The sequence below is a fragment of the Leptodactylus fuscus genome, chromosome 3, assembly GCF_031893055.1.
Source record: "Leptodactylus fuscus isolate aLepFus1 chromosome 3, aLepFus1.hap2, whole genome shotgun sequence".
In the NCBI taxonomy this organism is placed as follows: domain Eukaryota; kingdom Metazoa; phylum Chordata; class Amphibia; order Anura; family Leptodactylidae; genus Leptodactylus; species Leptodactylus fuscus.
This window is the reverse complement of record NC_134267.1, coordinates 247,724,712-247,796,800: the sequence shown is the minus strand read 5'-3', so window position 1 is coordinate 247,796,800 and position 72,089 is coordinate 247,724,712. Positions and strand designations below refer to the sequence as shown.

General features: G+C 39.6%; 1 protein-coding gene across 4 annotated transcripts; it reads right to left on the bottom strand.

The window, feature by feature from the left end:
* Window positions 1–23,964: 23,964 nt before the first annotated feature.
* LOC142198407 (uncharacterized) lies at window positions 23,965–66,435 on the bottom strand. 4 transcript variants are annotated; one of them, XM_075269439.1, is made up of 4 exons: window positions 66,374–66,435; window positions 29,908–30,002; window positions 27,285–27,588; window positions 23,965–26,639 (listed from the first exon to the last, which is right to left on the bottom strand). In XM_075269439.1, exons 1-4 carry the CDS (start codon window positions 66,390–66,392, stop codon window positions 24,961–24,963), a joined length of 2,097 nt encoding a protein of 698 aa, XP_075125540.1. In that variant the 5' UTR covers window positions 66,393–66,435; the 3' UTR covers window positions 23,965–24,960. The 4 variants fall into 4 exon arrangements, with proteins under 4 accessions (XP_075125540.1, XP_075125542.1, XP_075125539.1 ...); XM_075269441.1 differs by lacking the exon at window positions 29,908–30,002 and having other exon boundaries at window positions 27,285–27,393; window positions 66,374–66,396; XM_075269438.1 differs by lacking the exon at window positions 66,374–66,435 and having other exon boundaries at window positions 29,908–30,065.
* Between the last annotated feature and the right edge of the window lie 5,654 nt (window positions 66,436–72,089).

Here is a 72,089-nt window from a genome sequence, read left to right as displayed (position 1 = left end):
TGAAATATTACTGTGTCCATCAGTTATTAGATATATCAAAATGAAATGGCTGCTGCAAACACCAAAATATTTAGAACTAAAAATGATTAAGATTAATAGGGGTGCCCAAACTTTTTCATAGGACTGTATAATATATGTGCCCTGGATATTTAATATATGTGCACTGGATATATTTAATATATGTGCACTGGATATATAATATATGTGCACTGGATATATAATATATGTGCACTGGATATATAATATATGTGCACTGGATATATAATATATGTGCACTGGATATATAATATATGTGCACTGGATATATAATATATGTGCACTGGATATATATAATTAGAGATGAGCGAACAGTGTTCTATGGAACTCATGTTCGATCGGATATTAGGCTGTTCGCCATGTTTGAATCGAATCGAACACCGCGTGGTAAAGTGCGCCATTACTCGATTCCCCTCCCACCTTCCCTGGCGCCTTTTTTGCTCCAATAACAGCGCAGGGTAGGTGGGACAGGAACTACGACACCGGTGACGTTGAAAAAAGTAGGCAAAACCCATTGGCTGCCGAAAACATGTGACCTCTAATTTAAAAGAACAGCGCCGCCCAGCTTCGCGTCATTCTGAGCTTGCAATTCACCGGGGACAGAGGTTTCCGTCCAGCTAGCTAGGGCTTAGATTCTGGGTAGGCAGGGACAGGCTAGGATAGGAAGGAGAAGACAACCACAACAGCTCTTGTAAGAGCTAAATTCCAGGGAGAAGCTTGTCAGTGTAACGTGGCACTGACGGGCTCAATCGCCGCAACCCAGCTTTCCCAGGATCCTGAATGGAATACACTGTCAGTGTATTCCCGTATACCCGATATATACCCCCGATACCCGTTCCAACGGTGTGCCCCCCCACCTTCACCCCAGAAATACCCTGCAAGTCCCCTAGCAATAGAATTGGGGCTATATACACCCACAATTTTTGCTACTGCCATATAGTGCCATTGTCTGACTGGGAATTCAAAGAATATATTGGGGTTATGTGCACCCACAATTTTTGCTACTGCTATACAGTTCCATTGTCTCACTGGGAATTCAAAGAATATATTGGGGTTACGTGCACCCACAATTTTTACTACTGGTATACAGTGCCATTGTCTGACTGGGAATTCAAAGAGTATATTGGGAATACAAATACCCTCATTTCTTGCTACTGCCATATAGTGCCAGTTTCTGACTGGTAATTCAAAGAATATATTGGGGTTACGTGCACCCACAATTTTTACTACTGGTATACAGTGCCAATTTCTAACTAGGAATTCAAAATGCGCAAGGCTCCCGGAAAGGGACGTGGACGAGGCCGTGGGCGAGGTCGGGGGAATGGTTCTGGGGAGCAAGGTAGCAGTGAAGCCACAGGGCGTCCCGTGCCTACTCCTGTGGGGCAGCAAGCATTGCGCCACTCCACAGTGCCAGGGTTGCTTGCCACATTAACTAAACTGCAGGGTACAAACCTTAGTAGGCCCGAGAACCAGGAACAGGTCTTGCAATGGCTGTCAGAGAACGCTTACAGCACATTGTCCAGCAGCCAGTCAGACTCTGCCTCCTCTCCTCCTATTACCCAACAGTCTTGTCTTCCTTCCTCCCAAAATTCCGAAGCTTTACAGAACAATAACCCAAACTGTCCCTGCTCCCCAGAGCTGTTCTCCGCTCCTTTCATTGTCCCTCAACCTGCCTCTCCACGTCACGATTCCACGAACCTAACAGAGGAGCATCTGTATCCAGATGCTCAAACACTAGAGTCTCCTCCATCTCCGTTCGATTTGGTGGTGGATGACCAGCAACCCACCCTCATCGACGATGATGTGACGCAGTTGCCGTCAGGGCATCCAGTTGACCGGCGCATTGTGCGGGAGGAGGAGATGAGACAGGAGTTGGAAGAGGAAGTGGTGGATGATGAGGACACTGACCCGACCTGGACAGGGGGGATGTCAAGCGGGGAAAGTAGTGTGGATGTTGAGGCAGGTGCAGCACCAAAAAGGGTAGCTAGAGGCAGAGGCAGAGGTCAGCAGCTTAGGCGAAGCCAGGCCACACCCGGAATCTCCCAAGATGTTCCAGTTCGTACCCAGCCCCGAAAAACTCCCACCTCGAGGGCACGTTTCTCGAAGGTGTGGAGTTTTTTCAAGGAATGCGCCGAGGACAGATATAGTGTTGTCTGCACAATTTGCCTCTCAAAATTGATTAGGGGCTCTGAGAAGAGCAACCTGTCCACCACTTCAATGCGCCGTCATTTGGAATCCAAGCACTGGAATCAGTGGCAGGCAGCAACGGCAGGACAAAGGCCGCCTGCCGTTCACGCCACTGCCACTGCCTCTGCCTCTGCCTCTGCCACTGCCACTGCTGACTGTGCTGGCGATGCACTCCAGAGGACGAGCCAGGACACCACTTCATCTGCCTCCGCCACTTTGTTGACTTCTACCTCATCCTCCCCTGGTCCTGTCTTATCTCCTTCTCCTGCACCATCAAAGGCACCATCAGGCGTTTCTTTACAACAACCCACCATCTCTCAGACATTGGAGCGGCGGCAGAAATACACTGCTAACCACCCACACGCGCAAGCCTTGAACGCCAACATCGCTAAACTGCTGGCCCAGGAGATGTTGGCGTTCCGGCTTGTTGAAACTCCCGCCTTCCTGGACCTGATGGCAACTGCGGCACCTCGCTATGCCGTCCCTAGCCGTCACTACTTCTCCCGGTGTGCCGTCCCCGCCTTGCACCAGCACGTGTCACTCAACATCAGGCGGGCCCTTAGTTCCGCGCTTTGCACAAAGGTCCACTTGACCACCGACGCGTGGACAAGTGCATGCGGACAGGGACGCTACATTTCACTGACGGCACACTGGGTGAATGTAGTTGAGGCTGGGACTGCTTCCCAAACTGGCCCGGTGTACCTCGTCTCCCCGCCTAACATTCCTGGCAGGGACACGAGAAGAACACCCCCCTCCTCCTCCTCCTCTACCGCCTCCTCCTCCGCCACCGCCTCCTCCTCCGCCACCGCCTCCTCCTCCGCTGTTAGATTGACCCCAGCTACGAGTTGGAAACGTTGCAGCACTGGCGTTGGTAGACGTCAGCAGGCTGTGCTGAAGCTGATCAGCTTGGGGGACAGACAGCACACTGCCTCCGAGGTGAGGGATGCCCTCCTCGATGAGACGGCAATATGGTTTGAGCCGCTGCACCTGGGCCCAGGCATGGTCGTTTGTGATAACGGCCGGAACCTGGTAGCAGCTCTGGAGCTTGCCGGACTCCAACATGTTCCATGCCTGGCCCACGTCTTCAACCTAGTGGTGCAACGTTTCCTAAAGAGCTACCCCAATGTTCCAGAGCTACTGGTGAAAGTGCGGCGCATGTGCGCCCACTTTCGCAAGTCGACAGTAGCCGCTGCTAGCTTAAAATCTCTCCAGCAACGCCTGCATGTGCCACAACACCGGCTTTTGTGCGACGTCCCCACACGCTGGAACTCAACGTTTCAGATGTTGAATAGAGTGGTTGAGCAGCAGAGACCTTTGATGGAATACCAGCTACAAAACCCTAGGGTGCCACAAAGTCAGCTGCCTCAGTTTCACATCCATGAGTGGCCATGGATGAGAGACCTTTGTGACATCCTACGGGTCTTTGAGGAGTCCACAAGGAGGGTGAGCTCTGAGGATGCGATGGTGAGCCTTACAATCCCGCTCTTGTGTGTTCTGAGAGAATCCCTAATTGACATCAGGGATAACTCAGATCACACAGAGGAGTTAGGGATAGCATCCGATCCGTCACAGCTGGAGAGTAGGTCCACACATCTGTCCGCTTCACTGCGTTTAATGGAGGAGGAGGAGGAGGAGGAGGAGGAGGAAGAAGAGTTGTCCGATGATGTGATGGTGATACAGGAGGCTTCCGGGCAACTTCGAATCGTCCCATTGTTGCAGCGCGGATGGGTAGACATGGAGGATGAGGAGGAAATGGAGATTGAACTTTCCGGTGGGGCCAGAGGAGTCATGCCAACTAACACTGTGGCAGACATGGCTGAGTTCATGTTGGGGTGCTTTACAACCGACAAGCGTATTGTCAAAATCATGGAGGACAACCAGTACTGGATCTTTGCTATCCTTGACCCCCGGTATAAAAACAACATCTCGTCTTTTATTCCGGTAGAGGGGAGGGCCAATCGCATCAATGCTTGCCACAGGCAATTGGTGCAGAATATGATGGAGATGTTTCCAGCATGTGACGTTGGCGGCAGGGAGGGCAGTTCCTCCAGTAGGCAACCAAGTTCTCACCGGTCCACACAAACGAGGGGCACACTGTCTAAGGTCTGGGACACCTTGATGGCACCCCCTCGCCAAAGTGCCGCCACGGAGGGTCCTAGTGTCACCAGGCGTGAGAAGTATAGGCGCATGTTGCGGGAATACCTTTCCGACCACAGCCCTGTCCTCTCCGACCCCTCTGCGCCCTACACGTATTGGGTGTCGAAGTTGGACCTGTGGCTTGAACTTGCCCTATATGCCTTGGAGGTGCTGTCCTGTCCTGCCGCCAGCGTCCTATCTGAGAGGGTGTTCAGTGCAGCCGGTGGCATCATCACTGACAAGCGCACCCGTCTGTCAGCTGAGAGTGCCGACCGGCTCACTTTGATAAAAATGAACCACCACTGGGTAGAGCCGTCATTTTTGTGCCCCCCATGTGTAAAGCACCCCAACATGAAACTCCATGTCTGTACTCAACCTCTCCAATTCCTCCGCATCCTCATACTCATCCACCATAAGCGTTGCACAATTCTGCTAATACTAGGCTCCCTCCACCCTGATTTCCCCCAACTCTGCTGGTTAGAGGCTCCCTCCACCCTGATTTCCACCAACTCTGCTGGTTAGAGGCTCCCTCCACCATGAATTTGCCCAAACTGGGCTGTTTAGAGGCTCCCTCCACCATGAATTGGTCCAAACTGGGGTTTTTAGAGGCTCCCTCCACCATGAATTGGTCCAAACTGGGCTGGTTAGAGGCTCCCTCCACCATGAATTTCCCAAAACTTGGCTGTTTAGAGGCTCCCTCCACCATGAATTTGCCCAAACTGGGCTGTTTAGAGGCTCCCTCCACCATGAATTGGTCCAAACTGGGCTGGTTAGAGGCTCCCTCCACCATGAATTTGCCCAAACTGGGCTGTTTAGAGGCTCCCTCCACCATGAATTGGTCCAAACTGGGCTGGTTAGAGGCTCCCTCCACCATGAATTTCCCAAAACTTGGCTGTTTAGAGGCTCCCTCCACCATTAATTGGTCCAAACTGGGCTGGTTAGAGGCTCCCTCCACCATTAATTGGTCCAAACTGGGCTGGTTAGAGGCTCCCTCCACCATTAATTGGTCCAAACTGGGCTGGTTAGAGGCTCCCTCCACCATGAATTTCCCAAAACTTGGCTGTTTAGAGGCTCCCTCCACCATTAATTGGTCCAAACTGGGCTGGTTAGAGGCTCCCTCCACCATTAATTGGTCCAAACTGGGCTGGTTAGAGGCTCCCTCCACCATGAATTTCCCAAAACTTGGCTGTTTAGAGGCTCCCTCCACCATTAATTGGTCCAAACTGGGCTGGTTAGAGGCTCCCTCCACCATGAATTTGCCCAAACTGGGCTGTTTAGAGGCTCCCTCCACCATGAATTGGTCCAAACTGGGCTGGTTAGAGGCTCCCTCCACCATGAATTTCCCAAAACTTGGCTGTTTAGAGGCTCCCTCCACCATGAATTGGTCCAAACTGGGCTGGTTAGAGGCTCCCTCCACCATGAATTTGCCCAAACTGGGCTGTTTAGAGGCTCCCTCCACCATGAATTTGCCCAAACTGGGCTGTTTAGAGGCTCCCTCCACCATGAATTGGTCCAAACTGGGCTGGTTAGAGGCTCCCTCCACCATGAATTTCCCAAAACTTGGCTGTTTAGAGGCTCCCTCCACCATTAATTGGTCCAAACTGGGCTGGTTAGAGGCTCCCTCCACCATGAATTTGCCCAAACTGGGGTGGTTAGAGGCTCCCTCCACCATTAATTGGTCCAAACTGGGCTGGTTAGAGGCTCCCTCCACAATTAATTGGTCCAAACTGGGCTAATTAGAGGCTCCCTCCACCATGAATTGGTCCAAACTGGGTTTTTTAGAGGCTCCCTCCACCATGAATTTCCCAAAACTTGGCTGTTTAGAGGCTCCCTCCACCATTAATTGGTCCAAACTGGGCTGGTTAGAGGCTCCCTCCACAATTAATTGGTCCAAACTGGGCTAATTAGAGGCTCCCTCCACCATGAATTGGTCCAAACTGGGTTTTTTAGAGGCTCCCTCCACCATGAATTTGCCCAAACTGGGCTGTTTAGAGGCTCCCTCCACCATGAATTGGTCCAAACTGGGCTGGTTAGAGGCTCCCTCCACCATGAATTTCCCAAAACTTGGCTGTTTAGAGGCTCCCTCCACCATTAATTGGTCCAAACTGGGCTGGTTAGAGGTTCCCTCCACCATGAATTTGCCCAAACTGGGGTGGTTAGAGGCTCCCTCCACCATTAATTGGTCCAAACTGGGCTGGTTAGAGGCTCCCTCCACAATTAATTGGTCCAAACTGGGCTAATTAGATGCTCCCTCCACCATGAATTGGTCCAAACTGGGTTTTTTAGAGGCTCCCTCCACCATGAATTTCCCAAAACTTGGCTGTTTAGAGGCTCCCTCCACCATTAATTGGTCCAAACTGGGCTGGTTAGAGGCTCCCTCCACAATTAATTGGTCCAAACTGGGCTAATTAGAGGCTCCCTCCACCATTAATTGGTCCAAACTGGGCTGGTTAGAGGCTCCCTCCACCATGAATTTGCCCAAACTGGGCTGTTTAGAGGCTCCCTCCACCATGAATTTGCCCAAACTGGGCTGTTTAGAGTCTCCCTCCACCATGAATTGGTCCAAACTGGGCTGGTTAGAGGCTCCCTCCACCATGAATTTCCCAAAACTTGGCTGTTTAGAGGCTCCCTCCACCATTAATTGGTCCAAACTGGGCTGGTTAGAGGCTCCCTCCACCATGAATTTGCCCAAACTGGGGTGGTTAGAGGCTCCCTCCACCATTAATTGGTCCAAACTGGGCTGGTTAGAGGCTCCCTCCACAATTAATTGGTCCAAACTGGGCTAATTAGAGGCTCCCTCCACCATGAATTGGTCCAAACTGGGTTTTTTAGAGGCTCCCTCCACCATGAATTTCCCAAAACTTGGCTGTTTAGAGGCTCCCTCCACCATGAATTGGTCCAAACTGGGCTGGTTAGAGGCTCCCTCCACCATGAATTTCCCAAAACTTGGCTGTTTAGAGGCTCCCTCCACCATTAATTGGTCCAAACTGGGCTGGTTAGAGGCTCCCTCCACCATGAATTTGCCCAAACTGGGGTGGTTAGAGGCTCCCTCCACCATTAATTGGTCCAAACTGGGCTGGTTAGAGGCTCCCTCCACAATTAATTGGTCCAAACTGGGCTAATTAGAGGCTCCCTCCACCATGAATTGGTCCAAACTGGGTTTTTTAGAGGCTCCCTCCACCATGAATTTCCCAAAACTTGGCTGTTTAGAGGCTCCCTCCACCATGAATTGGTCCAAACTGGGCTGGTTAGAGGCTCCCTCCACCATGAATTTCCCAAAACTTGGCTGTTTAGAGGCTCCCTCCACCATTAATTGGTCCAAACTGGGCTGGTTAGAGGCTCCCTCCACCATGAATTTGCCCAAACTGGGCTGTTTAGAGGCTCCCTCCACCATGAATTGGTCCAAACTGGGCTGGTTAGAGGCTCCCTCCACCATGAATTTCCCAAAACTTGACTGTTTAGAGGCTCCCTCCACCATTAATTGGTCCAAACTGGGCTGGTTAGAGGCTCCCTCCACCATGAATTTGCCCAAACTGGGGTGGTTAGAGGCTCCCTCCACCATTAATTGGTCCAAACTGGGCTGGTTAGAGGCTCCCTCCACAATTAATTGGTCCAAACTGGGCTAATTAGAGGCTCCCTCCACCATGAATTGGTCCAAACTGGGTTTTTTAGAGGCTCCCTCCACCATGAATTTGCCCAAACTGGGCTGTTTAGAGGCTCCCTCCACCATGAATTGGTCCAAACTGGGCTGGTTAGAGGCTCCCTCCACCATGAATTTCCCAAAACTTGGCTGTTTAGAGGCTCCCTCCACCATTAATTGGTCCAAACTGGGCTGGTTAGAGGCTCCCTCCACCATTAATTGGTCCAAACTGGGCTGGTTAGAGGCTCTCTCCACCATTAATTGGTCCAAACTGGGCTGGTTAGAGGCTCCCTCCACCATGAATTTCCCAAAACTTGGCTGTTTAGAGGCTCCCTCCACCATTAATTGGTCCAAACTGGGCTGGTTAGAGGCTCCCTCCACCATGAATTTGCCCAAACTGGGGTGGTTAGAGGCTCCCTCCACCATTAATTGGTCCAAACTGGGCTGGTTAGAGGCTCCCTCCACAATTAATTGGTCCAAACTGGGCTAATTAGAGGCTCCCTCCACCATGAATTGGTCCAAACTGGGTTTTTTAGAGGCTCCCTCCACCATGAATTTCCCAAAACTTGGCTGGTTAGAGGCTCCTTCCACCATTAATTGGTCCAAACTGGGCTGGTTAGAGGCTCCCTCCACCATGAATTGGTCCAAACTGGGCTGGTTAGAGGCTCCCTCCACCATGAATTTCCCAAAACTTGGCTGTTTAGAGGCTCCCTCCACCATTAATTGGTCCAAACTGGGCTGGTTAGAGGCTCCCTCCACCATGAATTGGTCCAAACTGGGGTTTTTAGAGGCTCCCTCCACCATGAATTGGTCCAAACTGGGGTTTTTAGAGTCTCCCTCCACCATGAATTGGTCCAAACTGGGGTTTTTAGAGTCTCCCTCCACCATGAATTGGTCCAAACTGGGGTTTTTAGAGGCTCCCTCCACCATGAATTTGCCCAAACTCTGCTGGTTAGAGGCTCAATCCACCCTGATTTTCAAAACAAATGTTGGTGCCAACCTCAACTTACTACAAGGGCCAAATTCACTGCTGGTGACAAGCTCTCCTCACTGCAAGTGCCAAATACACATGTTTCAAGGTGTTTTCCTACTGTCAGAGAGGTGGTATTGAGTGTGTAAAGTGTGTAGTTGTTAGGCTGTGATGTTGGGGTAATAGAGGGTCTTTGGTGTGTTAGATGCCCCCAGACATGCTTCCCCTGCTGTCCCAGTGTCATTCCAGAGGTGTTGGCATCATTTCCTGGGGTGTCATAGTGGACTTGGTGACCCTCCAGACACGGATTTGGGTTTCCCCCTTAACGAGTATCTGTTCCCCATAGACTATAATGGGGTTCGAAACCCGTTCGAACACACGAACATTGAGCGGCTGTTCGAATCGAATTTCGAACCTCGAACATTTTAGTGTTCGCTCATCTCTAAAGATAAGCACTGCAGCATCCCTGACCACAGGCGCTTGTCCAAGTGTCGGTGGTCAAGTGGACCTTACAGCAAAGCGCGGAACTAAGGGCCCACCTGATGTTGAGTGACACGTGCTGGTGCAAAGCGGGGACGCCACACCGGGAGAAGTTGAGACGGCTAGGGACGGCATAGTGAGGTGCCACAGTTGCCATCAGGTCCGGGAAGGCAGGAGTTTCAACAAGCCGGAACGCCAACCTCTCCTGGGCCAGCAGTTTAGCGATGTTGGCGTTCTAGGCTTGCGTGGGTGGGTGGTTAGCGGTGTATTTCTGCCGGCGCTCCAATATCTGAGAGATGGTGGGTTGTTGTAAAGAAGCGCCTGATGGTGCCTTTGATGGTGCAGGAGAAGGAGATAAGACAGAAACAGGGGAGGATGAGGGAGAAGTCAACAAAGTGGTGGAGGCAGATGAAGTGATGTCCTGGCTCGTCCTCTGGAGTGCATCGCCAGCACTGTGAGCAGAGGCAGTGGCATGAACGGCGGGCGACGTTTGTCCTGCCGTTGCTGCCTGCCACTGATTCCATTGCTTGGATTCCAAATGACGGTGCATTGAAGTGGTGGACAGGTTGCTCTTCTCAGGGCCCCTACTTGATTTCGAGAGGCAAATTGTGTAGACAACACTATATCTGTCCTCGGCGCATTCCTTGAAAAAACTCTACACCTTCAAGAAACGTGACCTCAATGGGGGAGTTTTTCTGGGCTGGGTACAAAAGGGAACATCTTCGGACATTCCGGGTCTGGCCTGGCTTCGGCAAAACAGCTGACCTCTGCCTCTGGACATGTCTCTGCCTCTAGCTACCCTTTTTGGTGCTGCACCTGCCTCAACATCCACACTACTTTCCCAGCTTGACATCTGCCTTGTCCAGGTGGGGTCGGTGTCCTCGTCGTCCACCACCTCCTCTTCCAACTCCTGTCTCGCCTCCTCCTCCTGCACAATGCGCATGTCAACTGGCTGCCCTGACAGCAACTGCGTCTCATCGTCGTCGATGAGGGTGGGTTGCTGGTCATCCGCCACCAAATCGACCAGAGATGGAATGGAAGAGACTCTAGTGTTTGAGCATCTGGACACAGATACTCGTCTGTTAGGTCCGTGGAATCGCGAAATGGAGGGGCAGGTTGCGGTACAGTCAAAGGAAGGGAGAACAGCTCTGGGGAGCAGGGACAGTTGGGGTTATTGTTCTGGGAAGATTGGGAATTTTGGGTGGAAGGAGGACAAGACTGTTGGGTAAGAGGAGGTAGAGGCTGACTGGCTGGTGGACAATGTGCTTTAAGCGTTATCCGACAGCCATTGCAAGACCTGTTCCTGGTTCTCGGGCCTACTAAGGTTTGTACCATTCAGCCTAGTTAATGTGGAACTTTTGTGCAAAGTGCAGAACTTAGGGCCCGCCTGATGTTAAGGGACACACGCTGGTACAAGGCTCAACTCACCCTAAGTGCCAAAAACACTGCTGGTGCAAGGCTCTACTCATGCCAAGGGCCTCAATCTCTGCTGGTAGCTCAGCTTAAGGTCCTGTAACTTTGTTTGGAAGGGCTCATGTTAAGGGCTAGAAAAGTGAATTTTGGAAGGTCTTACCACATCACACACACACACACACACTCAAAATGACAGTTAAGGGTGAGGGCTTTTGGAATTCCCATTGCCTATTCCATTTGTGGTTGTCATGGGGAACGTGATTTAAAGGGGTGGTTGTTACTGTTTGTTGAGCTTAAATTGGGGTTTGTGTCCATCCATTTGGGGAGTAAAGAAGGATTCCAGGTATTTTCCCACTTTGAGGTTTTTTTGAATGTGGAAAGTGTGTAGTTGTTAGGCAGTGATGTTGGGGTAATAGAGGGTCTTTGGTGTGTTAGATGCCCCCAGACATGCTTCCCCTGCTGTCCCAGTGTCATTCCAGAGGTGTTGGCATCATTTCCTGGGGTGTCATAGTGGACTTGGTGACCCTCCAGACACGGATTTGGGTTTCCCCCTTAACGAGTATCTGTTCCCCATAGACTATAATGGGGTTCGAAACCCGTTCGAACACACGAACATTGAGCGGCTGTTCGAATCGAATTTCGAACCTCGAACATTTTAGTGTTCACTCATCTCTATATATAATATATGTGCACTGGATATACAATATATTTGCACTGTATATATATAATATATGTGCACTGGATCTATAATATATGTGCACGGGATAGTTATAATATATGTGCACTGGATATATAATATATGTGCACTGGATATATATAATATATGTGCACTGGATGTATATAATATATGTGCACAGTATATATAATATATGTTCAATGGGTATATTTAATATATGAGCACTGGATATATAATATATGTGCACTGGATATTTAATATATGTACACTGGATATATATATAATATATGTGAACTGGATCAATAATATATGTGCACTGGATATATATATAATATATGTGAACTGGATCAATAATATATGTGCACTGGATATATAATATATGTGCACTGGATATATATAATATATGTGCACTGGATATATAATATATGTGCACTGGATATATATAATATATGTGCACTGGATATATATAATATATGTGCACTGGATATATAATATATGTACACTGGATATATATAATATATGTGCACTGGATATATATAATATATGTGCACTGGATATATAATATATGTGCACTAGATATATATAATATATGTGCACTGTATATATATAATATATGTGCACTGGATATATATAATATATGTGCACTGGATATATATAATATACGTGCACTGGATATATAATATATGTGAACTGGATATATTTAATATATGTGCACTGGATATATAATATATGTGTACTGGATATATTTAATATATGTGCACTTGATCTATAGTATATGTGCACTGGATATATTTAATATATGTGCACTGGATATATTTAATATATGTGCTTTGGATATTTTTATATGTGCACTAGATATATAATGTACGTGCACTGGATATATTTAATATATGTGCACTGGATATTTAATATATCTGCACTGGATATATATATATGTGCACTGGATATTTAATATATGTGCACTGCATATATATAATATATGTGCACTGGATTTATAATATATGTGTACTGGATATATATAATATATGTGCACTGGATATAATAATATATGTGCACTGGATATTTAATATATGTGCACTGGATATATATAATATATGTGCACTGGATCTATAATATATGTGAACTGGATATATTTAATATATGTGCACTGGATATTTTTATATGTGCACTGGATCTATAATATATGTGCACTGGATATTTATAATATATGTGCACTATATATACAATATATGTGCAATGGATATATTTAATATATGTGCACTGGATATATAATATATGTGCACTGGATATATATAATATATGTGCACTGGATGTATAATATATGTGCACTGGATATATAATATATGTGCACTGGATATATATAATATATGTGCACTGGATATATAACATATGTGAACTGGATATATTTAATATATGTGCACTGGATATTTTTATATGTGCACTGGATCTATAATATATGTGCACTGGATATATAATATATGTGCACTGTATATATTTAATATATGTGCACTGGATCTATAGTATATGTGCACTGGATATATTTAATATATGTGCACTGGATATTTTTATATGTGCACTGGATATATAATATATGTGCACTGTATATATAATATATGTGCACTGGATATATTTAATATATGTGCACTGGATATTTTTATGTGTGCACTAGATATATAATGTACGTGCACTAGATATATTTAATACATGAGCACTGGATATTTATTATATGTGCACTGGATATTTAATATATCTGCACTGGATATAAATAATATATGTGCACTGGATATTTAATATATCTGCACTGGATATATATAATATATGTGCACTAGATATATAATATATGTGCACTGGATATTTATAATATATGTGCACTATATATACAATATATGTGCAATGGATATATTTAATATATGTGCACTGGATATATAATATATGTGCACTGGATAAATATAGTATATGTGCACTGGATCTATAATATATGTGCACTGGATATATAATATATGTGCACTGGATATTTAATATATGTGCACTGGATATATATAATATATGTGCACTGGATATATAATATATGTGCACTGGATATTTATAATATATGTGCACTGGATATATAATATATGTGCACTGGATATATAATATATGTGCACTGGATATATATAATATATTTGCACTGGATATATAATATATGTGCACTGGATATATAATATATGTGCACTGGATATATATATTTGCACTGGATATTTATAATATATGTGCAATGGATATATAATATATGTGCACTGGATATATATATTTGCACTGGATATTTATAATATATGTGCAATGGATATATATAAAATATGTGCACTGGATATATATATTTGCACTGGATATTTATAATATATGTGCACTGGACATATAATATATGTGCACTGAATATTTAATATATGTGCACTGGATATACAATATATGTCCACTGGTTATATATAATATATGTGAACTGGATATATAATAAATGTGCAATGGATGTATATAATATATGTGCACTGGATATATAATATATGTGCACTGGATATATATAATATATGTGCACTGGATCTATAATATATGTCCACTGGATATATATAATATATGTGCACTGGATATATAATATATGTGCACTGGATATATAATATATGTGCACTGGATATATATAATATATTTGCACTGGATATATAATATATGTGCACTGGATATATAATATATGTGCACTGGATATATATATTTGCACTGGATATTTATAATATATGTGCAATGGATATATATAAAATATGTGCACTGGATATATATATTTGCACTGGATATTTATAATATATGTGCACTGGATATATATAATATATGTGCACTTGATATTTTTAATATATGTGCACTGGATATATTTAATATATGTGCACTGGATATATAATATACGTGCACTGCATATTTAATATATGTGCACTGGATATATACATATTATATGTGCACTGGATATTTAATATATGTGGACTGGATATATATAGTATATGTGCACTGGATATATATAATATGTGTGCAATGGAAATATAATATATGTGCACTAGATATAAAATATATATGTGCACTGGATATATATATATATTATATGTGCACTGGATATTTAATATATGTGCACTGGATATTTAATATATCTGCACTGGATATATATAATATATGTGCACTGGATATTTAATATATGTGCACTGGAATTATATAATATATGTGCACTGGATATATAATATATGTGTGTCACGGGATGGTTAGAGTCTATACTATAGGCAATGTGTAATATATATTTCATGTGGAATGTATTCTCTAACCTGTTGTATACATCAATGTGTAGTTGGCTGATTGGGGTCTAGTGTGTTAGCACATTGTATGCAAATACCTCTAACTAGTGAGGACCAGTGAGGACAATGGGTGGAGATAATCTGATTGGTGTCTCCAAGAAGATGTTGGACGGTGCATTGTCCAAAGTAGACAGGGAGTCTGCTCTCCTTGGCATAGGTGAGGGGGGAAGGATCTGTGACTCATATAGGATGTAACAGTGTTAGTATATAGGATGAAGTTAGCAGTTAGTATGTGTTAGCCGGCCTGTGCACAGCTCTGCAGAGAGCCAGGATTTAGTTACAGGACCAAGGAACCAAAGCTATCATTGGATTGTGACTTCTGTGGACTTATTGTTGTTACGGTTGATGTGACCGCCACCGGCTACTAACTTTGTGGATTACAATAAATTGCTGTTGTCTCCTGACCTCTTGCGTCCATGTTGATTCAAGATATCCTCCGGAGGAAGGACGTATACCTTTGCTCTGTGACAACTGGTTGGCAGCGGTGGGATCAACAGAGGACAGCGAGATGGACTACAGCAGCCCAGCGATTAATGGAGCCACAACCTCAGAATACAGGAACTGGACTATGGCAAGTCTACAAGTAAGGGCCCGGGAACTAAACCTGAGTTACCAGGGAAGAACGATAGATCAACTGATCGAGGCACTGGAGGAGATGACCCTGCAAAGCGACCATGAGGAGGGCTGCCCCCAGGAGACTGGAGAGATACGGGAGTGGCAGGTACAGACCCAAAAGAGCAGATGGGTTGTTTTGTATGAGGAGGAATTGGCAGTGCTGGGGCTAGGAGCAACTGCAGAGCAAAGGAGTAGAGCATTACAGAGGGCTCAGGAAACGGAGAAGGAGGAACAGAGAATGGCGCATGAAAAGGAAAGAATGGCGCATGAAAGGCGAATGGCTGAGATAACTACGAGGAATTATAATCAAACGCCGACCCCCAGCCCAACAGTGAGAGAACCACCATATGTCTCCCATAAACACTTCAAGACCTTTGATGAAGCGGCTGGGGATGTTGATGGATATTTTCAGGACTTCGAACACCAGTGCCGCCTGATGGAAGTCCCAGAGAAGGATTGGGTCCGGTATCTGGTGGGACACCTACGAGATGGGGCTGCGGAAGCTCTCAGAGCCATGGACCCTAGTGATCAGCGGGACTATGAGGCCATTAAAAGAGCGGTGCAGAAGTATTATGCAGTCACTCCAGAGACCTACCGAGTTCAGTTCCGCTCTTTGTCTTACAACGGGGGAAGCTCCTTCCACATGTTCGCCCACAAGTTGAAGCAAGCATGCAAGCGCTGGCTAGAAGGAGAGGAGGCTGTCACAGTCGATAAGATCCTCCAAGTCATACTTAAGGAACAGTTCTTTTCCCAGTGCCCCGCTGAGATCCGTGAGTGGGTGCTGGAACGGAACCCAGCCACAGTTGAGCAAGCTGCTTCTCTTGCAGATGAGGGCCTGACCATCAAGCCGCAGTGGAAGAGGTTGTTTGCAGAGGAGCGGAAAACTACCACAGTCCGCCAGACACCCTTCAGCCAGCCACCCACCTTTCGTGTCCGGCCTCAGGATTACAATTCCCCCTCTACCCCTGCCCCAGCCCATCGGCCTCCAGCTATGAACAACCCTGTCCCTAGACAACGACCCACTGGAAGAATGCTAGAGCGCAGATGTTTTGGGTGCGGGCGGCCTGGACATTTGCAAGCTAGTTGCCCTGTTAACATGGGGGCACGGGCCACCGTGGCATCCCGGCCTATTCACTACCTGGGAACCACTCCTAGGACAGAAAGTTTGGCCCCATTTCCAGATGACTCCATGAATGACCCATCTGTTCCACCTCCAGGGGTCTATGGGATTCAGCCTTCCGCCAGACATCCCGCAAACCTTCAGAGGAAGCACTTGCAGGAGGTCCTACTGGATGGCCGAACAGTTGTTGGATTCCGGGACTCGGGAGCTTTCCTAACGGTAGCGGACCCCCGAGTTGTGCGACCCGAGGCCCTAGAGGAGGGCCCTGGCATTTCTATCAAGTTGGCAGGGGGTACTCAAAGACGTATTCCTAAAGCTACCGTGGAACTCAACTATGGTTATGGTCCAAAACGATGCACAATTGGTGTGATGAGCGGGCTGCCGGCCGATGTTCTGTTAGGCAACGATGTTGGAAATCTACAGTGCCACTTTGTGGGACCAGTGACCCGAAGCCAAGCTCAGAGAGAAGCCAACATGGATCGACTGGATTTGCTGTCAGATGCCAGCCCAGCGGCCCCAACTTCCCAACTGGTGAGTGACTCTTCCCTCGGGGCTAATAATCCTGAAATTTGGGACAAGGCACAGTTTAGGAGGGAGGTAGAGACGGACCCTACATTGGATAGTTTCCGAGCACGGGCTGAGATTGGACAGATAGGAGAAAGTGGTGAGAAGATTATTAAGGAAGATGGACTCCTCTACCAGGTTACAGAGGCTTGCTCTCCAGATAAACCCTGGACTTATTGTAGACAGCTTGTTGTGCCCCAGCGATACCGGGCCTCCCTACTGCACCTTGCCCATGACATTCCCATGGCTGGCCATCAAGGGAAAACTCGCACAGAACGGAGGCTTACTCACTTGTTTTATTGGCCTGGGATCTCTCAGGCTGTTGCGCAGTTCTGTCGGACTTGTGATGTATGTCAGCGTAGAGGCCGACCAGGGGACCACCCAAGAGCCCCCTTACAGCCTTTGCCCGTCATTGATGAACCCTTCCAACGAGTGGCTGTTGATATCATCGGGCCTTTGGCTAGACCCAGTAAATCTGGGAAACAATATATATTGACAGTAGTCGACTATGCCACCCGATACCCAGAAGCTGTGGCACTATCCTGTATCTCTGCCACCAAAGTAGCCGAGGCCCTTGTGACTGTCTTCACCAGAGTTGGATTCCAAAGTGAGATCTTGTCAGACCAGGGTACCCAATTTATGTCCGAACTGGTACAGTGTCTATGGCGTACCTGCGGGGTGCGGGCGATCCGGACCACCCCATACCACCCCCAGACCAATGGACTATGTGAGCAGTTTAATGGTACTCTAAAGAACATGTTAAAAGCCTTTACTGAGACTGATCCAGACTGGGAAAGGTACCTACCACATCTCCTGTTTGCATATCGGGAAGTGCCCCAGGAATCTACTGGATTTTCCCCCTTTGAACTGCTGTATGGCCGGAAAGTTCGTGGTCCGTTAACCTTAGTCAAGGAGCACTGGGAGGGGCCAGTGGAGGATACCGGAATTCCTGTTGTCCCTTATGTTCTGAAGCTTTGGGACACGCTGGCCCGGTTGGCCCATTTTGCTAAAGAGCAGGTCCAGAGGGCGCAGACTCGACAAAAGACTTGGTACGACCGCAAAGCACGCTATTGGGAATTTACTGAGGGGCAACAAGTTCTTATTAGAGATGAGCGAACAGTGTTCTATCGAACACATGTTCGATCGGATATCAGGCTGTTCGATGTGTTCGATTCGAATCGAACATCACGTGGCAAACTCCCAAAAAATTTGATTCCCCTCCCACCTTCCCTGGCGCTTTTTTTGCACCAATAACAGCGCAGGGGAGGTGGGACAGGAACTACGACACCGGAGGCATTGAAAAAAAATCGGAAAAAGTCATTGGCTGCCGAAATCAGGTGACCTCCATTTTAGACGAATAGTGGATTTCAAATCCGGGTCATATGAGAATGTAAACTTTGTGACTAAGAGACAGGGATAGCTGTACAGGCAGGGATAGCTAGGGATAACCTTTATTTAGGTAGGAATGTTATTAAAAATAAGTTTTTGGGGCTCTATCAGGTGTGTAATTGTGATTTTTGTGACATAAACTTTTTCCAATAGGAATGCATTGGACAGCGCTGATTGGCCAGAGTACGGAACTCTGATATAGCAGAGCCGAGTGTGGATTCCTATATCCACACTCGGCTCTGCTATATCAGATGGGCTGACCGGCACACGGTGTAGTTCAGCAGCACTGCTACCAATAGGAATGCATTGGTCAGCCTTCGGCCAATCAGCGCTGGCTCTGCTGGAGGAGGCGGAGTCTAAGATCGCTCCACACCAGTCTCCATTCTGGTCCGACCTTAGACTCCGCCTCCTCCAACAGAGCCAGCGCTGATTGGCCAATGCATTCTATTAGCCCGATGAAGTAGAGCTGAATGTGTGTGCTAAGCACACACATAGAGATGAGCGAACAGTGTTCTATCGAACATATGTTCGATCGGATATCAGGGTGTTCGCCATGTTCGAATCGAATACCGCGTGGTAAAGTGCGCCAAAATTCGATTCCCCTCCCATCTTCCCTGGCGCCTTTTTTGCACCAATAACAGCGCAGGGGAGGTGGGGGACAACAGCGCAGGGGACAGGAACTACGACACCGGGGGCATTGAAATAAATTGGAAAAAGTCATTGGCTGCCGAAAACATGTGACCTCCATTTTAGACGAATAGTGGATTTGAAATCCGGGTCATATGAGAATGTGAACTTTGTGACTATGAGACAGGGATAGCTGTACAGGCAGGGATAGCTAGGGATAACCTTTATTTAGGGGGGAATGTTATTAAAAATAACTTTTTGGGGCTCTATCGGGTGTGTAATTGTGATTTTTGTGACATAAACTTTTTCCCATAGGGATGCATTGGCCAGCGCTGATTGGCCGAATTCCGTACTCTGGCCAATCAGTGCTGGCCAATGCTTTCTATTAGCTTGATGAAGCAGAGTGTGCACAAGGGTTGCATCAGATGTGTAGTTGAGCAGAACTGGCTCAGCACTGCTAAGTCTCTGCATTCGCATAGGAATGCATTGGCCAGCCTTCGGCCAATCAGCGCTGGCTCTGCCGGAGGAGGTGGAGTCTAAGGTCGGACCTGAATGGAGACTGGTGTGGAGCGATCTTAGACTCCGCCTCCTCCAGCAGAGCCAGCGCTGATTGGTCGAGTTCCGTACTCTGGCCAATAAGCGCTGGCCAATGCATTCTATTAGCGTGAACTGAGTTTGCACAGGGGTTCTAGTGCACCCTCGGCTCTGCTACATCAGATTGCTACATCTGATGTAGCAGTGCCGAGTGTGCATCAGATGTGTAGTTGAGCAGAACTGGCTCAGCACTGCTAAGTCTCTGCATTTGCATAGGAATGCATTGGCCAGCCTTCGGCCAATCAGTGCTGGCTCTGCTGGAGGAGGCGGAGTCTAAGGTTTGGCGCACTTTACCACGCGGTGTTCGATTCGATTCGAACATGGCGAACACCCTGATATCCGATCGAACATGTGTTCGATAGAACACTGTTCGCTCATCTCTAATCATTACATGACAATTTTACACAATGGGGGACAATCTTAGTTTCAATCAGCTTATCTCAACCCTTGTTCACTTTCTTGCGCAATCTTTTCACTTGCTTCAACCCAAAATCTGCTAGCCCTCCTATCATGTGCATATTATCACATCACTTTCTGTTTCAGCTTCTAAGTTCCATCTTTTTGACATCCTAAACTTAGGTAACATACCTAACCCTCCTGTTTCTTGCCACTTTCTGGCATCTTTTCATTACATCAACATTTTTCAACTATTCATTTCATGATTCACATAATCTAACACATTGTGACCGCTCATTGCCCAGAATACATAGGCAGCCCATGACCACACCTGGAATACTGTGTACAGTTCTGGGCGCCTCAATTCAAGAAAGACATCGATATATTGGAGCAAGTCCAGAGAAGAGCAACCAAAATGGTGGAAGGTCTGCAAACCATGTCCTATGAGGAGCGGCTAAAAGAACTGGGATTGTTTAGTTTGCAGAAGAGAAGGCTGAGGGGAGATTTAATAGCAGTCTACAAATATCTGAAAGGTAGTCACAGTGCAGAGGGATCTCCCCTATTCTCATTAGCACAAGGAAGTACAAGAAGCAATGGGATGAAACGAAAGGGAAAGAGATACAGATTAGACATTAGGAAAAACTTTCTGACAGTGAGGGGAGTGAGAGAGTGGAATAGGCTGCCACGGGAGGTGGTGGGCGCTCCATCAATGGAAATCTTCAAGCGGAATCTGGAGAAACATATAGCTGGGATGATTTAGGAAAACCTGCACTCGCAGGGGGTTGGACCCGATGGCCCTTCAGGTCCCTTCCAACTCTACCATATAAAAAAAATTAAAAAAAATGTCAACAAAATGTATTTACAACCTCTCTCTTTTTAAATATATACATGTTTTTTACACAATTTCACACTATATTCTGGATTATTTGATGGACGTCTCAAAATTCCAGATTATCAGAATTTTCCTAAAATTTTACTTTTAAAGTCAAAATGTTGCTAACAACACAGTCCTAACAAGAAAAACCTTCTACCGTACCCCACTTCTAGCACTATATGTTTTCTCAACTATCTTAAGGGGTCGGGTACGGCTTTAAAGAAGGCAACACCAAATGCTTTACTAAGACAATTCTATGTCGGATCAGTGACTACATAAAAAGAGAACGGAAGCTAGTGTGATATTGTGCACACTTCTGTATGATACAAATGATAAAGAATAATATACAAAGATTAAAATACGGCACAGACCAGATGAGTTACCTTCCCTCATAACCGTGATCTGAGCCAGCTCAGGGAAATCTACAATGACGAGGTACAAATATGTAACAAATAATAAGGATTCCGGTCTCTAATGGTAAATTCTTAGACAAAAAGAAGATACGTTTAGGATAATTAGCATAACGTGACTGGATATAAAGTTACAACATAAGTTCCAACACATAACTATGGGATAAGACACAAAGAAGAAGTTTCAGCTCATTATTTCCCATTCCCATAAACACATAGAGACATAAACAAACAAGTAAAAATCAGAATATTCTCTGTAATACATAGATGATACCAGTAATCCAATCTCTGTGCGCCTTGAACTCTTGCACAAAGATTTCAACTTGGGGTAAAACCCCAACTTGTAGGTTGGTGAGGCGACAGAGGGTGAGTGGCCGCCTCCCCCTCCGTGACCTCCCATACCCACGCTGTGAAGATCCGAAACTTCTCACTATCACCTTTTTGCTCTTTTGTGGATACAACAGTTTAAAAGACAATAACAGACAAACAATAATTCAAAACATAACCATGACATCATCTGCTTAGATTTTGTACCAAATCACTTCTTCGGATATAATACATAGACTGTGGACTCTGGTGCTGGCACAAAGCCAAGTTTCGTCTTCTCTGCGCTTCCTCCAGCATCTGGCAGTCTAAGAGATAAAACGACCTTGAAGCTCTTGGCAGTCAATGAAAAAGCTTTGATTGCTCTCTACAGAAATAAAATAGGAATAAAACTCAAACAGCAGTTAATATACTGACACAAAAATTACATATTAACATTTTCGTGCAATCTTTGAATATTTTCATGGCAAACCACAATCTAATTATCCCAGATGTTCAAAACCTCAAACTATACTTGACGTTGCTTTAAAGGGAATTTACCAGACTATTCCAATTTTTCTTTATTAGATTCCAACCAAAGTTTTGAATGTATAATCCTCTAAACATCATAATAATGGTATACAGTGGGGTCTTTTATAGCTGAACTGGGCATATACACTTGGAGACTCGGAAAAGGGGGGCTACCGGGGGTTTGACCTCTTCCGGGGTTGAGAGTTTGTACTAGGAACTGGATGTAGCTATCACCGGATATAGGGGCGTGATCTGAGATCTGAGGGGCGGTGGGAGGTGTTGGTCTGGGTGTACTAACATGGCCGCCAGAGGAAACAGCCATAACCTCACTTCCGCCATCCCTGGGCGTTGGTTCGGAAGATGAGACAACAGGGGATGGGCGGGGAGCTCCACAGGCTACACCGACATCTTGCCAATCAGGATTCTGCTGTCCACAGACGTCACAGGTCCACCCATCTCCACCACTCTCGGCGCCATTTTAGGGCAGTGGCGCACAAGCAATTATACTCGGCATATTCTTTTTATCATCAAGTTTCAGATAACCAAACAGAGGTTCAGCGTTTTCATGTCCTCCCTCGCCTGTCAGTCCTGCATATCCCTCACGCTATAGAGTCCTTGCGACCCTGCAATGAGCAAACCTTTATCTCCTAACATTCCACCTCATTCACCTGTTTCTTCCCCTCTCTCACTTTTAACCAAATCCACAGCCGTCTGTGCCTCTGTAGACAAAGTATGCTTGCATATGAACAGCCGTACCACGATCTCTGTTCTTTAGCGCCACGCGACCAGAACAGCAAATACCTAAAACAACAAATTCGTTCTCAGACCCAGCCTATCGCCAGGGAGAACCACAAGTTCGTTCTCAGACCCAGCCTATCGCCAGGGAGAACCACAAATTCGTTCTCAGACCCAGCCTATCGCCAGGAAGAACCACAAGTTCGTTCTCAGACCCAGCCTATCGCCAGGGAGAACCACAAATTCGTTCTCAGACCCAGCCTATCGCCAGGGAGAACCACAAATTCGTTCTCAGACCCAGCCTATCGCCAGGAAGAACCACAAGTTCATTCTCAGACCCAGCCTATCGCCAGGGAGAACCACAAATTCGAAATAACAATGATGGTACGGCACCAAATACAATAGTCTAAAAATAATCTAAACAGACGGCTGTTAGCTACCTCCCCTCACACTATAGTCAAACAGGCACAAGCCCAATCTCAATCCACACCTCTATCTGACCGATTGAGCCACACAGGACAGAAATATATCAGTGCTGCGGTTCTAAGCTATCAGAGGAAACTCCAGGCATGTCTGTCCCTTTAAGACCTTGAGCACCCGACCCGGCTCACCACCACACTTACTAAACCGCCACCTCTCGAGATTCACAGGCAAGTGAACACATATAAAATATGAGTAAACTCACCGTGATCGTTTGAGGTTCTGGACACCCTCCTCGGGAAATGGCGGAGTTCGGTGTGGCGGCCTATGCGGGTCAGCGAGCCCCCCCTGGTTTCCTCATGATAGCCCCACGTTGGTCGCCATTTGTCAGGGTCGAATTCGACAGCACGGGTCAATCAGTCAGATCCAAATTAGTATTAGCATGTGTGCACCGCGCTAAGAATGACACAGACACTCAGTTCCGTTTTCAATCCCAGCTCATGCTATATCATCGCCTCCATAGCACTGAACTAACTTTATTTCATGTCACACATAGTTATACAGGAAAGGAAAAGAAAGGGTTAATGCATAATATAACATGAAATTCTTCACATGATTGGCTCTTGATTGTGACGTATAACAGGTTGTAGTCTTGGTTACAATCTAAGGAATTTAGCAAAACATAAGAATCGTCGCCATCTTATAATACATTCTTTATTCCAAAGCTGATAGTCTTTAGTTTTAAAGGAAAATTAGTATTTCAACATAAATCCAGTAGCAATGCATCAGCAATTGTGACTTCAGATCTGACAGTGTTAGTTTTACCAGTCAGTCAGGTCAGTAGTGCTGGACTTGAGCAGACACCGCCTGACAGTATGGAGCACAATTAGCATATTGGGTGTTGAGACGATCAGAAATGATATGACCACTCCTACTGCAGCACTTGGGCCAATTCAGTTTCTTCCTCATCCGACGTCGAGTGGCCTGGTACTCCCACTGCTCATGGCTTCGTATTGTGACATTATCCCAAGGCCCTTCGGGGTTGTATATGAGGACCCAGGCCGAGCCTCTCCTTCAGGGTGGTCTTTTCTTCCTTGATAAAGAGCTGGTGGCTTCTTTCCCGTAGAGTCTGGCTAGTTGTAATAAAGAGCTAGCGGGGGGACTTCCTCCTTGGATGGATGTCTCTCTGTGGTTAGTCAGTTGGGTTGGGTGCAATCACTTGCTTCCACTTCTCTACAACTTAGTGGTTGTTTCACTGGAGGAAGCCATGTAAGTGGGAGTGGAGCATAAACACAGAGAAGTATAATGGAAAGATCTGCGCGGCTTCCAGATTGGCTGCAACGTTTAGGCTACAAATACTAAAAGGAAATGCAAAATACTATGGGAAAAATGCCAGCGTCTTATAAAAACATGAGCTGTGTCACCGAGACCAAGAGGCAGTGTCGGGTATTTTCCACCTACAGAACATCAAAATGGCTATTCCCTTTACTGTATTCCGTCACAGGTAACAAGATTATTCTCCCCTGTGTGACTTCTCTCATGTCTAGTAAGATTGAATTTATCTCTAAAACATTTTCCACATTCCGAACATGAATAAGGCTTCTCTCCTGTGTGACTTCTCTTGTGTTTCATAAGATCCGATTTACATGAAAAGAATTTCCCACATTCTGAACAGGAATATGGCTTCTCCCCTGTGTGACGTCTCTCATGTATAACAAGACTTCCTTTCTGAGTAAAACATCTCCCACATTCTGAACATGAATAAGGCTTCTCTCCTGTGTGACTTCTCTCGTGTTTCATAAGATCCGATTTACATGAAAAGAATTTCCCACATTCTGAACATGAATATGGCTTCTCTCCTGTGTGACGTCTCTCATGTATAACAAGATTTCCTTTCGTAGTAAAACATTTTCCACATTCTGAACATGAATATGGCTTCTCTCCTGTGTGAAGTCTCTCATGTTCAACAAGATTTCCTTTCATAGTAAAACATTTCCCACATTCTGAACATGAATATGGCTTCTCTCCTGTGTGAAGTCTCTCATGTTCAACAAGATTTCCTTTCATAGTAAAACATTTCCCACATTCTGAACATGAATATGGCTTCTCTCCTGTGTGAAGTCTCTCATGTATAACAAGACTTCCTTTCGTAGTAAAACATTTCCCACATTCTGAACATGAATATGGCTTCACTCCTGTGTGACTTCTCTCGTGTTTCATAAGATCCGATTTACATGAAAAGAATTTCCCACATTCTGAACATGAATATGGCTTCTCTCCTGTGTGAAGTTTCTCATGTATAACAAGATTTCTTTTCATAGTAAAACATTTTCCACATTCTGAACATGAATATGGCTTCTCTCCTGTGTGAAGTCTCTTATGTTCAACAAGAGTTCCTTTCGTAGTAAAACATTTCCCACATTCTGAACATGAATATGGCTTCTCTCCTGTGTGAAGTCTCTCATGTATAACAAGACTTCCTTTCGTAGTAAAACATTTCCCACATTCTGAACATGAATATGGGTTCTCTCCGGTGTGAAGTTTCTCATGTATAACAAGATTTCCTTTCGTAGTAAAACATTTCCCACATTCTGAACATGAATATGGCTTCTCTCCTGTGTGAAGTCTCTCATGTATAACAAGACTTCCTTTCGTAGTAAAACATTTCCCACATTCTGAACATGAATACGGCTTCTCTCCTGTGTGACTTCTCTTGTGTTTCATAAGATCCGATTTACATGAAAAGAATTTCCCACATTCTGAACATGAATATGGCTTCTCTCCTGTGTGACGTCTCTCATGTATAACAAGATTTCCTTTCGTAGTAAAACATTTCCCACATTCTGAACATGAATATGGCTTCTCTCCTGTGTGACTTCTTCTGTGTGTTACTAGACTTGCACTATTAATAAATGCTCTTCCACATTCCTCACACTGAAACCTTTTCCCGCCTTTCTTCTCAGTACTTGTGGTCACAATCTGTGGTTGGTCAGAAGGTTCCTCATGATTGGGGGGATTATATGATGGATCTGTACTGTGACGTCCTGGATGTACATGAGGGGTAATGAGGTTTTCTCCTGAGGAGCGCTCCATCATATCTTCATCTTCTCCTTTATCACTTACTGATAACATGACGTTTCCCTCAGAGATCGCACTGGGATTTTCTGTAGGAGTAAAAATAGATTTTATGATTCTTACTGATTTTAGCACAAATTTAATTTGAATTCTATGATTTGCATAGGGTGTGAATCAGGCAATAAGATATCATGTATACATCACTACATCACTGTCACTCGGTAAGGAGACTGTTGTATTGATGCCTGGACGTCCGCTGCCTCCGGGGAGAAACACCAAACAGATTCCAGATAACAGGGTTGTGCATCAATACAAATGGCAATAAGTAAAAGGAAACTAAAGTATTGGTACAAAAAAAAAAAAAAAGTTTCCTTGGCCTCCCCGGCTGCTCAGACGCTGTAGGTCGGTGCAAGTCCTTTCACTCAGTCATGCGGAGTAGAGTACAGTACAGCTTCTGCTGTATCCTCAGTGACAGACGCACAGAGATCATTCCGGCTGGACATAGAATATCCTCTGCTTCTCAGAGAGAAAGTCCAGAATAAGCAGCAGCATTATTACCAGTAACAGGTGGACGCCCTGTAAGACGCCAAACATTAGATGAGCTCCTCACCCCTCGGGACTGCTCCCCTGCTTATCAGGTATGAGGAACGAGGAGAGTTACTGGACTGGAGCTCTAAGGGGGAACCGACCTGAAGAAACCTGGGACTTCTCCTTCTCCATTCATGACTCCGTACCTGTGGTAACACCTACTGGAATCTCCTCCTCCACTTCCCTCTTACACAGGTGATGGCCCCTCATCCTCTCTTCTTCAGCCTCCGCTTTAATATCAGTCACATCTTCTCCCTGATTTCTGGCAATGGCTCCATCTGTAGGAAACACACAGTGATGGGATAGATTGCCATGTGATGAGGAGATGATGGGAGTAGTAGTATCTAGAGGAGAAAGTCTCCGCTCCTTACACTGCTGATCAGTCCAGGAATCCGTCTCCTCTTCTGCTTCTTCTTTAACCTCAGCCTTAATATCCATCAGATCTTCACCCTAAACAGGGAAGAAACAATGTAATATCTTTGGTCCAGTCACTTTATGGTCTGAATATAGCGCCATCTACCTGCTGACTGTCTGGTACATGTATGAGTGCAGGAGCTCCACCCCCTATATAGATGTACCCCAGGACTCAGCAGCGCCATCTACCTGCTGACTGTCTGGTACATGTATGAGTGCAGGAGCTCCACCCCCTATATAGATGTGCCCCAGGACTCAGCAGCGCCATCTACCTGCTGACTGTCTGGTACATGTATGAGTGCAGGAGCGGCGAGCTCCACCCCCTATATAGATGTACTCCAGGACTCAGCAGCGCCATCTACCTGCTGACTGTCTGGTACATGTATGAGTACAGGAGCGGCGAGCTCCACCCCCTATATAGATGTACCCCAGGACTCAGCAGCGCCATCTACCTGCTGACTGTCTGGTACATGTATGAGTGCAGGAGGGGCGAGCTCCACCCCCTATATAGATGTACCCCAGGACTCAGCAGCGCCATCTACCTGCTGACTGTCTGGTACATGTATAAGTGCAGGAGCTCCACCCCCTATATAGATGTACCCCAGGACTCAGCAGCGCCATCTACCTGCTGACTGTCTGGTACATGTATGAGTACAGGAGCGGCGAGCTCCACCCCCTATATAGATGTACCCCAGGACTCAGCAGCGCCATCTACCTGCTGACTGTCTGGTACATGTATGAGTGCAGGAGCGGCGAGCTCCACCCCCTATATAGATGTACCCCAGGACTCAGCAGCGCCATCTACCTGCTGACTGTCTGGTACATGTATGAGTGCAGGAGCGGCGAGCTCCACCCCCTATATAGATGTACCCCAGGACTCAGCAGCGCCATCTACCTGCTGACTGTCTGGTACATGTATGAGTGCAGGAGCTCCACCCCCTATATAGATGTATCCCAGGACTCAGCAGCGCCCCCTACCTGCTGACTGTCTGGTACATGTATGAGTGCAGGAGCGGCGAGCTCCACCCCCTATATAGATGTGCCCCAGGACTCAGCAGCGCCATCTACCTGCTGACTGTCTGGTACATGTATGAGTGCAGGAGCGGTGAGCTCCACCCCCTATATAGATGTACCCCAGGACTCAGCAGCGCCATCTACCTGCTGACTGTCTGGTACATGTATGAGTACAGGAGCTCCACCCCCTATATAGATGTACCCCAGGACTCAGCAGCGCCATCTACCTGCTGACTGTCTGGTACATGTATGAGTACAGGAGCTCCACCCCTTATATAGATGTGCCCCAGGACTCAGCAGCGCCATCTACCTGCTGACTGTCTGGTACATGTATGAGTGCAGGAACGGCGAGCTCCACCCCCTATATAGATGTACCCCAGGACTCAGCAGCGCCATCTACCTGCTGACTGTCTGGTACATGTATGAGTACAGGAGCGGCGAGCTCCACCCCCTATATAGATGTACCCCAGGACTCAGCAGCGCCATCTACCTGCTGACTGTCTGGTACATGTATGAGTGCAGGAGCGGCGAGCTCCACCCCCTATATAGATGTACCCCAGGACTCAGCAGCGCCATCTACCTGCTGACTGTCTGGTACATGTATGAGTGCAGGAGCTCCACCCCCTATATAGATGTACCCCAGGACTCAGCAGCGCCATCTACCTGCTGACTGTCTGGTACATGTATGAGTGCAGGAGCTCCACCCCCTATATAGATGTACCCCAGGACTCAGCAGCGCCATCTACCTGCTGACTGTTTGGTACATGTATGAGTGCAGGAGCTCCACCCCCTATATAGATGTACCCCAGGACTCAGCAGCGCCATCTACCTGCTGACTGTCTGGTACATGTATGAGTGCAGGAGCGGCGAGCTCCACCCCCTATATAGATGTGCCCCAGGACTCAGCAGCGCCATCTACCTGCTGACTGTCTGGTACATGTATGAGTACAGGAGCTCCACCCCCTATATAGATGTACCCCAGGACTCAGCAGCGCCATCTACCTGCTGACTGTCTGGTACATGTATGAGTACAGGAGCTCCACCCCCTATATAGATATGCCCCAGGACTCAGCAGCGCCATCTACCTGCTGACTGTCTGGTACATGTATGAGTACAGGAGCGGCGAGCTCCACCCCCTATATAGATGTGCCCCAGGACTCAGCAGCGCCATCTACCTGCTGACTGTCTGGTACATGTATGAGTGCAGGAGCTCCACCCCCTATATAGATGTACCCCAGGACTCAGCAGCGCCATCTACCTGCTGACTGTCTGGTACATGTATGAGTGCAGGAGCTCCACCCCCTATATAGATGTGCCCCAGGACTCAGCAGCGCCCCCTACCTGCTGACTGTCTGGGACATTCTCCTCCGGGCAGTCCTGGGAATACAGAGGACTCAGGGGACATCTCTCGGGGGGATTTCTCCTACTGGATCCATCTGTGGAGACACAAACACACAGTGACGGAATACATGAGCTGCTGGAGATCTGTCTATACATCAGACACTTCTGGGGTTACTTATGGGGTGACCCTAATAACTTTCTGCTACACCCCAAGGTAATCCAATCCACCCCACATTGACCCCACCCCCAGGCCTGGAGCTGATGGTCACCAATAGACTCGGCTTTCGCTCCGTCCTCGGGAGAATCCATTCTCAGCAGGGGAAGACACTCTGACATAAGATGAAGATCTCATCAATCATCAGGGGCAGCAATAAGGGGGATCCCCGACCTCCCTGTTAGCCGCTACAAGAGACTTACCCCAAGACCCTGAAATATAAAGATAGAGGGTATAAAGGCCCTGCAGCCCCAGGATGGAGGGATCTGGCCCTATCAGTATATACTTTATATATCTGTGCACGACACGTGTGTTGGGATCCTCAGTATGTTTCTTCTCACTAATGGCACTATAAGATTTCCATACAGACACGTGCAGCCTTCAGTGACTCTGCAGCTAGTCAGGGCTCGGAGATGCTGAACCTACCAGCAGCGGAGGAGGGAGATGTAAAGTCTGTTTCCTGCCCCCCATGTGCCTGCTATTAATTACTGCTTACCCATTAGCTTCCTGAGCTCTGTATATGGCTTCGCTTGCTGTATACTTGAGTACTGACTTTGGCTCATGTACTGGATATTCGCTTCCTTCCCGATCTGACTGACCTCTCGGACTGACCCCGGCGTATATATTATATATACTGGTCACTATTATACACCCCCTTATATATTATATATACTGGTCACTATTATACACCCCCCTTATATATTATATATACTGGTCACTATTATACACCCCCTTATATATTATATATACTGGTCACTATTATACACCCCCCTTATATATTATATATACTGGTCACTATTATACACCCCCTTATATATTATATATACTGGTCACTATTATACACCCCCCTTATATATTATATATACTGGTCACTATTACACACCCCCCTTATATATTATATATACTGGTCACTATTATACACCCCCTTATATATTATATATACTGGTCACTATTATACACCCCCCCCCTTATATATTATATATACTGGTCACTATTATACACCCCCCCCCCTTATATATTATATATACTGGTCACTATTATACACCCCCTTATATATTATATATACTGGTCACTATTATACACCCCCCTTATATATTATATATACTGGTCACTATTATACACCCCCCCCTTATATATTATATATACTGGTCACTATTACACACCCCCCTTATATATTATATATACTGGTCACTATTATACACCCCCTTATATATTATATATACTGGTCACTATTATACACCCCCCCCTTATATATTATATATACTGGTCACTATTATACACCCCCCCCTTATATATTATATATACTGGTCACTATTATACACCCCCCTTATATATTATATATACTGGTCACTATTATACATCCCCCCTTATATATTATATATACTGGTCACTATTATACACCCCCCCTTATATATTATATATACTGGTCACTATTATACACCCCCCTTATACATTATATATACTGGTCACTATTATACACCCCCTTATATATTATATATACACCGGTCACTATTATACACCCCCCTTATATATTATATATACTGGTCACTATTATACCCCTCCCTTATATATTATATATACTGGTCACTATTATACACCCCCCCCCTTATATATTATATATACTGGTCACTATTATACACCCCCCCTTATATATTATATATACTGGTCACTATTATACACCCCCCTTATATATTATATATACTGGTCACTATTATACCCCCCCCCCTTATATATTATATATACTGGTCACTATTATACCCCCCCCCTTATATATTATATATACTGGTCACTATTATACACCCCCCCCTTATATATTATATATACTGGTCACTATTATACACCTCCCCTTATATATTATATATAGTAGTCGCTATTATACCCCCCCTATATATTATATATACTGGTCACTATTATACACCCCCCTTATATATTATATATACTGGTCACTATTATACACCCCCTTATATATTATATATACTGGTCACTATTATACACCCCCCTTATATAATATATATACTGGTCACTATTATACACCCCCCTTATATATTATATATACTGGTCACTATTATGCACCCCCCTTATATATACTGGTCACTATTATGCACCCCCCCCTTATATATTATATATACTGGTCACTATTATACACCCCCCCCTTATATATTATATATACTGGTCACTATTATACACCCCCCTTATAAATTATATATACTGGTCACTATTATACACCCCTCCCTTATATATTATATATACTGGTCACTATTGTACACCCCCTTATATATTATATATACTGGTCACTATTATACACCCCCCCTTATATATTATATATACTGGTCACTATTATACACCCCCCCTTATATATTATATATACTGGTCACTATTACACACCCCTCCCTTATATATTATATATACTGGTCAGAATTATACACCCCCCTTATATATTATATATACTGGTCACTATAAAACAACCCCCTTATATATTATATATACTGGTCACTATTATACACCCCCTTATATATTATATATACTGGTCACTATTATACACTCCTCTTATATATACTGGTCACTATTATACACCCCCTTATATATTATATATACCGGTCACTATTATACACCCCCTTATATATTATATATACACCGGTCACTATTATACACCCCCCTTATATATTATATATACCGGTCACTATTATACACCCCCCCTTATATATTATATATACCGGTCACTATTATACACCCCCTTATATATTATATATACTGGTCACTATTATACACCCCCTTATATATTATATATACTGGTCACTATTATACACCCCCTTATATATTATATATACTGGTCACTATTATACACCCCCTTATATATTATATATACTGGTCACTATTATACACCCCCTTATATATTATATATACTGGTCACTATTATACACCCCCCTTATATATTATATATACTGGTCACTAATATACACCCCCCTTATATATTATATATACACTAGTCACTATTATACACCCCCTTATATATTATATATACTGGTCACTATTATACACCCCCTTATATATTATATATACTGGTCACTATTATACCCCCCCCCCCATTATATATTATATATACTGGTCACTATTATACACCTCCCCTTATATATTATATATACTTGTCACTATTATACCCCCCCTATATATTATATATACTGGTCACTATTATACACCCCCCTTATATATTATATATAATGGTCACTATTATACACCCCCTTATATATTATATATACTGGTCACTATTATACACCCCCCTTATATATTATATATACTGGTCACTATTATACACCCCCCTTATATATTATATATACTGGTCACTATTATACACCCCCCTTATATATTATATATACTGGTCACTATTATACACCCCCTTATATATTATATATAGTGGTCACTATTATACACCCCTCCCTTATATATTATATATACTGGTCACTATTATACACCCCCCTTATATATTATATATACTGGTCACTATTATACCCCCCCTTATATATTATATATACTGGTCACTATTATACACCCCCCCTTATATATTATATATACTGGTCACTATTACACACCCCTCCCTTATATATTATATATACTGGTCAGAATTATACACCCCCCTTATATATTATATATACTGGTCACTATAAAACAACCCCCTTATATATTATATATACTGGTCACTATTATACACCCCCTTATATATTATATATACTGGTCACTATTATACACCCCCCTTATATATTATATATACTGGTCACTATTATACACCCCTCTTATATATACTGGTCACTATTATACACCCCCTTATATATTATATATACCGGTCACTATTATACACCCCCTTATATATTATATATACCGGTCACTATTATACACCCCCCTTATATATTATATATACCGGTCACTATTATACACCCCCCCTTATATATTATATATACCGGTCACTATTATACACCCCCTTATATATTATATATACTGGTCACTATTATACACCCCCTTATATATTATATATACTGGTCACTATTATACACCCCCTTATAAATTATATATACTGGTCACTATTATACACCTCCTTATATATTATATATACTGGTCACTATTATACACCCCCTTATATATTATATATACTGGTCACTATTATACACCCCCCCTTATATATTACATATACTGGTCACTATTATACCCCCCCCCTTATATATTATATATACTGGTCACTATTATACACCTCCCCTTATATATTATATATACTGGTCACTATTATACCCCCCCCCCCCCTATATATTATATATACTGGTCACTATTATACCCCCCCTATATATTATATATACTGGTCACTATTATACACCCCCCTTATATATTATATATACTGGTCACTATTATACACCCCTTATATATTATATATACTGGTCACTATTATACACCCCCTTATATATTATATATACTGGTCACTATTATACACCCCCTTATATATTATATATACTGGTCACTATTATACACCCCCCCTTATATATTACATATACTGGTCACTATTATACCCCCCCCTTATATATTATATATACTGGTCACTATTATACACCTCCCCTATATATTATATATACTGGTCACTATTATACCCCCCCTATATATTATATATACTGATCACTATTATACACCCCCCTATATATTATATATACCGGTCACTATTATACACCCCCCTATATATTATATATACCGGTCACTATTATACACCCCCCTTATATATTATATATACCGGTCACTATTATACACCCCCCTTATATATTATATATATCGGTCACTATTATACACCCCCCTTATATATTATATATACCGGTCACTATTATACACCCCCCTTATATATTATATATACCGGTCACTATTATACACCCCCCTTATATATTATATATACCGGTCACTATTATACACCCCCTTATATATTATATATACTGGTCACTATTATACACCCCCTTATAAATTATATATACTGGTCACTATTATACACCCCCTTATATATTATATATACTGGTCACTATTATACACCCCCTTATATATTATATATACTGGTCACTATTATACACCCCCCTTATATATTATATATACTGGTCACTATTATACACCCCCTTATATATTATATATACTGGTCACTATTATACACCCCCTTATATATTATATATACTGGTCACTATTATACACCCCCTTATATATTATATATACTGGTCACTATTATACACCCCCTTATATATTATATATACTGGTCACTATTATACACCCCCCTTATATATTATATATACTGGTCACTATTATACACCCCTCCCTTATATATTATATATACTGGTCACTATTATACACCCCCCTTATATATTATATATACTGGTCACTATTATACACCCCCCTTATATATTATATATACTGGTCACTATTATACACCCCCCTTATATATTATATATACTGGTCACTATTGTACACCCCCCTTATATATTATATATACTGGTCACTATTATACACCCCCTCATATATTATATATACTGGTCACTATTATACACACACCCCCATTATATATTATATATACTGGTCACTATTATACACCACCCCTTATATATTATATATACTGGTCACTATTATACACCCCTCCCTTATATATTATATATACTGGTCACTATTATACACCCCCTTATATATTATATATACTGGTCACTATTATACACCCCCCCTTATATATTACATATACTGGTCACTATTATACACCCCCTTATAAATTATATATACTGGTCACTATTATACACCCCCTTATATATTATATATACTGGTCACTATTATACACCCCCTTATATATTATATATACTGGTCACTATTATACACCCCCCCTTATATATTATATATACTGGTCACTATTATACACCCCCCTTATATATTATATATACTGGTCACTATTATACACCCCCCTTATATATTATATATACTGGTCACTATTATATACCCCCCTTATATATTATATATACTGGTCACTATTATACACCCCCCTTATATATTATATATACTGGTCACTATTATACACCCCCCTTATATATTATATATACTGGTCACTATTATACACCCCCCCTTATATATTATATATGCTGGTCACTATTGTACACCCCCTTATATATTATATATACTGGTCACTATTATACACCCCCTCATATATTATATATACTGGTCACTATTATACACCCCCCCATTATATATTATATATACTGGTCACTATTATACACCCCCCCTTATATATTATATATACTGGTTACTATTATACACCTCCCCTTATATATTATATATACTAGTCACTATTATACCCCCCTATATATTATATATACTGGTCACTATTATACACCCCCCTTATATATTATATATACTGGTCACTATTATACACCCCCTTATATATTATATATACTGGTCACTATTATACACCCCCCTTATATATTATATATACTGGTCACTATTATACACCCCCCTTATATATTATATATACTGGTCACTATTATACACCCCCCTTATATATACTGGTCACTATTATACACCCCCCCCTTATATATTATATATACTGGTCACTATTATACACCCCCACCCCTTATATATTATATATACTGGTCACTATTATTCACCCCCCCCCCCTTATATATTATATATACTGGTCACTATTATACACCCCCCCCTTATATATTATATATACTGGTCACTATTATACACCCCTCCCTTATATATTATATATACTGGTCACTATTGTACACCCACTTATATATAATATATACTGGACACTATTATACACCCCCCCTTATATATTATATATACTGGTCACTATTATACACCCCGCCCTTATATATTATATATACTGGTCACTATTATACACCCCCCTTATATATTATATATACTGGTCACTATTATACACCCCCCTTATATATTATATATACCGGTCACAATTATACACCCCCCCTTATATATTATATATACTGGTCACTATTATACACCCCCCTTATATATTATATATACCGGTCACAATTATACACCCCCCTTATATATTATATATACTGGTCACTATTATACACCCCCCTTATATATTATATATACTGGTCACTATTATACACCACCCCCCCCCCCCTTATACATACTGGACACTATTATACACCCCCTTATATATTATATATACTGGTCACTATTATACACCCCCCCTTATATATTATATATACTGGTCACTATCATACACCCCCCACTTATATATTATATATACTGGTCACTATTATACACCCCCTTATATATTATATATACTGGTCACTATTATACACCCCCTTATATATTATATATACTGGTCACTATTATACACCCCCCTTATATATTATATATACTGGTCACTATTATACACCCCCCACTTATATATTATATATACTGGTCACTATCATACACCCCCCTTATATATTATATATACTGGTCACTATTATACACCCCCCCTTATATATTATATATACTGGTCACTATTATTCACCCCCCCTTATATATTATATATACTGGTCACTATTATACACCCCCCCCTTATATATTATATATACTGTTCACTATTATACACCCCCCTTATATATTATATATACTGGTCACTATTATACACCCCCCCTTATATATTATATATACTGGTCACTATTATACACCCCCCTTATATATTATATATACTGGTCACTATTATACACCCCCCTTATATATTATATATACCGGTCACAATTATACACCCCCCTTATATATTATATATACTGGTCACTATTATACACCCCCCTTATATATTATATATACTGGTCACTATTATACACCACCACCCCCCCCTTATACATACTGGACACTATTATACACCCCCTTATATATTATATATACTGGTCACTATTATACACCCCCCCTTATATATTATATATACTGGTCACTATCATACACCCCCCACTTATATATTATATATACTGGTCACTATTATACACCCCCTTATATATTATATATACTGGTCACTATTATACACCCCCTTATATATTATATATACTGGTCACTATTATACACCCCCTTATATATTATATATACTGGTCACTATTATACACCCCCCTTATATATTATATATACTGGTCACTATTATACACCCCCCACTTATATATTATATATACTGGTCACTATCATACACCCCCCTTATATATTATATATACTGGTCACTATTATACACCCCCCTTATATATTATATATACTGGTCACTATTATTCACCCCCCCTTATATATTATATATACTGGTCACTATTATACACCCCCCCTTATATATTATATATACTGTTCACTATTATACACCCCCCTTATATATTATATATACTGGTCACTATTATACACCCCCCCTTATATATTATATATACTGGTCACTATTATACACCCCCCTTATATATTATATATACTGGTCACTATTATACACCCCCTTATATATTATATATACTGGTCAGTATATATATATATATATATATATATATATATATATATATATATATATATTATATATACTGGTTACTATTATACACCCCTCCCTTATATATTATATATACTGGTCACTATTATACACCCCCCTTATATATTATATATACTGGTCACTATTATACACCCCCCTTATATATTATATATACTGGTCACTATTATACACCCCCTTATATATTATATATACTGGTCACTATTATACACCCCCCTTATATATTATATATACTAGTCACTATTATACACCCCCTTATATATTATGTATACTGGTCACTATTATACACCCCCCCTATTATATATTATATATACTGGTCAATATTATACACCCCCCTTATATATTATATATACTGGTCACTATTATACACCCCCCCTTATATAAGATAAGATAAGATAAGATAATCCTTTAATAGTCCCACCTTGGGGAAATTTCACTATTCACTATTACACACCCCTCCCTTATATATTATATATACTGGTCAGAATTATACACCCCCCTTATATATTATATATACTGGTCACTATAAAACAACCCCCTTATATATTATATATATTGGTCACTATTATACACCCCCCTTATATATTATATATACTGGTCACTAGTATACACCCCCTTATATATTATATATACTGGTCACTATTATACACCCCCTTATATATTATATATACCGGTCACTATTATACACCCCCCTTATATATTATATATACTGGTCACTATTATACACCCCCCCTTATATATTATATATACTGGTCACTATTATACACCCCCCCACTTATATATTATATATACTGGTCACTATCATACACCCCCTTATATATTATATATACTGGTCACTATTATACACCCCCCTTATATATTATATATACTGGTCACTATTATACACCCCCCTTATATATACTGGTCACTATTATACACCCCCCCCTTATATATTATATATACTGGTCACTATTATACACCCCCCTTATATATTATATATACTGGTCACTATTATACACCCCCCTTATATATTATATATACTGGTCACTATTATACACCCCCCTTATATATTATATATACTGGTCACTATTATTCACCCTTCTTATATATTATATATACTGGTCACTATTATACACCCCTCCCTTATATAGTATATATACTGGTCACTATTATACACCCCCCTTATATATTATATATACTGGTCACTATTATACACCCCCCTTATATATTATATATACTGGTCACTATTATACACCCCCCCTTATATATTATATATACTGGTCACTATTATACACCCCCTTATATATTATATATACTGGTCACTATTATACACCCCCCTTATATATTATATATACTAGTCACTATTATACACCCCCTTAAATATTATATATACTGGTCACTATTATACACCCCCCACCCATTATATATTATATATACTGGTCACTATTGTACATCCCCCTTATATATTATATATACTGGTCACTATTATACACCCCCTTATATATTATATATACTGGTCACTATTATACACCCCCCCCATTATATATTATATATACTGGTCACTATTATACACCCCCCCTTATATATTATATATACTGGTCACTATTATACACCTCCCCTTATATATTATATATAGTAGTCACTATTATACCCCCCCTATATATTATATATACTGGTCACTATTATACACCCCCCTTATATATTATATATACTGGTCACTATTATACACCCCCTTATATATTATATATACTGGTCACTATTATACACCCCCCTTATATAATATATATACTGGTCACTATTATACACCCCCTTATATATTATATATACTGGTCACTATTATGCACCCCCCTTATATATACTGGTCACTATTATACACCCCCCTTATATATTATATATACTAGTCACTATTATACACCCCCTTATATATTATGTATACTGGTCACTATTATACACCCCCCCTATTATATATTATATATACTGGTCAATATTATACACCCCCCTTATATATTATATATACTGGTCACTATTATACACCCCCCCTTATATAAGATAAGATAAGATAAGATAATCCTTTAATAGTCCCACCTTGGGGAAATTTCACTATTCACTATTACACACCCCTCCCTTATATATTATATATACTGGTCAGAATTATACACCCCCCCTTATATATTATATATACTGGTCACTATAAAACAACCCCCTTATATATTATATATATTGGTCACTATTATACACCCCCCTTATATATTATATATACTGGTCACTAGTATACACCCCCTTATATATTATATATACTGGTCACTATTATACACCCCCTTATATATTATATATACCGGTCACTATTATACACCCCCCTTATATATTATATATACTGGTCACTATTATACACCCCCCCTTATATATTATATATACTGGTCACTATTATACACCCCCCCACTTATATATTATATATACTGGTCACTATCATACACCCCCTTATATATTATATATACTGGTCACTATTATACACCCCCTTATATATTATATATACTGGTCACTATTATACACCCCCCCCCTTATATATTATATATACTGGTCACTATTATACACCCCCCTTATATATTATATATACTGGTCACTATTATACACCCCCCTTATATATTATATATACTGGTCACTATTATACACCCCCCTTATATATTATATATACTGGTCACTATTATTCACCCTTCTTATATATTATATATACTGGTCACTATTATACACCCCTCCCTTATATAGTATATATACTGGTCACTATTATACACCCCCCTTATATATTATATATACTGGTCACTATTATACACCCCCCTTATATATTATATATACTGGTCACTATTATACACCCCCCCTTATATATTATATATACTGGTCACTATTATACACCCCCTTATATATTATATATACTGGTCACTATTATACACCCCCCTTATATATTATATATACTAGTCACTATTATACACCCCCTTAAATATTATATATACTGGTCACTATTATACACCCCCCACCCATTATATATTATATATACTGGTCACTATTGTACATCCCCCTTATATATTATATATACTGGTCACTATTATACACCCCCTTATATATTATATATACTGGTCACTATTATACACCCCCCCCCATTATATATTATATATACTGGTCACTATTATACACCCCCCCCTTATATATTATATATACTGGTCACTATTATACACCTCCCCTTATATATTATATATAGTAGTCACTATTATACCCCCCCTATATATTATATATACTGGTCACTATTATACACCCCCCTTATATATTATATATACTGGTCACTATTATACACCCCCTTATATATTATATATACTGGTCACTATTATACACCCCCCTTATATAATATATATACTGGTCACTATTATACACCCCCCTTATATATTATATATACTGGTCACTATTATGCACCCCCCTTATATATACTGGTCACTATTATACACCCCCCCTTATATATTATATATACTGGTCACTATTATACACCCCCCCCCCTTATATATTATATATACTGGTCACTATTATACACCCCCCTTATAAATTATATATACTGGTCACTATTATACACCCCTCCCTTATATATTATATATACTGGTCACTATTGTACACCCCCTTATATATTATATATACTGGTCACGATTATACACCCCCCCTTATATATTATATATACTGGTCACTATTATACACCCCCTTATATATTATATATACTGGTCACTATTATACACCCCCCTTATATAATATATATACTGGTCACTATTATACACCCCCCTTATATATTATATATACTGGTCACTATTATACACCCCTCTTATATATACTGGTCACTATTATACACCCCCTTATATATTATATATACCGGTCACTATTATACACCCCCTTATATATTATATATACACCGGTCACTATTATACACCCCCCTTATATATTATATATACCGGTCACTATTATACACCCCCCCTTATATATTATATATACCGGTCACTATTATACACCCCCTTATATATTATATATACCGGTCACTATTATACACCCCCTTATATATTATATATACTGGTCACTATTATACACCCCCTTATATATTATATATACTGGTCACTATTATACACCCCCTTATATATTATATATACTGGTCACTATTATACACCCCCTTATATATTATATATACTGGTCACTATTATATACCCCCCTTATATATTATATATACTGGTCACTATTATACCCCCCCTATATATTATATATACTGGTCACTATTATACACCCCCCTTATATATTATATATACTGGTCACTATTATACATCCCCGTATATATATTATATATACCGGTCACTATTATACACCCCTCCCTTATATATTATATATACTGGTCACTATTGTACACCCCCTTATATATAATATATACTGGACACTATTATACACCCCCCCTCATATATTATATATACTGGTCACTATTATACACACCCCCCCTTATATATTATATATACTGGTCACTATTATACACCCCCCCTTATATATTATATATACTGGTCACTATTATACACCCCCCCCCTTATATATTATATATACTGGTCACTATTATACACCCCCCTTATATATTATATATACTGGTCACTATTATACACCCCCCCTTATATATTATATATACTGGTCACTATTACACACCCCTCCCTTATATATTATATATACTGGTCAGAATTATACACCCCCCTTATATATTATATATACTGGTCACTATAAAACAACCCCCTTATATATTATATATACTGGTCACTATTATACACCCCCTTATATATTATATATACTGGTCACTATTATACACCCCCCTTATATATTATATATACTGGTCACTATTATACACCCCTCTTATATATACTGGTCACTATTATACACCCCCTTATATATTATATATACCGGTCACTATTATACACCCCCTTATATATTATATATACACCGGTCACTATTATACACCCCCCTTATATATTATATATACCGGTCACTATTATACACCCCCCCTTATATATTATATATACCGGTCACTATTATACACCCCCTTATATATTATATATACTGGTCACTATTATACACCCCCTTATATATTATATATACTGGTCACTATTATACACCCCCTTATATATTATATATACTGGTCACTATTATACACCCCCTTATATATTATATATACTGGTCACTATTATACACCCCCATATATATTATATATACTGGTCACTATTATACACCCCCTTATATATTATATATACTGGTCACTATTATACACCCCCCTTATATATTACATATACTGGTCACTATTATACAACCCCTTATAAATTATATATACTGGTCACTATTATACACCCCCTTATATATACTGGTCACTATTATACACCCCCTTATATATTATATATACTGGTCACTATTATACACCCCCCCTTATATATTATATATACTGGTCACTATTATACACCCCTCCCTTATATATTATATATACTGGTCACTATTATACACCCCCCTTATATATTATATATACTGGTCACTATTATACACCCCCCTTATATATTATATATACTGGTCACTATTATATACCCCCCTTATATATTATATATACTGGTCACTATTATACACCCCCCTTATATATTATATATACTGGTCACTATTATACACCCCCCTTATATATTATATATACTGGTCACTATTATACACCCCCCCTTATATATTATATATACTGGTCACTATTATACACCTCCCCTTATATATTATATATACTAGTCACTATTATACCCCCCCTATATATTATATATACTGGTCACTATTATACACCCCCCTTATATATTATATATACTGGTCACTATTATACACCCCCTTATATATTATATATACTGGTCACTATTATACACCCCCCTTATATATTATATATACTGGTCACTATTATACACCCCCCTTATATATTATATATACTGGTCACTATTATACACCCCCCTTATATATACTGGTCACTATTATACACCCCCCCCCTTATATATTATATATACTGGTCACTATTATACACCCCCACCCCTTATATATTATATATACTGGTCACTATTATTCACCCCCCCCCTTATATATTATATATACTGGTCACTATTATACACCCCCCCTTATATATTATATATACTGGTCACTATTATACACCCCTCCCTTATATATTATATATACTGGTCACTATTGTACACCCACTTATATATAATATATACTGGACACTATTATACACCCCCCCCTTATATATTATATATACTGGTCACTATTATACACCCCGCCCTTATATATTATATATACTGGTCCCTATTATACACCCCCCTTATATATTATATATACTGGTCACTATTATACACCCCCCTTATATATTATATATACCGGTCACAATTATACACCCCCCCTTATATATTATATATACTGGTCACTATTATACACCCCCCTTATATATTATATATACCGGTCACAATTATACACCCCCCTTATATATTATATAAACTGGTCACTATTATACACCCCCCTTATATATTATATATACTGGTCACTATTATACACCACCACCCCCTTATACATACTGGACACTATTATACACCCCCTTATATATTATATATACTGGTCACTATTATACACCCCCCCTTATATATTACATATACTGGTCACTATTATACCCCCCCCCCCTTATATATTATATATACTGGTCACTATTATACACCCCCCCTTATATATTATATATACTGGTCACTATCATACACCCCCCACTTATATATTATATATACTGGTCACTATTATACACCCCCTTATATATTATATATACTGGTCACTATTATACTCCCCCTTATATATTATATATACTGGTCACTATTATACACCCCCCTTATATATTATATATACTGGTCGCTATTATACACCCCCCCACTTATATATTATATATACTGGTCACTATCATACACCCCCCTTATATATTATATATACTGGTCACTATTATACACCCCCCCTTATATATTATATATACTGGTCACTATTATTCACCCCCCCTTATATATTATATATACTGGTCACTATTATACACCCCCCCTTATATATTATATATACTGGTCACTATTATACACCCCCCTTATATATTATATATACTGGTCACTATTATACACCCCCCTTATATATTATATATACTGGTCACTATTATACACCCCCCTTATATATTATATATACTGGTCACTATTATACACCCCCTTATATATTATATATACTGGTCAGTATATATATATATTATATATACTGGTTACTATTATACACCCCTCCCTTATATATTATATATACTGGTCACTATTATACACCCCCCTTATATATTATATATACTGGTCACTATTATACACCCCCCTTATATATTATATATACTGGTCACTATTATACACCCCCTTATATATTATATATACTGGTCACTATTATACACCCCCCTTATATATTATATATACTAGTCACTATTATACACCCCCTTATATATTATGTATACTGGTCACTATTATACACCCCCCCTATTATATATTATATATACTGGTCAATATTATACACCCCCCTTATATATTATATATACTGGTCACTATTATACACCCCCCCTTATATAAGATAAGATAAGATAAGATAAGATAATCCTTTAATAGTCCCACCTTGGGGAAATTTCACTATTCACTATTACACACCCCTCCCTTATATATTATATATACTGGTCAGAATTATACACCCCCCTTATATATTATATATACTAGTCACTATAAAACAACCCCCTTATATATTATATATATTGGTCACTATTATACACCCCCCTTATATATTATATATACTGGTCACTAGTATACACCCCCTTATATATTATATATACTGGTCACTATTATACACCCCCTTATATATTATATATACCGGTCACTATTATACACCCCCCTTATATATTATATATACTGGTCACTATTATACACCCCCCCTTATATATTATATATACTGGTCACTATTATACACCCCCCCACTTATATATTATATATACTGGTCACTATCATACACCCCCCTTATATATTATATATACTGGTCACTATTATACACCCCCTTATATATTATATATACTGGTCACTATTATACACCCCCCTTATATATACTGGTCACTATTATACACCCCCCCCCTTATATATTATATATACTGGTCACTATTATACACCCCCCCTTATATATTATATATACTGGTCACTATTATTCACCCCCCCTTATATATTATATATACTGGTCACTATTATACACCCCCCCTTATATATTATATATACTGGTCACTATTATACACCCCCCTTATATATTATATATACTGGTCACTATTATACACCCCCCTTATATATTATATATACTGGTCACTATTATTCACCCCCCTTATATATTATATATACTGGTCACTATTATACACCCCTCCCTTATATATTATATATACTGGTCACTATTATACACCCCCCTTATATATTATATATACTGGTCACTATTATACACCCCCTTATATATTATATATACTGGTCACTATTATACACCCCCCCTTATATATTATATATACTGGTCACTATTATACACCCCCTTATATATTATATATACTGGTCACTATTATACACCCCCCTTATATATTATATATACTAGTCACTATTATACACCCCCTTAAATATTATATATACTGGTCACTATTATACACCCCCCACCCATTATATATTATATATACTGGTCACTATTGTACATCCCCCTTATATATTATATATACTGGTCACTATTATACACCCCCTTATATATTATATATACTGGTCACTATTATACACCCCCCCCCCCATTATATATACTGGTCACTATTATACACCCCCCCTTATATATTATATATACTGGTCACTATTATACACCTCCCCTTATATATTATATATAGTAGTCACTATTATACCCCCCCTATATATTATATATACTGGTCACTATTATACACCCCCCTTATATATTATATATACTGGTCACTATTATACACCCCCTTATATATTATATATACTGGTCACTATTATACACCCCCCTTATATAATATATATACTGGTCACTATTATACACCCCCCCTTATATATTATATATACTAGTCACTATTATGCACCCCCCTTATATATACTGGTCACTATTATACACCCCCCCCCTTATATATTATATATACTGGTCACTATTATACACCCCCCCCCCTTATATATTATATATACTGGTCACTATTATACACCCCCCTTATAAATTATATATACTGGTCACTATTATACACCCCTCCCTTATATATTATATATACTGGTCACTATTGTACACCCCCTTATATATTATATATACTGGTCACTATTATACACCCCCCCTTATATATTATATATACTGGTCACTATTATACCCCCCCTTATATATTATATATACTGGTCACTATTATACACCCCCCCTTATATATTATATATACTGGTCACTATTACACACCCCTCCCTTATATATTATATATACTGGTCAGAATTATACACCCCCCTTATATATTATATATACTGGTCACTATAAAACAACCCCCTTATATATTATATATACTGGTCACTATTATACACCCCCTTATATATTATATATACTGGTCACTATTATACACCCCCCTTATATATTATATATACTGGTCACTATTATACACCCCTCTTATATATACTGGTCACTATTATACACCCCCTTATATATTATATATACCGGTCACTATTATACACCCCCTTATATATTATATATACACCGGTCACTATTATACACCCCCCTTATATATTATATATACCGGTCACTATTATACACCCCCCCTTATATATTATATATACCGGTCACTATTATACACCCCCTTATATATTATATATACCGGTCACTATTATACACCCCCTTATATATTATATATACTGGTCACTATTATACACCCCCTTATATATTATATATACTGGTCACTATTATACACCCCCTTATATATTATATATACTGGTCACTATTATACACCCCCTTATATATTATATATACTGGTCACTATTATACACCCCCTTATATATTATATATACTGGTCACTATTATACACCCCCCCTTATATATTACATATACTGGTCACTATTATACACCCCCTTATAAATTATATATACTGGTCACTATTATACACCCCCTTATATATTATATATACTGGTCACTATTATACACCCCCTTATATATTATATATACTGGTCACTATTATACACCCCCCCTTATATATTATATATACTGGTCACTATTATACACCCCTCCCTTATATATTATATATACTGGTCACTATTATACACCCCCCTTATATATTATATATACTGGTCACTATTATATCTATTATATACCCCCCTTATATATTATATATACTGGTCACTATTATACACCCCCCCTTATATATTATATATACTGGTCACTATTATACACCCCCCTTATATATTATATATACTGGTCACTATTATACACCCCCCCTTATATATTATATATACTGGTCACTATTGTACACCCCCTTATATATTATATATACTGGTCACTATTATACACCCCCTCATATATTATATATACTGGTCACTATTATACACCCCCCCCATTATATATTATATATACTGGTCACTATTATACACCCCCCCTTATATATTATATATACTGGTCACTATTATACACCTCCCCTTATATATTATATATACTAGTCACTATTATACCCCCCCTATATATTATATATACTGGTCACTATTATACACCCCCCCTTATATATTATATATACTGGTCACTATTATACACCCCCCTTATATATTATATATACTGGTCACTATTATACACCCCCCTTATATATTATATATACTGGTCACTATTATACACCCCCCTTATATATTATATATACTGGTCACTATTATACACCCCCCTTATATATACTGGTCACTATTATACACCCCCCCCTTATATATTATATATACTGGTCACTATTATACACCCCCACCCCTTATATATTATATATACTGGTCACTATTGTACACCCACTTATATATAATATATACTGGACACTATTATACACCCCCCTTATATATTATATATACTGGTCACTATTATACACCCCCCCTTATATATTATATATACTGGTCACTATTATACACCCCCCTTATATATTATATATACTGGTCACTATTATACACCCCCCTTATATATACTGGTCACTATTATACACCCCCCCTTATATATTATATATACTGGTCACTATTATTCACCCCCCCCCTTATATATTATATATACTGGTCACTATTATACCCCCCCCCTTATATATTATATATACTGGTCACTATTATACACCCCTCCCTTATATATTATATATACTGGTCACTATTGTACACCCCACTTATATATAATATATACTGGAACACTATTATACACCCCCCCTTATATATTATATATACTGGTCACTATTATACACCCCGCCCTTATATATTATATATACTGGTCACTATTATACACCCCCCTTATATATTATATATACTGGTCACTATTATACACCCCCCCTTATATATTATATATACCGGTCACAATTATACACCCCCCCCTTATATATTATATATACTGGTCACTATTATACACCCCCCCTTATATATTATATATACCGGTCACAATTATACACCCCCCCTTATATATTATATATACTGGTCACTATTATACACCCCCCCTTATATATTATATATACTGGTCACTATTATACACCACCCCCCCTTATACATACTGGACACTATTATACACCCCCCTTATATATTATATATACTGGTCACTATTATACACCCCCCCCTTATATATTACATATACTGGTCACTATTATACCCCCCCTTATATATTATATATACTGGTCACTATTATACACCCCCCCTTATATATTATATATACTGGTCACTATCATACACCCCCCACTTATATATTATATATACTGGTCACTATTATACACCCCCTTATATATTATATATACTGGTCACTATTATACACCCCCTTATATATTATATATACTGGTCACTATTATACACCCCCCTTATATATTATATATACTGGTCACTATTATACACCCCCCACTTATATATTATATATACTGGTCACTATCATACACCCCCCAATTATATATTATATATACTGGTCACTATCATACACCCCCCCTTATATATTATATATACTGGTCACTATTATACACCCCCCTTATATATTATATATACTGGTCACTATTATACACCCCCCCCTTATATATTATATATACTGGTCACTATTATTCACCCCCCCTTATATATTATATATACTGGTCACTATTATACACCCCCCCCTTATATATTATATATACTGGTCACTATTATACACCCCCCTTATATATTATATATACTGGTCACTATTATACACCCCCCCTTATATATTATATATACTGGTCACTATTATACACCCCCCCTTATATATTATATATACTGGTCACTATTATACACCCCCTTATATATTATATATACTGGTCAGTATATATATATATATTATATATACTGGTTACTATTATACACCCCTCCCTTATATATTATATATACTGGTCACTATTATACACCCCCCTTATATATTATATATACTGGTCACTATTATACACCCCCCTTATATATTATATATACTGGTCACTATTATACACCCCCTTATATATTATATATACTGGTCACTATTATACACCCCCCTTATATATTATATATACTAGTCACTATTATACACACCCCCTTATATATTATGTATACTGGTCACTATTATACACCCCCCCTATTATATATTATATATACTGGTCAATATTATACACCCCCCCTTATATATTATATATACTGGTCACTATTATACACCCCCCCTTATATAAGATAAGATAAGATAATCCTTTAATAGTCCCACCTTGGGGAAATTTCACTATTCACTATTCACTATTACACACCCCTCCCTTATATATTATATATACTGGTCAGAATTATACACCCCCCTTATATATTATATATACTGGTCACTATAAAACAACCCCCTTATATATTATATATATTGGTCACTATTATACACCCCCCCTTATATATTATATATACTGGTCACTAGTATACACCCCCTTATATATTATATATACTGGTCACTATTATACACCCCCTTATATATTATATATACCGGTCACCATTATACACCCCCCTTATATATTATATATACTGGTCACTATTATACACCCCCCCTTATATATTATATATACTGGTCACTATTATACACCCCCCCCACTTATATATTATATATACTGGTCACTATCATACACCCCCTTATATATTATATATACTGGTCACTATTATACACCCCCTTATATATTATATATACTGGTCACTATTATACACCCCCCTTATATATACTGGTCACTATTATACACCCCCCCCCTTATATATTATATATACTGGTCACTATTATACACCCCCCCTTATATATTATATATACTGGTCACTATTATTCACCCCCCCCTTATATATTATATATACTGGTCACTATTATACACCCCCCCCTTATATATTATATATACTGGTCACTATTATACACCCCCCCTTATATATTATATATACTGGTCACTATTATACACCCCCCCTTATATATTATATATACTGGTCACTATTATACACCCCCCCCTTATATATTATATATACTGGTCACTATTATACACCCCCTTATATATTATATATACTGGTCACTATTAAACACCCCCCTTATATATTATATATACTAGTCACTATTATACACCCCCTTAAATATTATATATACTGGTCACTATTATACACCCCCCACCCATTAATGATCATTATATATTATATATACTGGTCACTATTGTACATCCCCCCTTATATATTATATATACTGGTCACTATTATACACCCCCTTATATATTATATATACTGGTCACTATTATACACCCCCCCCATTATATATTATATATACTGGTCACTATTATACACCCCCCCTTATATATTATATATACTGGTCACTATTATACACCTCCCCTTATATATTATATATAGTAGTCACTATTATACCCCCCCCTATATATTATATATACTGGTCACTATTATACACCCCCCTTATATATTATATATACTGGTCACTATTATACACCCCCTTATATATTATATATACTGGTCACTATTATACACCCCCCTTATATAATATATATACTGGTCACTATTATACACCCCCCTTATATATTATATATACTGGTCACTATTATGCACCCCCTTTATATATACTGGTCACTATTATACACCCCCCCCCCCTTATATATTATATATACTGGTCACTATTATACACCCCCCCCCTTATATATTATATATACTGGTCACTATTATACACCCCCCTTATAAATTATATATACTGGTCACTATTATACACCCCTCCCTTATATATTATATATACTGGTCACTATTGTACACCCCCTTATATATAATATATACTGGACACTATTATACACCCCCCTTATATATTATATATACTGGTCACTATTATACACCCCGCCCTTATATATTATATATACTGGTCACTATTATACACCCCGCCCTTATGTATTATATATACTGGTCACTATTATACACCACCCCCCCTTATACATACTGGACACTATTATACACCCCCTCTTATATATTATATATACTGGTCACTATTATACACCCCCCCTTATATATTATATATAATGGTCACTATTATACACCCCCCCTTATATATTATATATAATGGTCACTATTATACACCCCCTTTATATATTATATATACTGGTCACTATTATTCACCCCCCCTTATATATTATATATACTGGTCACTATTATACACCCCCTTATATATTATATATACTGGTCACTATTATACACCCCCCTTATAAATTACATATACTGGTCACTATTATACCCCCCCCCCTTATATATTATATATACTGGTCACTATTATACACCCGTCCATATATATTATATGTACTGGTCACTATTATACACCTCCCCTTATATATTATATATACTGGTCACTATTATACCCCCCCCCTATATATTATATATAGTGGTCACTATTATACACCCCCCCTTATATATTACATATACTGGTCACTATTATACACCCCCCTTATATATTATATATACTGGTCACCATTATACACCCCCCTTATATATTATATATACTGGTCACCATTATACACCCCCCTTATATATTATATATACTGGTCACTATTATACACCCCCCTTATATATTATATATACTGGTCACTATTATACACCCCCCCTTATATATTATATATACTGGTCACTATTATACCCCCCTTATATATTATATATACTGGTCACTATTATACACCCCCCTTATATATTATATATACTGGTCACTATTATACCCCCCCTTATATATTATATATACTGGTCACTATTATACACCCCCCTTATATATTATATATACTGGTCACTATTATACACCCCCTTATATATTATATATACTGGTCACTATTATACACCCCCTTATATATTATATATACTGGTCACTATTATACACCCCCCACCCATTATATATTATATATACTGGTCACTATTATACACCCCCCCTTATATATTATATATACTGGTCACTATTGTACATCCCCCTTATATATTATATATACTGGTCACTATTATACACCCCCTTATATATTATATATACTGGTCACTATTATACACCCCCTTATATATTATATATACTGGTCACTATTATACACCCCCCACCCATTATATATTATATATACTGGTCACTATTGTACATCCCCCTTATATATTATATATACTGGTCACTATTATACACCCCCCTTATATATTATATATACTGGTCACTATTATACACCCCCTTATATATTATATATACTGGTCACTATTATACACCCCCTTATATATTATATATACTGGTCACTATTATACACCCCCCACCCATTATATATTATATATACTGGTCACTATTATACACCCCCCCTTATATATTATATATACTGGTCACTATTGTACATCCCCCTTATATATTATATATACTGGTCACTATTATACACCCCCTTATATATTATATATACTGGTCACTATTATACACCCCCTTATATATTATATATACTGGTCACTATTATACACCCCCCCTTATATATTATATATACTGGTCACTATTGTACATCCCCCTTATATATTATATATACTGGTCACTATTATACACCCCCTTATATATTATATATACTGGTCACTATTATACACCCCCCCCCATTATATATTATATATACTGGTCACTATTATACACCCCCCCTTTTATATTATATATACTGGTCACTATTATACACCCCCCTTATATATTATATATACTGGTCACTATTATACACCCCCCTTATATATTATATATACTGGTCACTATTATACACCCCCCCTTATATATTATATATACTGGTCACTATTATACACCCCCCCTTATATATTATATATACTGGTCACTATTATACACCCCCCTTATATATACTGGTCACTATTATACACCTCCCTTATATATACTGGTCACTATTATACACCCCCCCTTATATATTATATATACTGGTCACTATTATTCACCCCCCCCCTTATATATTATATATACTGGTCACTATTATACACCCCCCTTATAAATTATATATACTGGTCACTATTATACACCCCTCCCTTATATATTATATATACTGGTCACTATTATACACCCCCCCCTTATATATTATATATACTGGTCACTATTATACACCCCCCTTATAAATTATATATACTGGTCACTATTATACACCCCTCCCTTATATATTATATATACTGGTCACTATTACACACCCCTCCCTTATATATAATATATACTGGTCAGAATTATACACCCCCCCTTATATATTACATATACTGGTCACTATTATACACCCCCTTATATATTATATATACCGGTCACTATTATACACCCCCCTTATATATTATATATACTGGTCACTATTATACACCCCCTTATATATTATATATACCGGTCACTATTATACACCCCCCTTATATATTATATATACTGGTCACTATTATACACCCCCTTATATATTATATATATTGGTCACTATTATACACCCCCCTTATATATTATATATACTGGTCACTATTATACACCCCCCCCCCTTATATATTATATATACTGGTCACTATTATACACCCCCCCACTTATATATTATATATACTGGTCACTATCATACACCCCCTTATATATTATATATACTGGTCACTATTATACACCCCCTTATATATTATATATACTGGTCACTATTATACACCCCCCTTATATATACTGGTCACTATTATACACCCCCCCCCCTTATATATTATATATACTGGTCACTATTATACACCCCCCCTTATATATTATATATACTGGTCACTATTATTCACCCCCCCTTATATATTATATATACTGGTCACTATTATACACCCCCCCCCTTATATATTATATATACTGGTCACTATTATACACCCCCCTTATATATTATATATACTGGTCACTATTATACACCCCCCTTATATATTATATATACTGGTCACTATTATTCACCCCCCTTATATATTATATATACTGGTCACTATTATACACCCCTCCCTTATATATTATATATACTGGTCACTATTATACACCCCCCTTATATATTATATATACTGGTCACTATTATACACCCCCCTTATATATTATATATACTGGTCACTATTATACACCCCCTTATATATTATATATACTGGTCACTATTATACACCCCCCTTATATATTATATATACTAGTCACTATTATACACCCCCTTATATATTATATATACTGGTCACTATTATAGACCCCCCACCCATTATATATTATATATACTGGTCACTATTATACACCCCCCCTTATATATTATATATACTGGTCACTATTGTACATCCCCCTTATATATTATATATACTGGTCACTATTATACACCCCCTTATATATTATATATACTGGTCACTATTATACACCCCCCCAATTATATATTATATATACTGGTCACTATTATACACCCCCCCTTATATATTATATATACTGGTCACTATTATACACCTCCCCTTATATATTATATATACTAGTCACTATTATACCCCCCCCTATATATTATATATACTGGTCACTATTATACACCCCCCTTATATATTATATATACTGGTCACTATTATACACCCCCTTATATATTATATATACTGGTCACTATTATACACCCCCCCTTATATATTATATATACTGGTCACTATTATACACCCCCCTTATATATTATATATACTGGTCACTATTATATACCCCCCTTATATATACTGGTCACTATTATACACCCCCCCCTTATATATTATATATACTGGTCACTATTATACACCCCCCTTATATATTATATATACTGGTCACTATTATTCACCCCCCCTTATATATTATATATACTGGTCACTATTATACACCCCCCCTTATATATTATATATACTGGTCACTTTTATACACCCCCCTTATAAATTATATATACTGGTCACTATTATACACCCCTCCCTTATATATTATATATACTGGTCACTATTGTACACCCCCCTTATATATAATATATACTGGACACTATTATACACCCCCCCTTATATATTATATATACTGGTCACTATTATACACCCCCTTATATATTATATATACTGGTCACTATTATACACCCCCCCCCATTATATATTATATATACTGGTCACTATTATACACCCCCCCTTTTATATTATATATACTGGTCACTATTATACACCTCCCCTTATATATTATATATACTAGTCACTATTATACCCCCCCTATATATTATATATACTGGTCACTATTATACACCCCCCTTATATATTATATATACTGGTCACTATTATACACCCCCCCTTATATATTATATATACTGGTCACTATTATACACCCCCCTTATATATTATATATACTGGTCACTATTATACACCTCCCTTATATATTATATATACTGGTCACTATTATACACCCCCCTTATATATACTGGTCACTATTATACACCTCCCTTATATATACTGGTCACTATTATACACCCCCCCTTATATATTATATATACTGGTCACTATTATTCACCCCCCCCCCCTTATATATTATATATACTGGTCACTATTATACACCCCCCCTTATAAATTATATATACTGGTCACTATTATACACCCCTCCCTTATATATTATATATACTGGTCACTATTATACACCCCCCCCTTATATATTATATATACTGGTCACTATTATACACCCCCCTTATAAATTATATATACTGGTCACTATTATACACCCCTCCCTTATATATTATATATACTGGTCACTATTACACACCCCTCCCTTATATATTATATATACTGGTCAGAATTATACACCCCCCTTATATATTACATATACTGGTCACTATTATACACCCCCCTTATATATTATATATACCGGTCACTATTATACACCCCCCTTATATATTATATATACCGGTCACTATTATACACCCCCCTTATATATTATATATACTGGTCACTATTATACACCCCCTTATATATTATATATATTGGTCACTATTATACACCCCCCTTATATATTATATATACTGGTCACTATTATACACCCCCCCCCCCTTATATATTATATATACTGGTCACTATTATACACCCCCCCACTTATATATTATATATACTGGTCACTATCATACACCCCCTTATATATTATATATACTGGTCACTATTATACACCCCCTTATATATTATATATACTGGTCACTATTATACACCCCCCTTATATATACTGGTCACTATTATACACCCCCCCCTTATATATTATATATACTGGTCACTATTATACACCCCCCCTTATATATTATATATACTGGTCACTATTATACACCCCCCCCCTTATATATTATATATACTGGTCACTATTATACATACCCCCTTATATATTATATATACTGGTCACTATTATTCACCCCCCTTATATATTATATATACTGGTCACTATTATACACCCCTCCCTTATATATTATATATACTGGTCACTATTATACACCCCCCTTATATATTATATATACTGGTCACTATTATACACCCCCCTTATATATTATATATACTGGTCACTATTATACACCCCCCCTTATATATTATATATACTGGTCACTATTATACACCCCCTTATATATTATATATACTGGTCACTATTATACACCCCCCTTATATATTATATATACTAGTCACTATTATACACCCCCTTATATATTATATATACTGGTCACTATTATAGACCCCCCACCCATTATATATTATATATACTGGTCACTATTATACACCCCCCCTTATATATTATATATACTGGTCACTATTGTACATCCCCCTTATATATTATATATACTGGTCACTATTATACACCCCCCTTATATATTATATATACTGGTCACTATTATACACCCCCCCAATTATATATTATATATACTGGTCACTATTATACACCCCCCTTATATATTATATATACTGGTCATATACACCTCCCCTTATATATTATATATACTAGTCACTATTATACCCCCCCTATATATTATATATACTGGTCACTATTATACACCCCCCTTATATATTATATATACTGGTCACTATTATACACCCCCTTATATATTATATATACTGGTCACTATTATACACCCCCCTTATATATTATATATACTGGTCACTATTATACACCCCCCTTATATATTATATATACTGGTCACTATTATACACCCCCCTTATATATACTGGTCACTATTATACACCCCCCCCTTATATATTATATATACTGGTCACTATTATACACCCCCCTTATATATTATATATACTGGTCACTATTATTCACCCCCCCTTATATATTATATATACTGGTCACTATTATACACCCCCCCTTATATATTATATATACTGGTCACTTTTATACACCCCCCTTATAAATTATATATACTGGTCACTATTATACACCCCTCCCTTATATATTATATATACTGGTCACTATTGTACACCCCCTTATATATAATATATACTGGACACTATTATACACCCCCCCTTATATATTATATATACTGGTCACTATTATACACCCCGCCCTTATATATTATATATACTGGTCACTATTATACACCCCCCTTATATATTATATATACTGGCCACTATTATACACCCCCTTATATATTATATATACTGGTCACTATTATACCCCCCCCTTATATATTATATATACTGGTCACTATTATACACCCGTCCATATATATTATATGTACTGGTCACTATTATACACCCCCCTTATATATTATATATACTGGTCACTATTATACCCCCCCTATATATTATATATAGTGGTCACTATTATACACCCCCCCTTATATATTACATATACTGGTCACTATTATACACCCCTCCCTTATATATTATATATACTGGTCACTATTATACACCCCCCTTATATATTATATATACTGGTCACCATTATATACCCCCCTTATATATTATATATACTGGTCACTATTATACACCCCCCTTATATATTATATATACTGGTCTCTATTATACACCCCCCTTATATATTATATATACTGGTCACTATTATACACCCCCCTTATATATTATATATACTGGTCACTATTATACCCCCCCCCTTATATATTATATATACTGGTCACTATTATACACCCCCCTTATATATTATATATACTGGTCACTATTATACCCCTCCCTTATATATTATATATACTGGTCACTATTATACACCCGCCCTTATATATTATATATACTGGTCACTATTATACACCCCCTTATATATTATATATACTGGTCACTATTATACACCCCCCGTTATATATTATATATACTGGTCACTATTATACACCCCCCTTATATATTATATATACTGGTCACTATTATACACCACCCCCCCCCCCCTTATACATACTGGACACTATTATACACCCCCTCTTATATATTATATATACTGGTCACTATTATACACCCCCCCTTATATATTATATATAATGGTCACTATTATACACCCCCCTTATATATTATATATAATGGTCACTATTATACACCCCCCTTATATATTATATATACTGGTCACTATTATACACCCCCTTATATATTATATATACTGGTCACTATTATACACCCCCCTTATATATTATATATACTGGTCACTATTATACACCCCCCTTATATATTATATATATATGGTCACTATTATACACCCCCCTTATATATTATATATACTGGTCACTATTATTCACCCCCCCTTATATATTATATATACTGGTCACTATTATACACCCCCTTATATATTATATATACTGGTCACTATTATACACCCCCCTTATATATTACATATACTGGTCACTATTATACCCCCCCCCCCTTATATATTATATATACTGGTCACTATTATACACCCGTCCATATATATTATATGTACTGGTCACTATTATACACCTCCCCTTATATATTATATATACTGGTCACTATTATACACCCCCCCTTATATATTATATATACTGGTCACTATTATACACCCCCCTTATATATTATATATACTGGTCACTATTATACACCCCCCTTATATATTATATATACTGGTCACTATTATACACCCCCCTTATATATTATATATACTGGTCACTATTATACACCCCCCTTATATATTATATATACTGGTCACTATTATACACCCCCTTATATATTATATATACTGGTCACTATTATACCCCCCCCCCCTTATATATTATATATACTGGTCACTATTATACCCCCCCCCCCATATATATTATATGTACTGGTCACTATTATACACCTCCCCTTATATATTATATATACTGGTCACTATTATACCCCCCCCCCTATATATTATATATAGTGGTCACTATTATACACCCCCCCTTATATATTACATATACTGGTCACTATTATACACCCCTCCCTTATATATTATATATACTGGTCACTATTATACACCCCCCTTATATATTATATATACTGGTCACCATTATATACCCCCCTTATATATTATATATACTGGTCACTATTATACACCCCCCCTTATATATTATATATACTGGTCACTATTATACACCCCCCCCTTATATATTATATATACTGGTCACTATTATACCCACCCTTATATATTATATATACTGGTCACTATTATACACCCCCCTTATTTATTATATATACTGGTCACTATTATACACCCCCCTTATATATTATATATACTGGTCACTATTATACACCACCCCCCCCTTATACATACTGGACACTATTATACACCCCCTCTTATATATTATATATACTGGTCACTATTATACACCCCCCCTTATATATTATATATAATGGTCACTATTATACACCCCCCTTATATATTATATATAATGGTCACTATTATACACCCCCCTTATATATTATATATAATGGTCACTATTATACACCCCCCTTATATATTATATATACTGGTCACTATTATTCACCCCCCCTTATATATTATATATACTGGTCACTATTATACACCCCCCTTATATATTATATATACTGGTCACTATTATACACCCCCTTATATATTACATATACTGGTCACTATTATACCCCCCCCCATATATTATATATACTGGTCACTATTATACACCCGTCCATATATATTATATGTACTGGTCACTATTATACACCTCCCCTTATATATTATATATACTGGTCACTATTATACACCCCCCCCTTATATATTATATATACTGGTCACTATTATACACCCCCCTTATATATTATATATACTGGTCACTATTATACACCCCCCCCCTTATATATTATATATACTGGTCACTATTATACACCCCCCTTATATATTATATATACTGGTCACTATTATACACCCCCCCCCTTATATATTATATATACTGGTCACTATTATACACCCCCCTTATATATTATATATACTGGTCACTATTATACACCCCCCTTATATATTATATATACTGGTCACTATTATACACCCCCTTATATATTATATATACTGGTCACTATTATACCCCCCCTTATATATTATATATACTGGTCACTATTATACCCCCCCCCCTTATATATTATATATACTGGTCACTATTATACACCTCCCCTTATATATTATATATACTGGTCACTATTATACACCCCCCCCTTATATATTATATATACTGGTCACTATTATACACCCCCCCCTTATATATTATATATACTGCTCACTATTATACACACCCCCCCTTATATATTACATATACTGGTCACTATTATACACCCCTCCCTTATATATTATATATACTGGTCACTATTATACACCCCCCTTATATATTATATATACTGGTCACCATTATACACCTCCCTTATATATTATATATACTGGTCACTATTATACACCCCCCCCCTTATATATTATATATACTGGTCACTATTATACACCCCCCCCCTTATATATTATATATACTGGTCACTATTATACCCACCCTTATATATTATATATACTGGTCACTATTATACACCCCCCTTATTTATTATATATACTGGTCACTATTATACACCCCCCCTTATATATTATATATACTGGTCACTATTATACACCCCCCCTTATATATTATATATACTGGTCACTATTATACACCCCCCCTTATATATTATATATACTGGTCACTATTATACACCCCCCTTATATATTATATATACTGGTCACTATTATACACCCCCCTTATATATTATATATACTGGTCACTATTATACACCCCCCCTTATATATTATATATACTAGTCACTATTATACACCCCCTTATATATTATATATACTGGTCACTATTATACACCCGCCTTATATATTATATATACTGGTCACTATTGTACACCCCCCTTATATATTATATATACTGGTCACTATTATACACCCCCCTTATATATTATATATACTGGTCACTATTATACACCCCCCTTATATATTATATATACTGGTCACTATTATACACCCCCCTTATATATTATATATACTGGTCACTATTATACCCCCCCTTATATATTATATATACTGGTCACTATTATACACCCCCCTTATATATTATATATAATGGTCACTATTATACCCCCCCTTATATATTATATATACTGGTCACTATTATACACCCCCTTATATATTATATATACTGGTCACTATTATACACCCCCCTTATATATTATATATACTGGTCACTATTATACACCCCCCCTTATATATTATATATACTGGTCCCTATTATACACCCCCCTTATATATTATATATACTGGTCACTATTATACACCCCCCTTATATATTATATATACTGGTCACTATTATACACCCCCTTATATATTATATATACTGGTCAGTATTATACATCCCCTTATATATTATATATACTGGTCACTATTATACATCCCCTTATATATTATATATACTGGTCACTATTATACACCCCCTTATATATTATATATACTGGTCACTATTATACACCTCCCCTTATATATTATATATACTAGTCACTATTATACACCCCCCGTTATATATTATATATACTGGTCACTATTATACACCCCCTTATATATTATATATACTGGTCACTATTATACACCCCCTTATATATTATATATACTGGTCACTATTATACACCCCCCCTTATATATTATATATACTGGTCACTATTATACACCCCCTTATATATTATATATACTGGTCACTATTATACACCCCCTTATATATTATATATACTGGTCACTATTATACACCTCCCCTTATATATTATATATACTAGTCACTATTATACACCCCCCGTTATATATTATATATACTGGTCACTATTATACACCCCCTTATATATTATATATACTGGTCACTATTATACACCCCCCCCCTTATATATTATATATACTGGTCACTATTATACACCCCCCCCTTATATATTATATATACTGGTCACTATTATACACCCCCCGTTATATATTATATATACTGGTCACTATTATACACCCCCCTTATATATTATATATACTGGTCCCTATTATACACCCCCCTTATATATTATATATACTGGTCACTATTATACACCCCCCTTATATATTATATATACTGGTCACTATTATACACCCCCCTTATATATTATATATACTGGTCACTATTATACACCCCTCCCTTATATATTATATATACTGGTCACTATTGTACACCCCCTTATATATAATATATACTGGACACTATTATACACCCCCCCTTATATCTTATATATACTGGTCACTATTATACACCCCGCCCTTATATATTATATATACTGGTCACTATTATACACCCCCCTTATATATTATATATACTGGTCACTATTATACACCCCCTTATATATTATATATACTGGTCACTATTATACCCCCCCCTTATATATTATATATACTGGTCACTATTATACACCCGTCCATATATATTATATGTACTGGTCACTATTATACACCCCCCTTATATATTATATATACTGGTCACTATTATACACCTCCCCTTATATATTATATATACTAGTCACTATTATACACCCCCCTTATATATTATATATACTGGTCACTATTATACACCTCCCCTTATATATTATATATACTAGTCACTATTATACACCCCCCGTTATATATTATATATACTGGTCACTATTATACACCCCCTTATATATTATATATACTGGTCACTATTATACACCCCCCCCCTTATATATTATATATACTGGTCACTATTATACACCCCCCTTATATATTATATATACTGGTCACTATTATACACCCCCTTATATATTATATATACTGGTCACTATTATACACCCGTCCATATATATTATATGTACTGGTCACTATTATACACCCCCCTTATATATTATATATACTGGTCACTATTATACACCTCCCCCCTTATATATTATATATACTGGTTACTATTATACACCCCCCCCCCCCCTTATATATTATATATACTGGTCACTATTATACACCCCCCCCTTATATATTATATATACTGGTCACTATTATACCCCCCCTTATATATTATATATACTGGTCACTATTATTCACCCCCCCTTATATATTATATATACTGGTCACTATTATACCCCCCCTCTTATATATTATATATACTGGTCACTATTATACACCCCCCCCCCCTTATATATTATATATACTGGTCACTATTATACACCCCCCCCTTATATATTATATATACTGGTCACTATTATACACCCCCCTTATATATTATATATACTGGTCACTATTATACACCCCCTTATATATTATATATACTGGTCACTATTATACACCCCCCCCCCTTATATATTATATATACTGGTCACTATACTGTATATACAAGTACTGGTGTAACTGGTTCTTCCACTACAGACACGAGCAGACAAGGGCCCGGTGATGGAGAAATAAGGAGAAATCCCTTCCAGCCTGTGACTATAATATATGGAGGAGAAGAGCTGGCATTCGAGGGGTTAGTGAGGCGGAGAGATGTGTCTGTATATACTGTATATATATATATAGTCTGTACTAACCTCGCTGATCCGCCATCATGTCCTGAGAGAGAGACCACTGACTACTACTGCTAGCAAGAGAGGAAGGACCTGGGATGATGTCACCAGTATCATGTGACCAGTACATGGGGCGGAGCTCTGGAGAGGAGAAGGATGAAGGACCTGTGATGATGTCACCGTCACTATGACACCTCAGCAAATTCCAAAATTCACTTTTCTGTCCCTTAACATGAGCCCTAACAAATGAAGTTCCCGGCCCTTAAGCTGAGCCCAGCAGAGATTGGGGCCCTTCAGGTGACTTCAGCCTCTTCCTGCAGAGATTGGGGCCCTTCAGGTGACTTCAGCCTCTACCTGCAGAGATTGGGGCCCTTCAGGTGACTTCAGCCTCTTCCTGCAGAGATTGGGGCCCTTCAGGTGACTTCAGCCTCTTCCTGCAGAGATTGGGGCCCTTCAGGTGACTTCAGCCTCTACCTGCAGAGATTGGGGCCCTTCAGGTGACTTCCGCCTCTACCTGCAGAGATTGGGGCCCTTCAGGTGACTTCAGCCTCTTCCTGCAGAGATTGGGGCCCTTCAGGTGACTTCAGCCTCTACCTGCAGAGATTGGGGCCCTTCAGGTGACTTCAGCCTCTACCTGCAGAGATTGGGGCCCTTCAGGTGACTTCAGCCTCTTCCTGCAGAGATTGGGGCCCTTCAGGTGACTTCAGCCTCTTCCTGCAGAGATTGGGGCCCTTCAGGTGACTTCAGCCTCTTCCTGCAGAGATTGGGGCCCTTCAGGTGACTTCAGCCTCTACCTGCAGAGATTGGGGCCCTTCAGGTGACTTCAGCCTCTACCTGCAGAGATTGGGGCCCTTCAGGTGACTTCAGCCTCTTCCTGCAGAGATTGGGGCCCTTCAGGTGACTTCAGCCTCTACCTGCAGAGATTGGGGCCCTTCAGGTGACTTCAGCCTCTACCTGCAGAGATTGGGGCCCTTCAGGTGACTTCAGCCTCTTCCTGCAGAGATTGGGGCCCTTCAGGTGACTTCAGCCTCTACCTGCAGAGATTGGGGCCCTTCAGGTGACTTCAGCCTCTACCTGCAGAGATTGGGGCCCTTCAGGTGACTTCAGCCTCTACCTGCAGAGATTGGGGCCCTTCAGGTGACTTCAGCCTCTACCTGCAGAGATTGGGGCCCTTCAAGTGACTTCAGCCTCTACCTGCACAGATTGGGGCCCTTCAGGTGACTTCAGCCTCTTCCTGCAGAGATTGGGGCCCTTCAGGTGACTTCAGCCTCTACCTGCAGAGATTGGGGCCCTTCAGGTGACTTCAGCCTCTACCTGCAGAGTTTTCGGCCCTTGGAGTGAGTAGAGCCTTCACCAGCAGAGTGTTAGCCCCGGTGGTTCCAGAACCATCCCTCTCATTGTGTGGGATTGATGCAGTGGATTGGACTGAGGACCAGACATTGACCTGGATTGTGATTAGGAAATTGATAACATTTTGGCATCAAGTCCTGGGGGTAACTTCTATTTAGAGGGCCGTAAAGGGGGAGAATTGGCTGCAGCCACTACTAGCGGTAATGGTCCTCTAATATCGGACTCTACATGACCTCTACAGCAGGGGTAGGGAACGTACGGCTCTCCAGCTGTTGCAAAACTACAACTCCCAGCATGCATACTGGCTCTGCTGTTCTGGGAACTCCCATGGAAGTGAATGGAGTGTAGTGTTGTAGTGAGGATGCAGGTCTTCTGGAATAAGTCCACTAGGAGATGGTTACTGTTATAGATCAGAACACTTTATTCCAGGCTCCATCATGGCTCCCTGTCTAACAACTCCTCCCCCTAAGCTCAGCTCCTCCTCCCTTACTACCTCACTGTTGCTAGGCAGACAAAGCAGAATAAGTAATCAGAACAGAACATACAGAACATACTTATAACAACATCACATGGAGCATGCTGGGAGTTGTAGTTTCACAGCAGCTGGAGAGCCAAAGGTTCCCTACCCCTGCTCTACAGGGTTCTGATCAGGTGTTAATAGTCCAAACAACATGCTCCAGTACTTTAGATGTAGATCAGAAACCACTTTCCCTTCCGACACCAGATTTAACCAAGCTTCACCATCATCATCCTGCTGAGATGGAGCCACTAAAGGAAACCTTGTCTTCCAAGGCCTGTCCTGGAGCTGCGACTGAGCCAAATCTAAACACAGAGTCCTTTGGAACGGAACAAAATTATCCCCCCCCCCCTCTTCTCCAGACCAGAGGTCTGGGCATTTCTACTGAAGAGACAGCAGACCCTGGACAATGCATCCGCATTTCCTTGCAATTTCCCTGGTCTATGTTCAAGGTTGAAACAGAAGTTTTGTAAGGAGAGAAACCATCTGGTCACCCTCGCATTTCTCTCCTTATTTTGCTTCATCCAGGCCAGTGGAGCGTGATCTGTCACCAACACAAACTTTCTACCCAGCAGATAATATTTCAGGGACTCCAGGGCCCACTTGATGGCCAGACACTTTCTCGACTATGGCATAATTTCTCTCTGCTGGGGTCAGTTTCCTACTCAGGTACATCACTGGGTGTTCTTCCCCATTTACCACCTGTGACAGGACGGCTCCCAACCCTGTATCCGATGCATCAGTATGAACCAGAAACTGTTTTCTGAAATCTGGGGAGATTAGCACTGGCTGTTCACACAGAGCGGACTTTAGACTCTGAAAAGCCTTTTCTGCCTCTGGGGTCCATTTTACCATGACTGACTTACCGCCCTTTGTTAAGTCCGTCAATGGTGATGCAATAGAGGCAAAATTAGGCACAAACCGGCGGTAGTATCCAGTAATGCCCAGGAAGGCCTTGACCTGTTTTTTCGTTAGCGGTCTGGGCCAATTCTGTATCGCCTCAATTTTATTTATCTGGGGCTTAACCAATCCCTTACCAATAATGTAGCCCAGGTATTTTGCTTCCTCCAGACCCACTGCACACTTCTCAGGGTTTATGGTCAGGCCTGCATCACTGATGGAGTCTAGGACGGCCTGTACCTTACAGAGGTGACTTTTCCAGTCGGGCGAAAAAATGACCACATCGTCCAGGTAGGCAGCGGCATAATCACGGTGTGGTCTCAAGATCAGATCCATCAGCCTCTGAAATGTCGCAGGGGCCCCATGTAACCCAAATGGCATCACTACATACTGGAACAGGCCTTCAGGAGTGGAGAATGCCGTCTTTTCTTTTGCCGCATCAGATAACGGTATCTGCCAGTAACCCTTTGTGAGGTCAAGTGTTGTGATGTACCTGGCACTCCCCAGCCTCTCTATCAGTTCATCCACTCGGGGCATGGGGTACGCATCAAATTTGGATACCTCATTTAACTTCCTGAAGTCATTACAGAACCTCCATGTCCCATTGGGCTTTGGGATTAGTACAATGGGGCTTGACCATTCGCTGTTTGACTCCTCAATGACTCCCAGTTCAAGCATGTGCTTGACCTCAGAGGATACCGCCACTCTGCGGGCTTCGGGTATCCTGTACGGCTTCAGGCTCACTTTAGTGTTGGGCTCAGTTTTAATATGATGTTTTATCAGGTGCGTTCGGCCGGGTAGGTCAGAAAACTTGCCTCTGTTGCGCTGTAGGAACTCCTTTACCTCCTGTTTCTGGTGTCCTGACAGGGCCTCTCCTATTCTTACTGGGGGAATTGGCAGTAACCCTTCTTTAACCACAGTTGGGGCGGCTACCAAAGCCTCTCTATCCTTCCACGGCTCGATGAGGTTTATGTGGTAAATCTGGAAGGGTTTTCTCCTGCCTGGCTGATGCACCTTGTAATTCACCTCACTCACCTTTTCTACAATCTCATAGGGACCCTGCCACTTTGCCAGAAACTTACTCTCAATGGTGGGAACTAGAACTAGGACCCGGTCCCCTGGATTAAAGGTCCTCACCCGGGCAGACCTGTTGTAAATTCTGCTCTGGGCCTCCTGAGCTTTTTGCATATGCTCTCTGACAATGGGCATCACTGTCTCTATTCGGTCCTGCATTTGGGCCACGTGTTCAATGACACTTTTATATCGGGTGGCCTCAGTCTCCCAGGTCTCTTTGGCAATATCTAGCAAACCCCTTGGATGCCGGCCATAAACTAACTCAAAGGGGGAGAACCCTGTAGATGCTTGGGGTACCTCCCTGATGGAGAACATAAGATATGGTAACAGACAGTCCCAGTCCCGGCCATCCCTTTCCACTACCTTTTTCAACATGTGTTTGAGGGTTTTATTGAACCTCTCCACTAATCCATCAGTTTGGGGGTGGTACACTGAGGTACGGATATGCGCGATTTTAAACAATTTGCATAGTTCTTTCATAACTTTTGACATAAAGGGGGTACCCTGGTCAGTAAGTATTTCTTTGGGAATACCTGTGCGAGAAAACATGTAAAACAATTCTCGAGCTATATTTTTGGAGGCCATGTTTCTTAAGGGAACTGCCTCCGGGTACCTGGTGGCATAGTCTAACACAACCAGAATGTATTGATGTCCCCTAGCGGATTTGACTAGAGGCCCCACCAGGTCCATTGCAATTCTTTCAAATGGTACCTCAATGATAGGAAGTGGCACCAACGGGCTACAGTAGTGGGGTGTGGGGGCACTTAACTGGCACGTGGGGCAAGACTCACAGTACCTCCTCACCTCTTCATATACCCCAGGCCAAAAAAAACGTTGGAGGACTCTCTCTTGTGTTTTACTAGTCCCTAAATGACCACCCAACACATGATTATGAGCCATATCTAGCACCATGCAACGGTACAGTTTTGGCACCAAAAGCTGTTCCACAATTTCATTGTTACACTTGGTGACTCGATAAACCAGGTCCCTATTCATAGCAAAGTGTGGAAATTTCTGGTCAGCTCCGGGACCCTGTGGTACACCATTTATTACCGTAACATTGGCGCATGCAGTACTCAAAGTGGGGTCTCTCGCTTGCTCAGTCCCAAAGTTACCCCGAGACACTCCTAAATCTAGCACCTGCGGCCCTGGTGGGGAAGTTTCTTCTTCTTCCCCGGCTAACACTTGCAGGGGGAACCATTCATCATTGCACACCTCAGGTTCATTCACATTTTTCCCCAAATTAGTTTTACTATTTCCCGGGGTCCCTGCACATGAACCATTATTGTCAGAGAAAGGAACAGATTCTGCTGGAGTTACTTCACTGGCAGCAGGAGCGTTACCTTTCTTCCATAATTCCCAAAACAATGGGAAATCACGGCCCAAAATCACCTCATACATGAGCCGTTTTACCACACCGACCTCATAGGTCACAGTCCCAGAGGGAGTTACCAGTGTAACTGAGGCCACAGGGTAAGCTATAATATCCCCATGGATGCATAACACTTTCACCTGTTTGCCTGTTATATAGTCCCCAGTCACAAGGCTGGCTTTAACCAAAGTCACTGAGCTACCCGAGTCCAGTAGGGCTGTTGCCGAGCGGTCATTAACCCTTAACATGCATGCATGTGGCTCAGTCCCTGGCATGGCTGCACATACCGGTACAGCAAATAGCGACTGCCGCCTATTAGCGTCACACTCCATGAGCTCTGAAGTAAGAGGGCAACGGGCGGCCACATGTCCCCACTCATGACACCTCCAGCACTGGAGGGACCCAGACCTTTTCAACAGGGAGTCCCATCTAGGACCTGTGGGCCGCTTAGGTTCAAGTTCAGTCTTTTGCCCTCGCCCGAGGTCCAGAGCCCTGTTCCCTCTCGCAGTTTTCCACACTCCTCCCAT

What these genes read in the sequence shown, in the direction of transcription:
- LOC142198407 (XM_075269438.1), bottom strand. Translation starts at nt 30,063, where the DNA reads ATGTATAGACAGATCTCCAGCAGCTCATGTATTCCGTCACTGTGTGTT. An exon ending in ATGTCCCAGACAGTCAGCAG is followed by an intron (nt 27,589 to 29,907) that starts GTAGGGGGCGCT and finishes TTCCCTGTTTAG; the next exon opens with GGTGAAGATCTGATGGATAT. An exon ending in TCCAGTAGGTGTTACCACAG is followed by an intron (nt 26,640 to 27,284) that starts GTACGGAGTCAT and finishes TTACTCCTACAG; the next exon opens with AAAATCCCAGTGCGATCTCT.